The sequence below is a fragment of the Coffea arabica genome, chromosome 7e, assembly GCF_036785885.1.
Source record: "Coffea arabica cultivar ET-39 chromosome 7e, Coffea Arabica ET-39 HiFi, whole genome shotgun sequence".
Taxonomy (NCBI): domain Eukaryota; kingdom Viridiplantae; phylum Streptophyta; class Magnoliopsida; order Gentianales; family Rubiaceae; genus Coffea; species Coffea arabica.
Window position 1 is genome coordinate 22,055,829 of NC_092323.1, and position 60,948 is coordinate 22,116,776.

At 33.2% G+C, this 60,948-nt stretch overlaps 5 protein-coding genes and 1 non-coding gene across 6 annotated transcripts; 5 read left to right on the forward strand and 1 right to left on the reverse strand.

Moving 5' to 3' along the window:
- Positions 1–790: 790 nt before the first annotated feature.
- LOC113700726 (putative late blight resistance protein homolog R1A-3) lies at positions 791–4,637 on the forward strand. The gene is made up of 2 exons (XM_027221182.1): positions 791–2,087; positions 2,170–4,637. The coding sequence occupies exons 1-2, from the start codon at positions 791–793 to the stop codon at positions 4,635–4,637; spliced, it is 3,765 nt and encodes a 1,254-aa protein (XP_027076983.1).
- A 17,410-nt stretch (positions 4,638–22,047) lies between these two features.
- Positions 22,048–25,845, forward strand: LOC113700727 (putative late blight resistance protein homolog R1A-3). Its single transcript, XM_027221183.2, has one exon. It carries the CDS (start codon positions 22,048–22,050, stop codon positions 25,843–25,845), a length of 3,798 nt encoding a protein of 1,265 aa, XP_027076984.2.
- A 13,856-nt stretch (positions 25,846–39,701) lies between these two features.
- Positions 39,702–42,053, forward strand: LOC113700728 (uncharacterized). The gene is made up of 2 exons (XM_072060089.1): positions 39,702–40,700; positions 41,904–42,053. Exons 1-2 carry the CDS (start codon positions 39,702–39,704, stop codon positions 42,051–42,053), a joined length of 1,149 nt encoding a protein of 382 aa, XP_071916190.1.
- Positions 39,837–39,943, reverse strand: LOC113702577 (small nucleolar RNA R71). Its single transcript, XR_003451214.1, has one exon. It is a non-coding gene; the product is annotated as a small nucleolar RNA R71 (small nucleolar RNA).
- A 12,245-nt stretch (positions 42,054–54,298) lies between the features above and the next one.
- On the forward strand, positions 54,299–56,077 carry LOC140011302 (late blight resistance protein R1-A-like). The gene has a single exon (XM_072060090.1). It carries the CDS (start codon positions 54,299–54,301, stop codon positions 56,075–56,077), a length of 1,779 nt encoding a protein of 592 aa, XP_071916191.1.
- Positions 56,078–56,400: 323 nt separating this feature from the next.
- Positions 56,401–58,500, forward strand: LOC113700729 (putative late blight resistance protein homolog R1A-10). The gene has a single exon (XM_027221185.1). The coding sequence runs from the start codon at positions 56,401–56,403 to the stop codon at positions 58,498–58,500; it is 2,100 nt and encodes a 699-aa protein (XP_027076986.1).
- The last annotated feature ends 2,448 nt before the right edge of the window (positions 58,501–60,948 follow it).

Genomic DNA, 60,948 nt, shown 5'->3' on the forward strand with positions numbered 1-60,948 from the left:
TCTTCAGTTGCGATATTTTGCAATACCATTACAATTGATTGGATAAGTCAATCTTCAATTGCAGGTCACTGAATAAAAAGTAGAGAATTACTCTTAAAATGATTAATAGTATATTTAGTGATAAAGATGTACACTAAATGTGGGCATGATAGTAAATTGGTAAACCAACTACCATCTTAAAAGGGAATAAGTTTATAATTTAGGATAATCACAAAAGACAAATGACCTTATTTTACAGGATAAAAAGAATAACTATTTATTGTTTTAGAATTATAATAACTCTCTTTGTATTATTTTGATAGTCTTGTTTATTTTTTCGTCCACCCTAAATTATAATTTATTTTTTAATTGAATAATAACTATTCTGCCATTACCTTATAGGAAGGAGGGAATAACTAACTGCTTTAGTATTATAACTATTTTATAATTTTTGTAGATATCGAGGATGAACAGTACATATTATAAACCATTTACTGCTTTAGCATCCAGATTTGCCTGGAATTGTTATCGTTTTTACGAGGTCTAAAAATGTCCATTACATGGTAATGCACTTTGGCCGAAAGTAGACGAAGGCTGCTTCCGTCAGGCTCCAGGATAGGGACCCTAAAGTCTCCACCAAAATAACAAGACAAGACAAGAGTCTTCCAAGTTGCCAAAAAAAAAAAAAAGAGTTTCGCCGACAGTAATATTTGACTATTTTCACATAATCAGAAAGTTGTAAACCTTGAATTGAGTTTATTCATTCACTATACAAATTTGATATCAGAGTGAGTGAATAGAAGATACAATAATGGATATATCCTCCGGTAGTAGCACTAGTTGCTTTGATTCCCCTCTAGAATATCTGGACTGGATGCGAGAAACCCTCATAGATAACGCCAAGAGTTCCATTGGCTCTGGTTTGCAGAGCCATATCTTGATTCGTTTGCATACAGAATTCCGGGATCTGGGAATCGAGTTGAGACTATTACAAAGCTTTGATCTGTATCTGACAAAGTGTAGGAGGAGGAGGAACCATGAAACCTGTTTGGAACAAGCTGAGGAGAAGGATGTTACGTCTTCCAGAATTCAAGATCTGATTATAAGAAGAATGCAAGATCTTGAATTTGCTTGCAGCGAACACTGGATTCATTCTCGTTCACTTCCTTGGACTCAAATTATAAGTGAGCTCTCCAGATTCCAGGAAGCAATCAAGTTGTTTTACGAGACACATAACAAGGAATCGTGCATCAACTTTCTGTTAGAGTATTACTGGCTGAGAGATCCAGAACTAGTTATTGATTTCATTGATTCGGTTTCAAAGCCTCTAGCGGAAATGAAGGGATTCCGTTTAGGACGCCCTGGAAAGAAGCTAATGTTGTTGAAGAGTTTCATTCGCTTTGCCATGCTTCGCGGTGTCAAGGGTCAGCAACTGAAAGATCTGTTGATTCACGCTGAAGTGATGGCTGTCAATGCATTACACCTGGCTTCTACATGGTTCTTTCACACGCATCATGAAGTATGGAATGAAACAGAGCTTCAAATGTCTCGACTAATACGTGAGAAGATTAATCCCGGTGATCCCAAGGTCCGAGAAACTTACATCCATGTCTTGACTGCTGCAAAGTTGTCAAGATCATCAGACAATTCAGCTCTGGAGAAGAATAAGCATCTAGTAGCTGACTTTATGGATTATCTCGTTCCCAATATTATTGAGCTGCTAGAATCTTGTACCAGTACTCTGGCTCCGATTATGAATCAAATGCTAAAACTCCTTGAGGGGCTAAGATTCCTGACAATCCTCCTCAGGCATCAGAAAAAGTTCAAAGAGCTACGCCATGAAATGAAGAATCTTATTGGAGTTGTGGTTTGTGATGCAGCAATCATAATTTTCTCCCTTTATGTGAATCAAATCGAAGAAGACTTGGTCAAGGAAACCAATGTTTCTCTTTTGCATTTGCTCAAAGTGCTCAAGTTTATTAGGGCAGAAGTAATTGATCCAGTAGCATCAGTATCAGGATTTGGTTTTCCTAGGACCAATGAGTTGGGCTCTATTGATTTTTTCCTAACAAATCTAAAGGAATTGGCAAGGTGTGATGAGATTAATGGTTCAATCGCTTTCCCAGTGGATAAAATCCAGACAATCCAGAAAGATTTTGAATTTTTAAGATCTTTCTTGGAGAAAATCAGGGAGCAGTTATGGAGAAAATCAGAACAAAAAACTTCAAGTTTTCTGGAGTCATGTTATGGAGATTGCATATAAAGCAGAGTTCGTGATTGACTCGACACTTGTTGGTGATAGACGTGAATATTGTTTGGATGATGTTGCCAGAGACATCAATGTTCTGAAGATTGAGGCTCAAGAGATCTATGATAGCATAAGCTATGTTGGTGAAACCACCAAGGGAGTTACCAAGACTTTTACTCGCATGCCATCACAAGTTACTGTCGTCACGTGCAATAAAGATCTGGTGCCTCTCGACGACGAGGTGGAAAATATCACTAAAAGTCTTACAAGAGGAGGATCAAGGCGGTTGGATGTTGTTTGCATCGTGGGTATGCCTGGGCTTGGTAAGACCACATTAGCCAATATAGTTTACAATTCTCCATTAGTAATGCCGCATTTCAATATTCGTGCTTGGTGCACTGTTTCTCAAGCATATAGCATGCACAACATGTTAGTTCAGATATTGGGTAGTATTGAATCTGGGAAACTTGAGCAATATCAAAAGATGGATGAAGCTGATTTGGCTGTAAAGCTAAAACAAGTTTTGTTGAGAAATAAGTATCTCCTGGTTTTGGATGATTTGTGGGATGCTAAGGCTTGGAATTTGTTGGAGAGATCATTGCCCGATGATGCCAATAGAAGCAGGATTCTCATCACGAGCAGATTGCAGAATTTGTCTCTGCAATTCAAACCTGATAGCAAGGTTCACCATCTCCGCCGCCTAACCAATGAAGAGAGTTGGAATTTGCTGCAGAAAAAGCTATTTGGCAAAGAAGGTTGTCCTCCAAGACTAAGTCAAGTTGCATCTCAAATAGCAAAATCTTGTAGGGGCTTGCCTCTCACAGTTGTCCTTGTTGCTGGAATTCTTGATAACACTGCAGAAGAATCCTGGGAAGAAGTTGCAAAGAGTCTACCTTCCAGTATTGTCCTTGATGATGAATATTGCATGAAAACACTTGAGTTGAGTTACAGTCATTTGCCGGATGATTTGAAGCCCTGCCTTCTTTATTTTGGTGCATTTCACGAAGACAAAAATGTTCCTATCCGAAAGTTGTTATGGCTTTGGATCTCTGAAGGATTTGTGCTAAAGACTGAAGGAAAGAGATTAGAGGATGCAGCAGATGACTACTTGAAGGATCTGGTTGATAGAAGTTTAGTTGCGGTTTCCAAACAAAGAACTATGGGTGGTGCCAAAGCTTGCCAACTTCATGATTTGGTACATGAGTTTTGTGTGAAAAAAGCCAAAGAAGAAAACTTTCTACATATTTTGCATAGTCAGAACGGTCCTTCTGTTCTTGCTGGCCCAAGCAACCCCCTTCGAGTTTGTGATCGAAGTGCCAGGAATTTGATGATTCGGGAGTCAATGCTAGAATTTCCCAATGTACGCAGTTTGTTATTGTTTGAAGAGGATGATTTGGGGTTTTGGTTACCTAAACTTCTTAGAGTGCTGGATTTGGGGGAATTGGTGTTTGATGCATATTTTCCGGTGGAAGTACTTTTGCTTGCTCACTTGAGATACTTGGCTCTTCGCACTAGAGAAGTAAATTTCATCCCAGCTGCAATTGCTAACCTCTCAAGGTTACAAACTTTTCTGCTACGAGGAAACATCTCTGATTGTTTCTTACCCAAGACTATCTGGAACATTAAGACATTGAGGCATCTATGGATTACAAATTCCACTTCTGGATTTATTTTTCCTGTTGAAAATCTTGAAGTATCCCCAGATTTAGATCATTTAGACACTTTAAGCCTTGCCATCGATCCCTCCTCTCAAAGCTTGCAAAAGATATTGACAAAGTTACCAGGCATTCGCAGGCTAAGATGTATGACAACATCAGCTACCAGAATTGGCGATGGGATTCTTCCATTTGACTGCTTGAGTCAACTAGAATCACTTAGACTGCATTTCTTTTTTCGATATGGATTTAAATTCCCATTGAATTTGAAGAAGTTGACTCTCTTATACAATAAGCAACCATGGAGTGAAATTTCAACAATTGGAAAGTTGCCCAATCTTGAAGTGCTTAAATTACTCCAAGAATCCGTTGCTGGGGAAGAATGGGAAATGAAAGAAGGGGAGTTCCCCAACCTCCGAGTCTTGAAATTCAGAACCTTGTGGAAATTTCGCAGCTGGACTGCATCTTCTGATAATTTTCCCCGTCTTGAGAAATTGGTTGTGCACAATTGTCCGATGTTGGAAGAGGTGCCTTCTTGTTTAGGGGAATGTCAGGCTCTTGAAATGATTGAGGTGAGAGGGTGCCGCGAGTCTGTTGCAAGTTCAGTGAAGCAAATTCAACAAGAACAGAGAGAGATGGGAAATGAAGTTCTAGAGATCTTGATTGAAAGTGTGTTGATGCACGGAGTTCCAGCAAAGAAGAAGAAGAAGAGTCTAGTCCCTCATAAACAGAGTCAATCCCCTCACAACAAGTAGTCTAATTCGAGCTTCTTGAAAGCAATTTCTGGAGCTTCCCTTTTTTGTTTGTTTGTTTGTTTGTTTTTTTGTTTGACTTGATGCAGCTAGCTGTAACTTTGTGACTGCAATGGCAAGCACCGTAAAATCTCAATTCGTGAAATCTTGTTTAATTCTGATACAGATTGATATGATGCTTATAGTTAGCTGAGCACAAGTTTATATGCAAGATACACTTTTCTCTTCCTTCTTTGTATTTCAGTCAGAGTAGTAGAGAAACTTTTAACTTGCAATTAATTAATATGTTAAAACATCCAATGTTTCTTTTTTGGCAAAAAATATTAAGAAGAGACAAGAGAAAAGGGGAAAAAAAAACTTGGTTATGTTGCTTTTCAAATAGAGAAAGGGTGTAGCAAAAAAATAGTAAAATTTGCCTCAAATGATTGTCTTATATATGCAAATTGCGTATGTTGTTATATGCAGCCCATTTTCATTGGCATTAGAGCTAGAAATAGGCAAATAGCTTTGGATACCAAGCCAAAAGGAAAAGAAAATCTTTTTCAAAAACTAGTTTTTCAAATACAATAAAAATTTTTAAAAAGTACTTTGAAAAGTAATCTAAAAATTAGTTTAAATTTTTTTAAAATTTTAAAAAATATCTCAAAATATATTCTAGAAACTCTTTTACTTTTAAATATCCCAAAATATTTTTTGAAAATATCCAAAAATATAATCTAAAAACTCTGCTACAGCAAAGTTTTTCAAAACCATCTCTAAAAACAGCTAATCCAAACGAGCTCTAGAAACTTGTGCAACAGTTATCTTTATGTGCATCTTTCTTCGTTACACTGTTTTCATGTACAAACTTTCTCTAATTGGTGGACTTTTGGAAGTCTAAAGAAAGTAAATATTTTAAAACTTTCTTTGCTGTTTCATCTTTTAGTTTCCAATATAAGCGATTAAAGGTTCAAACTGATCATTATGAAAATCAGAGAAACTAGATGATAATTTTGTTGAGCAATTTTTGTACTTTTTTATTATCTGTTCTAGCTCTGCAACTGTTCCTTCCTCTAGAGAAATTAATGAAAATCAAATTAAAATCTTTTGAGATGGAAACAAGTTGATTACATTAACGATCACTAGTTCTTGCATAAAGGATTTGTTAAAATTTATAATGCATTTTGACCTCACATATCAAAATTCTGCCTTCAAGAAAATACATTTTTAATGAAATAGCTCATATTTTTGTTGACATAATCCTTTTTTTTTTCATTTTCATTACAAAAATCTCTGTACTCTACAATTCGTGTACAAAAAATTGTGTCAAATTTTTAGGGCTGGACGTGATTCATCTCTTTTCACTTCACATTCAATTTGAAAATGGACAGTGCTGCAATGATGAGGAGTTGCCGCTATACCTCATAAATGAGTTGCTGATATGATGCCAGATATAAGTTTAACCCTGCTATTACAGGTTTCAGTGGGGCCAAAATTGTAATAGTAACTTTGGTGTAATTAATAGTAATTTTTTGCATTAAACAATTAAGTTGCATAATTTATGTAACTTCTTATTTAAATACCAAATCTTACTAGACTTTTAGCAAAAAAATTATCACTTTTTATTTTAGAATTTATCATTTTTTATATAAGACTTACTACTTTTTCAAGCAAGCTAATAATTTTATTAATAGATCTTACCACTTTATTTTAGTAAAATTTACAACATCATTAATAAATCTTACTAACTTTCCAGTAAAACTTGCCATTTTTTTATTAAAAAAAAAACTTATAAATTTTAAAAGCAAAACTTATGATTAGATTAACAAAGGATTAACCACATTTATCTTCCTTGAGATTTGGTCAAATTACCAATCAAACCCTAAGATTTGGTCAAATAACAATCTAACCCGTGAATGAGCAAACATTTAGCAAAACATCCCCTTGACATCTTCAACCGTTGGTAACGTTGCAAAAAAGCTTGTGTGATAGCCCCAAAATGTCCTTCTAGATCTCACGTATTATTACACTCCAACAAAGAATGCATATTGGCTTACATAAATATCCTTTCTCATAAAACTTGACATAAAAATTAGAGTAAATCTTTTATTCATTGTCAGTATATACACAAATGGATTTAGATACAAGTCATATGCGTAAAATTTGGAGAACAAATTCAAATTGAGATGATGTGCCATGCATCTAGGGACATCATTGTAAACACCATCAATATATAAAAGATTAATTTTAAAAATTAATTACAATTTTTTGAAATTCTTTCAAACTCAAAATTAGTATTAGCACTGTATTATAACTATGGAGCGTCTTGAAATTATTCCCCAACTGGTGAAATTTTTAGTTAGTCATAATTATGAGATATATCCTCTTTATCATGTGCTCATTAAAAAATTCTAAAAAAACAAGTTGGGGCTATGCCTAATCCCACAAATTCCTAATTTAATTTTTTTAAAAGAAAACTCAAAATTAGTAGTACTCAATCAGACAAGGTGAAAATAAAATCAACAATAAAATATCAATGATAGCTAAATACAAGCTAGGAAAAATAATATGAAAATAAGAAGATTTGAAATACAATGACTATGAAAAAAGAAATTGTGGAAAGTGTTTTTCAAGGAAATTTGAAAATGACAACACTAACCCAAACGATTCATCAAAAGGCAAAAAAAAAAAAAAAGAATAGAACATAAAAAGGAAAAATGGATAATGGAAAAGACTAGCTATCAAATGAGAAGTTTCTGAAGAAAAAAATTAAAGAAAGAAATATGTACAAAATCATACAAAGGAAAATACCAAATTTTAGGAAGCAAAGAAAGAAATTCAATACAAAGGAAAAGTAACCATATCCAAATGAAGGAAAGATATACTATATAGTTTATCCGAATGCTGATTTTATGTTGCATGCATGACATATTGACGAGGATCTATTATGCACCATATTTTAATAAAACTTAAATACTCCGTTTTCTACAAGTATGCAGATCGTTTATTGAATATAGGGGTATTAGGTGTCGATCCTACAGGAAAAATTGTCAATTACCAATGGTTTTCGAACTCCTTCATTATTTAGACTACCACAAATGCAAGAGATTAAATCTACACTACAAACATGAAATAAAAGTAATAAAAATAACAATAGAAAGCTCCTAGGGTTATGAAATTTCTCACTACTCTTGCAAGTGAAATTATCGATTAATTGAATGTTATGATCTTAGTTAGTTATGATATAATTTTCTAATGTATGTAAAACCTACTCTCGTAGTGAGTCAACTATACTTGTAGCTAAACCATAGCTACTCTCATGGTTATGAAATTAACTACAAACTCATTTCTTCTATAAAATTACATGAAACAAACCACTAAAATTACAAAGGTGCATCTCTACTCTCGTAAGTATACTCCCTAGATTTAGCACTTCGTTGAATTAGTGTCAAATCCTACTTCTCATTGTAAACTTAATACCTTAAGATTATCACAATTAATGATTAATTAATCATGATTAGATAAGCAAAAATGATACATAACTTGCTCAAAATAATATCATATAACCAATTAAACATCACTAATAAAATATAGAAAATTCATCTATAACTCTAGGCATAACCTTTAGCAAAACATGAAGAGAATGAAAGAAAAGACCATATTTGTATTATAACTAAATATGAACCCAAATACAAAAGAGAAAGTGATAGGAGGGAAGTTACACGTGTTATATGAGTTTCAACTCTCCATCTTGCTACTTAATTTTTCATCCAAATCTAACTATAAGTACAAGATAGATAAACTACACTAACTACACTATACTAATGAACTAAGAAAAAACTAGTGGATACTAGGGCTGATGCTGAACCGAGTAGCTTGACTCGAGCTCGCAAGCTACTCGGTCAGCAGCTCGACTCGAGCTCGTTTTGACCGAGCTCGAGCTGCTTGGTAGAAGTAACGAGTCAAGCTCGAGCTTCAATATTTCGCACTTGAAAGCTCAACGAGGTTAATCGAGTTTTTTATAATATATATTTTAATTTTTATTATTGTGATTATTTAAAATTATATATAAAATATTAATTTTTATTACTTGAGCTTGATTAGGCTTGATTGAGCTCGAATAAGGTCGATTGAGCTTGATTTCAATTGATTACATTTAATTAAACTCGAGCTCGAGTTTGAACTCGAGTAATATAAATTGATGTCGAGCTCGAGCTCGAGCTCGAATTTTAAAAGCTTGACGAGCTCGAGCTCGAGTTCGAACTTAGTTATTTTACCTCACTACTCGAGCTCGATTCGACTTGAATGCAGCCCTAGTGGATATTACATTTTGGTAGTGTCTTTAGCTTTCCAAAGTTGTGAAAATATGTTTTCAAGTCCCCCATTTATAGATGAATTCAATTTTCAAATGAGTAGTTAAAGTTGACATAAAATGCTCTTGAGATTCCCAAAATATTCTTCTACAAGTGTCGATGCTCTTCTTTACACAGTTGCAGCTGAAATTCTTTATTGGAAAGGAGCTATAAAAAGTTGTAAAAAATCAGAACAAGTGGTTGTGCAAGTTACACAACTTCCTTAAGAATACGTAGGGTCATACACATGTGCATGGTCACGTATTGCACCTGCATATTGCCTTCCCTATAGATTTGCACTTTTCTGATTAGTCTTCAACTTTACTCTATTTTTGCACCAAATTCAACTGATATTTTCTTGATGATAGAGATTGAACTAACTCTTTTACAAAACATGAAAGTTTCAGCCCTTTGAGTTGCCTTTTCAATGCATTAAGAATCATTTAATTTTGAGCTCTTTAGACTGATAAATAACCAAAATATTCTTAACTGGTCAATGCCCTATTTCAGCTTTTGATAGTAAAAATGGCTAACTATATTTCGACATTTTGATCAGAAAAACTCAAGAATTAGATTCTAATGTCTCATAAGAAATGTAGATCTATGCTTTAACTTCAAAATGGCTTAAGAAACACCTGAATCTAGTACTTTTAGCTCAAGACATAGCGAAATACCAAAAGGTGTCAAAACTATCAAACATTTCTTCTTTTATACTTGATTGTATTTCACCTTTTGAGCATTTTGCACTTTATATTCTCTTTAAATCATCCAAATATCTTCTCAATTCATTCCATTTGTTGATTGAATCATTAAAATCTATGAAAACATGAAGTTTTCACCATTTGAACACATAGAAATGCATTTTTCACACTTAAATTTGGCCCCAAAAGACTCTTCAATGGTCAAAAAACTAGTTGTTCAAAAACTAACCGTTAGAATTGTCAGACATCCGATTCTGTGTGTCAGATGTCGAACATCCAATATTCTATCAGATGGTTGGTTCGAATGCAACTTCCTTGGTTTAGACTTCTGATAGTCCCCTGCTGCAATAACTGCTGCAATTAGGTCAGTTAATTTGTAGCTTAAATATCTCAATTAATAATTTCGATTCAACTCTTGTGCAAATCAAATGAGTTAACTTTCCAATGGATTAAGAAGTCATTTGGAGATTTGGAGACTGAGTTATGACAAAATTACCCCTAACTAGTTGGAAGACTACTTCAAATTATGGCAAAAAAAAATACTCCCGGAATTTGAGATTTTGGATAAGAAAACATGAGAATTGGACTTTGAGGACTTTCAACAACTGTAGCTCTTCCTCTTAGTTTTGCAATACTTCAAGAATTATCTCAATTCGATATCCGTAGCTCATGTTGTAGTCAAAGTACTAAAATGTATTATCTCAACTAATCTCATTCTTCATTGCTTCTTGATTTGTTTTCTTTCTTTTTCCAATGGGCTAAGAACTTGTACTAACAAAATTCTTACATAAAATCATTAGTCCAAAGCATCATTTTATTTTATTATCATCAAAATCAAGAATTGATCAACCTAAATCCTTAGATGTGCGCTTTAATAAATAGTAATGTTGATTTCAACAAAAATTAATGTGTACTTTGATGAACACAAGGACGAAATGAAAAATTGTTTGAAGGTTTTGATGCAAGGAAAATGAGACTTCACAACATTCAAAATTTTGATGCAGCACATCTAATTGTATAACTCGACTTCAATTTGATGCCAAATAAACATTTACAACACAGGCTACTTTCACGCGCGCGCGCACACATACACATATATATATATATGTATATGCATATCTATGTATATATATGTCTAGGTACATTTTGTACAAGTACTCTTCACACGGTTGTCAATTAATTTGTGCTAGTTATTAAATAAATTTTCATAGATGGTCTCATAGAGAAAGATAGTATATGACAAATTGAATTTATCCAACTTTATCTATTAAAAGGAATTATTTTTCCTTCATTGATTAGTAATAAGCATTTTGATAAACCCAAGGATAAAAGAGAAAGGTTTTCATGTAACGACAATGAGACATTGCAATATTACAATTTTCTTTTATGTAGCTTGAACAACTTGACTTCAATTTGAGGTCAAATAAACATTTTTCCTATACAGAATGTGATACTCAAAAGTTTGGGTACTTTTTATACAAGTACTTTTCTTACAGTTGTTAATTAATTATACTAGTGATTAAATAAAATTTTATAGATGGTGTCATAATAAAGATAGTAATTGACAAATTGAATTTATTCAACCTCTAGGATACATATTGAAAAGGCCGAATAGCAAGTTGCCCCTCTATAATATAGATTGAGTCGCAAAATGCCCCTTGTAATTATAAAACAAACAGATTACCCCATGCAAACAATTAGTCAAACATGTAGGGTGATTTTGTGTGAATGAGAGGTATGAAAAGACATTTGTATCCTTGGATATATAATGCTTTGACAGTTTCAACTTAGACAGTGATATTATTATATAGTTTTAATTAAAAACATTGTAGTGTCTAAGAAATAGTGTTAGAATTATAGATGTAATTATAGAAATTATATATGTATTTTATTAAATAAATTTGATGGGTTTTTATGATAATTTGTGATATTTATATATTTTTATAAAAAAACCAACATATTTAAACATAAAAAAGAATTATTAATAAGGACCAACAAGGAAAAGTGAAAGTGAAATACCTTTTATAAGTATTATTTTTCATTTTTTGTGAAAAGAAATTATTGTCATGTTAGATTAAAAAAGCATCTCTTTATGGTCTTAACCTTGTCCAGCCTTCGGAAAGCCGATCAAATACCAATGTTATATATATATATATATATATATATATATATAAGATACCAGCCTATATTTAACTATTGACAAATACCAATGTTCTATATATATATATCACTTTAAAACAAAGAAAATGAAAAGTGAAATATATACCTATTAAAACATTGGTATAATTCAATGATTAAATATAATTTTTTATTTTTTGGAAAATAAGTATTCTAATTTTTGTAATAATTTCTTTTAAAAAATGGAGACTAAATATACATGAAAAGTATTTTCTTTCATTTTTATTTCTTGTTCTCTATTAATAAGCCCTTTTAATGTTTAAGTATATATTAGTATTTTCTTATGAAAAATATTTCAATTGCACATATTATCATAGCTAGAAACTTTATTTAATAAAACATTTATGTAATTACTATGATTATATACATCTACAATTGTATCACAATTTTCTACAATATTCTTTATTTAAAAAAGTTATAATAACACCATTCCCCAATGATAAAACTATTAAAATATTATGTATATGAGGGCTTGAATGCCTTTTCACACATCTCATAAATAAAATCTAATCCACTTGTTTGACTTTTTTGTCAAAAGGGGGCAATTTGTATGTTTTTTTATTACAGGAGGCAATTTGCTACTCAACTCACATTATAGGGGGAAAATTTGTGATTAAGCCTATTGAAAAAGAATAATTTTTCTTCGTTGATTAGCAATGTGGACTATAGTAGATATTGATATACACTTTAATGTTTGTCAATATTCACTTTTGATAAAACACTATGGTAAAATAGAGAAATCATTAAAAGATTTTCATGTAAGGACAATGAAATATCACATGATTGCAATTTTTTTTGATGTAGCATAACCAATTGAATAACTCGACTTCAATTTGAGGCCAAATAGACACTTTTCCTATGCAGAATGTGGTACTTTACATGCACGTTAGGGCACATTTTTATACAAGTATTTTTCTTGCAGTAGTTAATTATGTTAATTAATGATAAAAAAAAACTCAAGTGGATGGATGAATATTAGCTCCTAATTATACATTTTTTGAAATAATAAATTTGCAAGAAACAAAGCTCATAATAATCACTAACTAATTTTTTTAATTTATTAATGCAGTTATAGTGAATTTGAAATCAAAGAAGCATTTTTAGTTTACAAAATTACAGATCCATAATTTAACAAATACAATAGATCTGAAAAATATAAGAAATTTCAAAATTGTTTTCTAATAGATAAATCGCAGCAGCTCTCTCCTATGCAGGCTACAATCACAACTTAGATAATCATTAACAACTAAGTGATTGGTGTTTAATTTTGGATTTGAATTTGGGAAACGCTTGTGCACATTTATATATTCACTCGAGTGTACATTCATATTCACTAAATTACGCTTATGGAACTTACTCTATTTTTCATTGAAGTACACATTTATGCTCATTAGAGTGCGCACATATATGAAAAAAATTACCCAATTTAGGCGATATTGAAATATGCTTCCCTGCCTGTCAGAATTTGTACATCTTTAACAAACTTCAGCCCACATCAAAATTCAAGAAAAAAATTACTATAATTTAAATAAGAACTAAGCAATCACACCAATTAAAAGCTTACAGCTACTGAAATTTAAATGAGGACAAAATCCCAGGTAAGAGAAACAAATTTCGTTTGTTTGTGTGGAAAGCAGTCCATTTCAGCTAGAACTAAAGTTTCCATTTAGGAAAGTTCAAAAGTTGGATAACTTTGTACAACAATTATTGACCTCCGAAATTCCCCTGTAAATGCTTCTAGTGCATCACCAATTATTCCAGCAATGGACGATCAGCGTTATGATATCAAACTTGGGCAATAGATAATTGTCAATCTGGGGAGAGATAATAAGTATTGACTAACTTTCTCCCTTATCTAGTTGTTAGGAAAATTAAGGCCTTGTTTGGTTTCTAATTTTTTATAGAAAAATTTTTGCATTTTTTGTAAATATAATTTTTAATGACTTTTTTTTACGTCACATACATTAAATTGTTATATTATACTTTTCTATAAAAACTTCAAAAAAATAGCAATCCAAACATAACGTTGGATTTTGAATGAATGTAAGATGGATCTTTTGAGACCGAGGGAACGGGAGAAGGAATTCATTTTGGTAGAAATTCAACGCGTTTTTCCACCTGGACATTTTGGTACGTAATTTAAGCCAATTCTTATTACATTTAATATTGGTTGAATAGTTGCACACCATTTTTGAATCTTCTTCCTAGGGATGGCAATGGGACGGGGTTGGGGCGGGGGACCTCTCCCCCATCCCCCGGCCCCCTGCCTACAAACTCCCCCTGCCCCCGCCCCATCCCCCGTCCCGTCCTCGTCCCGCCTCGCTTCCCTCGCGAGTGCTCCCGCGGGGCTAATAAAAATTTGTTATATAATTTTATTATGGTTAAATTTTAGCAAATAATCAAGCACTTAAATATCATCACATCATCAAATTATTATTCATTGTAATTTTACAATTGAAACTTATAAAAACAATCAAATAAAAATTATTTGAATACAATCCAACATGATGAAATAAATATAACTAAAGTAGTCAAGTTTTCACTTTTGGCACAAATACAATCACTAATTTATTATTGTGCTTGTCTTTTTTTAAGAAAAAAAATGTTATTGTATTAAGTGTAATTAGAGATTTAGTATAAATGTATTAGTAAATTTAGTATAACCAATTAATAATTTGTATTAGTACACATATATAATTATTAGTATAATTAATAATATCAATTATATTATATATACTAATAGACATTATATAATACATATAACTAATAATATCATTATCATAAGTTTGTAACTAATTAAATTATATATTATATATATAATTATATACATATATATTTTATTTTTTTATTTTTTTAAAGCAGGTGGCGGGGCGGGGGATGGGGCGCGGGTAGTGTACCCCCGCCCCCCACCCCGTTTCTAAGTGGGGGGAAAAAAATTCCCCCTGCCCCGCCCCCTCCCTATTAGCCCCCCGCGGGGCGGGTGACCGCCATCCCTACTTCTTCCCACTTTATGAACTTTTGAAAAGTTCACACCATTTTTGAATATTGATGCATCCGGTTTTCATATCCTAAATTCTCTCAAATATTTAGGATGACGGGGCAATATTTTGTTAAGGAGTGTTTTATTCTTTAGTTTTTACCTTTCAGCTGGAAAATTCAATGTTGGGATAATATCTTGTATTTAGTCACGGTGTTTTTTCATTATTTTCTGGCAAATAATTACTAGTTTACTAGGCAAGCTTTTTGTCGCAAAGATGATTTTAGCAATTCAGCATTGATGATGGCTTTTATGCTATCTAATTGCCATAGTTTTCTGCTCGCACTAAGCAGTCTAAAAGGATAATCAATTCCTTTTGACAAGAGAATTACAATTAAAGTGTATTTTATTGCTAAATTGGCAGGATTTGTCTGGTGAATTCGTGTTTGAATTTTTTAAGAAATGTTACATGAATAATCATAGTCGCAATGGGTATAATTTAGTGGAGTTATATGTCTTGATTTTTAGGTGTTCTTAAGCTCCTAATTAAGTTGGTGTTCACAAAGACAATGATGGTATTGATGGAAAAATACTTTAAGATATTAGTGTAAGCAGTTCTGAAGATGGTATTTACATGTTAAATTTTATGGACCATTGAGGCCTCAATAATGGATCCCTTGAAGACCTATGCAGGGTAAATATGTTATATGTCTATATTAAAATGAATGTTTAGAAAAGGATTTGAAACAATCCACAATAGAGTTTCTGTATTGCAACTAGAGAAATCATTAATTCTATTCTATACAACTAAAGTGTGAATAAATTCACACAAAAAATGGGTGATTCTTTGAGGAAGATGATTTTTTGCACTGTCAGTATATACACATACGATATTTTTTATGCAAGGTCAACATTCAACATGGATACATGTACAAACTTTTGTTTTCGCAAATACTACAATAACTGGTGCCTCTTCAACAAAAAAATGGGGGGAAGTCTTGAAATTCTTTTCTAGTTTGTGTGCTCTTTGATTTTATAAATCCAAAAAAAAAAAGGAAGCAAAACGTCCAACCTAACATCTATGTGCCTTGTAGTCTTCCTTTGTAGCTAAATTAATTCCATCCTATTGTCCTCAAAGGAAATAAGTGGTTAGAATTTCCTTTGGGTAAATAACAAAACAAATAATACATTTTTCTAATGGGTTTTTGCTTAATATCTACTAGAGGACTGGGTAAATGGCCAAGGCATTACAGTATTTACCTTGGTATCTTGTCGTGTTTGCATCATTTCAATAATGTTATAGTCTTTTCTTCTTCTGGACTTCTTGGAAGCAACTAGGTTAATAAACCCATCTTCCACCGTGTCCTCCTCTTTGTTATTGCTTTGTAAGCTACTTGCACTCTTATTTAGAGAAGATATTTTAATACTACACATATATACATTGATAATGTATTAAAAAATTTTATTTTTCTTTATTTTCCACTTTTTCTTTACTTCGTTTATCTAATAAATCTCATGCTCCTAATTCTTCACTAAAAAAATCTCGTCATATATAGTAAACACCAGGCTATCTCTTTCCTATCATAGTCACGAAATCATTTAAGTATGCTAACGTTTATACGTAACATCCACCCGAGCGTGCCCCATGGGCCAGTTGGTTATACGGATAGGATGCACTGAACATCTATATGTATTGGCTAACTTTTATTTTTATATCTATACTCCATATAAAAGTGTGTTAAATGATTTATATTTGGGTGTTTCTTACTTTTTTGAACTACCTATATTACTTAAGCATAAACACCGGTGTAAGGGCAACGTATTGACATGTGATCATCCATTTGGCAATGTCCTAAAACAATAGTGTATTATTTGAAATATTATTTGGAATAATTACTGTAGCATTTTTTGTGATGTGATGTATGTGAGATAAAAAGGTGATTGAAAATATAAAAAGGTAGGTTAGGAAATGTATTTATGATGCAAGCAAAATATTATTTGGGATAAAAGCACTATCCAAACAAACCCTAATACCAGTGCCGATTCATCTCTACTAATCTATTAGTATCATCAACCAACTCCCTCTAGAGAACTCCCTTGGAGGAGTTGGCCACCACATTAATTATGGAGTGGGAGGTCAAGGTTTCAAACCTTGTCTCCTATTAGTGTGCCTCTCTATGAGGTTTGTTTTAAATCTATACGAGTGTGTGCGCATTCATCTGATCTGATGATGGTTTAGTTCCGGTCAGGTACCCCCAACTCAGTTGGGTCACCCCATAAAGTAGGCCCCTCCTTTGGGAGTAGGAGTAGGTTAGGTTAGGTTAGATATACCCCCGACTCAGTTAGGTCAACCCATAATATCCATGCATAGTACTAAAACCTATTATACGATACCTTCAACATCCATTCGTGGAATCCATTTAATACAGCAAGTTGAAGGGATCCAAGGAATTCGTTTTTAAATATCCACATGAAGAAAAAAGGGATAATCACGAGTTTGGTATTCTTCTTTGAAAGGTTAATTTGCTACCCTTCAATTATTTTGATTGTTTATACTTTGTTTCTCTTCTTTAACTGGTTTTTTGGTATATTAATTTTCAGGTTATATTAGTTTAAATATAAGCAGACTAGCTTAAATCCATAGAACTACACAAAAAGTTGAATTCAATAATGAGTTGTTTTCTTGGAAAGATTAGTTAGCTTTTCCATGCCTATTATTTTTTTCTTTTTTTTTTTTGGTAACATGTTGTTGCCTTTTTGTGACATATTTCTTAAAGAATTAGATTACAAAGTTAAACAATCAAATAAAGCTTTTCAAATAAATCAAGATTTTTATCACAAAAGTATTAAACATCAGGATTGTTTAGGGTGGGGAAAATGAAAGGCATATGTTTAAGGAAAGTATGTGTGCAAACCTGTAATTAGGAATGTATCCATCCATGCGCCCAGAGGACCACTCTTTTGTTGATGATTAGTGGGCAAGAATAAGGTTTAATGCTAAATTCATACCTTTATTACAAATATTGTTTTTTGTGGTTTTCCAAACTAGGGAAACAAAGGGGGAAGGAAGGTTTTGGATTCTAACAACCAAGTGCCAGTGGATTTAACCCTGGGTTCATTTCAACTGATTTAGGGAAGGCCCCTATGCCATAAAACCTAAGGCACATATATTCAAGACCAGAAGAGACCATACATTGACTAGAACAGTGTCTCTATAAATCTAGATTGCGATGGCTGTCTCATATCCAAACCCCACAAAGGACCAAGTTTATCAGCGTGTCATATAGCTTGAGGATAAAAAACTTTTCAAGTACCGATGGATTGTTTGTGTCTTCGAGATCTTGGAATTGTCACCTGTCTGTTTGTGCCTTGTATAAGTTTAGAATTTGATTTACTTCCTAAATAATAAAATTTAGTTGGTGACAAATTCTATCAAGAACGCACGATAGAAAAGAGTGAAAATGGAGAATCTTTTGGTAGGTACCAAAGAAGAATCATCTATGGTACTGTTTGGGGGAAATTTTGTGGAGAAGAAGAATGCACCATTTGAAAAGCCATAGTTTTGAATCTTTGGGCATTAATTGTAAAGAATTATGAATACAATGAGCACTTCTAACTTGGACCAGTATATCTTGTGCACTTTAATGAAACTTCATGAGGTTCGTTCAAATTAAAAAGGAAAATAATTTGAAAAAAAGAAGAAATAGCCACAATCTTCCCTCTTCAAACCATGAACCATAGTGATGATGAAGCATGTAACTTAAAATCACACGTTAATATTGTATGAGTTTCTTGTGATTTCTGTCATTGAAGGAAAAATTTATATCACTTATTAGACTTACATGTAATAAATACTTCAAAATTTTCAGCAAGATGTTATTTTTTTTTGGCAAAACTACGCAATAATATCTATTATCTTTATATAATTTTTTTTAGTTAACATATGAACAATTTTGGCTTAATACATATTTTCATGCTATGTGATAGCTCATTACACTTAACCCTTCTAATCAGGATTTTACACATATATGTTTACCTGCAAGAGTTCTTTTTAATATGCACAACATTCTAGACCAGGTAGATATGACTGATTATGTTAATTGTTAAAGATATTGGGTAACATTTTCCTTTCTCATTTTCTTGTTTCTTTAGGTGCTAAACTTTGTTGTTTTTAGTACCTAAAGAAACAAGAAGCTAAACTTGCAACTTATTGGAAACCCTGTTGGCCATGAAATGCGAAAGCTTAACTTCAAATTTTAAGAAGAAAACATATAATAAAATAGTTTAATATATAATGGAAGCAATACATTCACAAAGTTAACATAGCTCTGAAATAGGAAAATTTTGACGTTACTGGGTTGTTAAAGAAATGGAGGGAGAAAAAAATGTGCATGTATTATATGTCAAAGAAAGAAATAAAACTATGACAACCGTTAAGAATGAATTTTCTCCAATACCGACATTGCCGAGCCAGAGAAACACAATGGAGGAAATGACTACTTAAATATGACATATATCCAAGTCAACTTCTCGAATGTGAAATAGTATAAGAAAATAGTAGTATATATACGATAAGAAAAAATGACCCTTAGATTTACTCAAGCAAATTGCATGCTCGGGTTTAAAAATTTGGCAATCATAGTATTGGTTTTATAATTGACCTTCTATAAATTATATCTTGGATTAATTATATTGTTTCTTTTTTCTAGTATGGATTAAAAATGTAAATTAATGTATACACAATCTTTTTTGCTAAATAATTTCCTCATATGTCATTTCGTTAATACTAGCTTTAGTGATGTATTTGTTACTCTTAGAATGATTAATAATATATTTATTGATAAAGATGCACGTTAAATGTGGGCATGGTAGTAAATTGGTAAACTAACCACCCTCTTTCAAAGAGAACAAGTTCACAATTTAGGATGATCACAAAAGAAAAATGACCTTATCTTATAGAACAGAAGGAATAACTATTTATTGCTTTTGTTTTCTATTTTTAACCGTCTTAAATTATAATCCAGTTTCTAATTGAAGAGTATAATTAACTTTTAAGTTCTTTAGAATACTTTTATTTAATGTACTTTGTTATCAATGAGTCTAATCTATCTTATTCAATAATTGCTCTAATTCATGCCTTAAATGATACAACTTTTATTAATATTATTGTTGTAATTAATATAAAGATATAATAATTGATCATACTCCTAATATTAATGTAAGGATACTAATAAAGTTACTCTTTCAATAATTGTTTTAGTATTATAACTATTTTACAATCTTTTTAGATATTATTGAAAATGAACAGTACGTATTATAAATCATTTACTGCTTTAGTATCTGGATTTGCCTCGAATTCGTTTCTATGCGGTGTAAAAATGTCCATTACCTGGAAATGCAACTTGGCCGCAGTTGGCAAAAGTTCCCTCGTTTAGGCCCCAGGGTAGGGACCTGAGGTCACCACCACCACAAGAAGACAAAACAATCTTGCAGGTTGCAACAAGAAAAGAACAAATCTGGTCTCAGAGTGAATGGACGATACGATACAATCATGAAGATAAAATTCTTGATACATTTTCCAATGGTTTTTAATTTATATATATATATATATATATATATATATTAAAGCAGGCAAGTTGCCAAAACACTAGACTATGTCTTTCCTGTTGCATCCGCCTCGCTAGTATAGGCTAACTTCTATTTTTCTATATAGACTAAAAAATGTAAGCTAACGTATACTTAGTGCAATCATTTTTGCTTACTAATTTCCTCATATTTCCTTTGGCTAATACTAGTTTTGGTGTTGTATTGATTACTCCCCTACCGCCTAAAGTCTCCACCAGGAGAAGAAGATAGGAGTCTTGCAAGCTGCAACAAGGAAAGAAGAAAGAGTCTCGCCCACAATATTTGACTAACTTTAGTCAAGGTACAAATCCGAAGGGGTAAAATATATTAGGGAAGTGTTTGGATAGCAAATTATTTTGAATAATATTTTATTTGTATTATAAATATATTTTTTAATTTATTTTTTTATATTTTTAATCATTTTTTTATCTCATATATATCATATCACAAAATGTATTACAATAATTATTTCAAATAATACTCTATCATCATAAAACTGCCTTATTATTTGAAAACCCTTATAGAACCCTATTGTGTTTTGAGCTAATTTGAAAAATATTTTATCTTCATTTTTCAATCACTTCCTTGATGCATTTTTCAATCACTTTTTTATTTTACATATATTAAATCATAATAGTGTACAGTATATGTTTTATAAAAAAAATTCAAAAAACTTATAGTTAGTCAAAATGAATTTTTGTATCTTTTTCGAAAAACTCCCAAAATCAATAGTGAGACCTATTTATGCAGTTTTTCCTTTTTTTTTTCGTTACTGCAATCTTGAGAACCCTATATGTTTCTACTTAGCGAATATTCATCTAACTATAGAATCCTCATGGTTGACAACAAACAGAATAATTAGAGTATAAACATCTGTATTCTTACTTATTGAAGCATCCTAACAAAATTGGTTCCAAAACTATTTTGTAGCCTAAGACCACAAAATCAGCGTTTGACGGTGTGTGTTATCTGATTGTTATGGCTTTTTCCGCCCTCCTGTATAGCAGTCAAAGAGCAATCAATATCTTTTTATAAGAGAATCACAGTTAAAATCCATCATATCCCGAAATTGGTAGGATTTATCAGGTGAGTTTTGTGTGGATTTTTAACAAATGTTACCTGGAGTTTTAAGAATTGTTGCCTTAATATGTCTGGAGTTTTAGGTGCCCTCAAGCTTCTAATTGAGTTGGCATTGGCATAGATAATGATGGTGTTGATATTAATATGGGCAGTTTTGACTATAGCGTATACATTCTGGTAAAATTATAACTATTTACAATTTTTGTATGTATCGAAAATGAACAGCAAGTATTATAAACCATTTACTGCTTTAGTATCCAGATTTGCCTCGAATTGCTATAATTTCTATGCGGTCTAAAAATGTCCATTACTTGGAAATGCACTTCGGCTGAAAGTAGACAAAAGCTGACCCCATTAGGCCCCATGAAAGGGACCCTAATGTATCCACAGGCCCGGCCAGGAAAATAAAGTCTTGCCGACAATATTTGACTATTTTCAGATCATGAGAAAGTTGTAAACCTTGAACTATATGTTTATTCAAGGAACAAATTTGATCTCAGAGTGAATAGAAGATACAAATAATGGACATATCCTCCAGTAGTAGCACTAGTTGCTTTAAGTTTGCTCTAGAATATATTGGCCGGTTGCATCGTACGGCCTTAGCGTTCCATTATGGTATCTCGAATCTGAAGATGGAGGTGAGACTATTACAAAGCTTTGAACTGTATCTGACAAAGTGTAGGAGGAGGAGGAACCATGAAACTTGGTTGGAACAAGATGAGGAGGAGAAGGATGTTACGTCTTCCAGAATTCAAGGTCTGATTATAAGGAGAATGCAAGATCTTGAATTTGTTTGCAGCGAATACTTGACTCATTCTCGTTCGTCTGATTGGACTCATATTCAAAGGGAGGTCACCAGATTCCGGGAAGCAATCAAGCTGTTTTTTGAAACAGATATCTACGAACCGTGCATCAACTTTCTGCTGGACTGTTACTGGCTGAGAGATCCGGAGCTAGTTATTGATTTCATTGATTCGGTTTCCGAGAATCTGGCAGAAATTGACGAATCCCATTTCAAACGTCTTGACGAGAAGCTAATATTCTTGAAGAGTTTCATTCGCTTTGCCATGCTTCGCGGGGTCGAGGGTCAACAATTGATAGATCTCTTGATTCACACAGAAGTGGTGGCTATCAAGGCATTACGCCTGGCTTCTAAATGGTGGTCTGACAGTAGCGGATATAATCATGAAACAAAACTTCAAATTTCACGGCTAATAAGTGAGAAGATTAATCCTGGTGATCCCAAGGTCCAAGAAACTTACATCCATGTCTTGACTGCTTCAAAGTTATCAATATCATCAGACACTTCAGCTCTGGAGAAGAGTAAGCAACCAGTAGCTGACTTTATGGATTTTCTCGTTCAGAATACTGCGGAGCTACTACAACCTTGTACCAGTACTCCAGTCCCGATTATGAATCAAATGCTCAAAATTGTTGAGGGGCTAAGATTCCTGACAATCCTTCTTAGGCATCAGGAGAAGTTCAAAGAGCTATGCCATGAAATGAAGAATCTTATTGGAATTGTGGCCTGTGATGCTGCGATTGTAATTTTCTCTCTTTCTGTGAATCAAATCGAAGAAGGCTTGGCCAAGGAAACCGATCTTGATCTTTTTCATTTGCTCAAAGTGATCAAGCTTATGAGGGCAGAATTTACACAGGTCTATCCACTAACATCAGTATCGGGATTTGGTTTTCCTAGGATCTGTGAGTTGGGATCTATGGATTTTCTCCTAAGAAATCTGAAGGAACTAGCAAGGACTGATGAAATTAATGGTTCAAATGTTTTTCCAGTGGATAAAATCCAGACGATCCAAGAAGATTTTGAATTTTTAAGATCTTTCCTAGTGAAAATCAAGGAGCAACGCAATCAGAACGAAAAACTCCAAGCTTTCTGGAGTCGTGTTATGGAGGTTGCATATAAAGCAGAGTTAGTGATCGACTGGACACTTGTTGGTGATGGATATGAATATTTTTTGGATGATGTTGCTAGAGATATCAATGTTATAAAGATTGAGGCTCAAGAGATCTATGATAGCATAAGATATGTTGGAGAAACCACCAAGGGAGTTACCAAGACTTTCACTCGCATGCCATCACAAGTTACTATCGCCACCTACAATGAAGATCTAGTGCCTCTCGACGACGAGGTGAAAACTATCACTGATAGTCTTACAAGAGGAGGATCAAGGCAGTTGGATGTTGTTTCCATCGTGGGTATGCCTGGGCTTGGTAAGACCACATTAGCCAATATAGTTTACAATTCTCCATCAGTAATATTGCATTTCAATATTCTTGCTTGGTGCACTGTTTCTCAACCATATAGTATGCACAACATGTTAGTTCAGATATTGGGTAGTATTGAATCTGAGAAACTTGAACAATATCGAAAGGTGGATGAACATGATTTGGCTGTAAAGCTAAAACAAGTTTTGTTGAGAAATAAGTATCTCTTGGTTTTGGATGATTTGTGGGACGCTAAGGCTTGGAATTTGTTGGCGAGATCATTGCCCGATGATGCCAATGGAAGCAGGATTCTCATCACGAGCAGATTGCAGAATTTGTCTCTGCAATTCAAACCTGATAGCAAGGTTCACCCTCTTCGCCGCCTTACCGACGAAGAGAGTTGGAAATTGCTGCAGAAAAAGCTATTTGGCAAAGAAGATTGTCCTCCAAGACTAAGTCAAGTTGCATCTCAAATAGCAAAATCTTGTAGAGGCTTACCTCTCACGGTTGTCCTCGTTGCTGGAATTCTTGCTAATACTGCAGAAGACTGCTGGGAAGAAGTTACAAAGAGTCTAACTTCCAGTATTGTCCTTGATGATGAATACTGTATGAAGACACTTGAGCTGAGTTACAGTCATTTACCAGATGATTTGAAGCCGTGCATTCTTTACTTTGGTGCATTTCAAGAAGACAAAAATGTTCCTGTCCGAAGGTTGTTTTGGCTCTGGATCTCTGAAGGATTTGTGCGAAAGACTGAAGGAATGAGATTAGAGGATGTGGCAGATGACTACTTGAAGGATCTGGTTGATAGAAGTTTAGTTATGGTTTCCGAACAAAGAACTATGGGTAGTGTCAAAGCCTGCCGAGTTCATGATTTGGTACATGAGTTTTGTGTGAAAAAAGCCAAAGAAGAAAACTTTCTACATGTTTTGCATAGTTGGAATGATCATACTGGCCCAAACAACCTCTTGAGAGTTTGTAATCGAAGTGTCAGGAATTTGAGGATTTGGGAGTTAGTGCTAGAATTTCCCAATGTACGCAGTTTGTTATTGTTTAAGGAGGATGATTTGGGATTTTGGTTACCTAAACTTCTTAGAGTGTTGGATTTGGGGGAATTGGATTTTGGTGCATATTTTCCTATGGAAGTATTTTTGCTTGCTCACTTGAGATACTTGGCTCTTCGTACTACAAAAGTAAATTTCATCCCAGCTGCAATAGGTAACCTCTCAAGGTTACAAACTTTTCTGCTACGAAGAAACGACATTGATTGTTTGTTACCCAAGACTATCTGCAACATTAAGACGTTGAGGCATCTATGGACTACAAATCCCTATATTGGCTTTATTTTTCCTGTTGAAAATCTTGAAGTATCCCCAGTTTTAGATCATTTAGACACTTTAAGCCTTACCATTGATCCCTCCTCTCAAAGCTTGCAAAAGATACTGACAAAGTTACCAAACATCCGCAGGCTAAGATGTAAGATGAGGAAATCAAGAGAGGAACCTACTAGAATTTGCGACAGGATTCTGGTGTTTGACTGTTTGAATCAACTAGAATCACTTACTCTGCCTTTCTTTGATGAATATGGATTTAAATTCCCTTTGAATTTGAAGAAGTTGACTCTAATACATAATGAGCAGCCATGGAGTGAAATCTCAAAAATTGGAAAGTTACCCAATCTTGAAGTGCTTAAATTACTTGAGCACTCCTCTGGGGAAGAATGGGAAATGCAAGAAGGGGAGTTCCCTAACCTTCGAGTCTTGAAATTGAGAGCCTTGTGGGAGTTTCGCAGCTGGATTGCATCTTCTGATAATTTTCCCCGTCTTGAGAAATTGATTGTGCACGATTGTCACCAATTGGAAGCGGTGCCTTCTTGTTTAGGAGAAAGTCCGACTCTTGAAATGATCGAGGTGAAATTGTGTCGCGAGTCTGTTTCAAGCTCAGTGAAGCAAATTCAACAAGAACAGATAGATATGGGAAATGAGGTTCTGAAGATCTCGATTGAACATTGTGTTGATGCACGGAGTTCCAGCGAAGAAGAAGAAGTGTCAAATCCCTCAGAAACAGAATCAATCCCCTCACAAGAGTCCAATTGAAGTTTCTTGAAAGCAATTTCTGGAGCTTCCTTTTTTATTTTTTTGGTTTGAGTTGATGCAGCTACCTGTAACTTTGTGACTGCAATGGCAAGCTGAGCACAAGTTTATATGCAGGATACACTTTTCTCTTCCTTCTTTGTATTTTAGTCGGAGTAGTACAGAAACTTTTAACTTGCTTCTTTTTTTCCTCAATAAAGAACCATATACTCAATTAATTAATATGTTAAAACATCCGTATTTTTTGGCAACAAATATTAAGCATTGACAGAAGAAAAAGGGGGAAAAAACTTGGTTATGTTGCTTTTCAAAAAGAGAAAGGGCGTAGCAAAAGAACAGTAAAATTTGCCTCAAATGGTTGTCTTATGCAATTTGCGTAATGTTGTTATATGCAGCCCATTTTCATTGGCATTAGAGCAAGAAATAGCTTTGGATATCAAACCAAGGACAATGCTTTAGCAACAATAGTTATGGTAACGATAGTTTTTACCTAATATAACATGTTATTGCACTTTTAGCGACCATTTAATTACTTGTAGTTCCTATCCACCTAAATAGGATAACACCTAAAAATATGAAAGTAAGTTTTTGATCTAAAATAGTAAGTTAACCTTAATAAATTAGTAATTTTTACACCTCAAAAGGTAAATTGGAATAAATATTAAACTTACTTTTTAAATAAATAAATTACTACTTTATATCCCAAACTTACTTTTTAAAGAGTAAGTTTAGTTCAAGTAACAGTAAGTTTTTATACATAAATAGTAATTCTTACTAATAACATGATAAATTTGATTAATGATCAAAACTTACTGATTTTTGGAATACATGTACAGTTTTACATTAAAAACTTATCTCAAACTAGTATTAGGAAGTTTATTTGAAATAATGATAAGATGTTTTATTAATGATTAAAACTTAGTACCTTAGTTAGTAAGTATTCGTAATATATCTGTATAATAAATGATTATAGGTATAATTTAATTTTTTTTTGTATTTATATATTTTAAAATACTATGAAAAGTAATTTCACTTTTCAGATAACCTTGTAAAATATGTAATAAAATTTTGTCATATTATAAGTTTTTAATCATTTTCAATTTTTGAAAAGTTTGAAAGTTTGGATAATAATAACAACAAATCTTCCTAGTTATATATAGAATATCACTTGTTTATATATCACAATTTTTATAATTTAACACCTATGAATATAATAAGATGATAAATTTTTAATAAATTTACATCTAGGACACAAGAATTAATAAGAGTTAAAGTCCAAACAAAATGAGAAAGAGTATAACAATAAAAATGACAAAATTAATATAACGGTTAATATAAGAAAATCAGTATGATCTGGACTTTTTTCCTTGGGAGATTGTTCAGAAAAATAAGATCCAACAATTAAATGAAAATCACTTGCACATATAATCTATTGTATAATTTAACTTAAATTTAGTTCAAGTATAAAACGGTCCTAAAATAATTAGCGCACTATGATACAATGTTATTTTAACAACAACAAATTTTTGTACTAAAAGTCTCAAATATCCATGACATACATATGAGGGATATTTTACCGTATTTGTATCTAACTGTAAGCACAAATTTCATTGCCGAAAATAAAAGACACGAAAACTTACACGAATGTCAAATTTATTAAATCAAATAATAAGAGAGTTACAATCTCTAAAAATTCTTGAATCAAAGAAATTAATCCCCTAATTCTTCTCTTCAAAAGCACTCCTAATTAAAGCATAATAAAATCAAGTTTTTTTTAACTTTTTAATGTAGTAGTTATATGTACTAAAAAATTAGTAAACCATTCCTACAATGCATTGCTTCTCCTAAAAGTAATAATATTTTGTAAATAAATTGAAATAATTTTGTAAAAGATTTTATGCATTTTCATTAATATAATCAAGAGAATTTTGCACCTTTAAAATATAAATAGAAAGAAAGGAAAATGGTATGAGTATAAAGGTGACCAAATGCAATATATATCACATCGTGTGTTTAGATATGATTTGTTAAATAATCAGTAATTTAGTCCTGGTCAATATATGATGCATATTGATTTCTTATAAATAAAAATATAATTATGCATTAACAGAATTCGTAGTTTGAATGCAATCAATTGTGCACCTATTTCCTTTTTTTAAGTAGCTATTATTTATTTTATTGCTTAGGTTATATATTTACATGTAAAATAACAACAATAGCGTGCCAATCCTCGGACCAACAGAACTTCAATTATTGTTAACTAAACTAATTTTACATTGATAAAAAATAGTCTAGAAAATGAAATGCTAATGGCAACAATTGGTAACAATTAGCAATCTTTTAATTTTGGGAAAATAAAAAATAAGTTCCCAAAATATTTCACTTTTATTTTTAAAAAAATCTCAACTTGTTAATTAAATTCAAAATGATTTTATTATAAAAAATATTCGTCCTCAAATTAACATCAATGATTAGACATGAGATACAAAAATGGAAAAAAGAGATAAAAATATGGTAAAATATCTCTCATACATATGTAATGGATATTGGAGACTTTTGGCAAAAAACATTTTTGTTGTTAAAATAATATGTATTGTAGTGTGCTAATTATTTTAGGATCATTTTGTACATGAACTAAATTTAATTTAAATTATACAATAGATTATATATATATGCATGTGATTTTTGTTTAGTGATTGGATCTTATGTTCATGAACAATCTCCAGAGAAAAAAAAATCCAGATTATACTAATTCTATTATTTTTATTGTTGTATTAATTTTTACACTATTTCTCTCATTTTGTTAGGTCTATATTAATACAAGTTTAATTCTTATTATTTCTTGTGTCCCAGACAATAAATATATTAAAACTTTATCATCTTATTATATTAATAGGTTTTAAATTATAGAAATTACATAGATAAGTAATATTCCATATATAACTAGGAAGATGTGTTGTTATTATTATCCAAACTTTTAAACTTTTCAAAAATTATTCAAAATTATAATACAACAAAATTTTATTATTTTATAAGGTTATGTGAAAGGTCAAAATATTTTTCACAATATTTTAAAATATATAAATACAAAAAAATTTTAAATTATGCATATAATCATGTATTATACAAATATATTACGAGTACTTACTAACTAAGGTGCTAAGTTTTAATCATTAATAAAACAGTTTATTGTTATTTCAAACAAACTTCCTAGTATTGGTTTGGTATAAGTTTTTTTAAGCAAAATAGTATATTTGTGCCATAAATTAGTAAGTTTTGGTCATTAATCAAATTTACTATGTTATAAGTAAGAATTACTATTTATGTATGAAAACTTACTATTACTTGAACTAAACTTACTCTCTCAAAAGTATGTTTGGGATATAAAATAGTAATTTATTTATTTAAAAAGTAAGTTTTATATTTATTCCAATTTACCTTTTGAGACACAAAAGTTACTAATTATTACGGTTAACTTACTATTTTAGATAAGAAACTTACTTCCTTATTTTTAGGCATTATCCTATTTAGGTGGATAGGTCAAACAGGTAATCAAATGATCGCTAAAAGTATAATAACTTATTATATCAAGTAAAAACTGTTTAGTTACCATAACTATAGTTACTACAATATTTTCCATCAAACCAAAAGGAAAAGGATCAAACCAAAAGGAAAAGGATCTAAAAACTTGTGCGACAGTTATCTTTATATGTGTCTTTCTTCGTTACACTATTTTTATGTGCTAACTTTCTCTAATTAGTGGTACTTTTGGAAGTCTAAAGAAAGTAAATATTCTAAAACTTTTTCTTAACAGTTTCATGTTTTAGTTTTCATTCTAAGTGATTAGCTATTCAAACTGATCAGAATGAAAATTCAAAGAAACTAGATGACAATTTTGTAGAGCAATTTTTGTACTTTTTTTTATCAATTGTTCTTGCTCTGCAACTATTCCTTCCTCTAGCGAAATTAATGACAATCAAATTAAAATCTTTTGAGATGGAAACAAGTTGACTGCATTAATAATCACTAGTTTTTGCAAAAAGGATTTTTTTTTAAATTCATAATGCACTTTGCTTCACATATCAAAATTCTCTCTACCAGAAAATACTTTTTTTTAATGAAAGAGCTCATATTTTTGTTAACATAATTTTTTTTAATTTTATTACACAAATCTCTGTGCTCTACAATTTGTAGAGAAAAATTGTATCAATTTTTTTTAGGGTTGGACGTAATCTATTTCTTTTCACTACATATACAATTTGAAAATGGAGAGTGTTGCGATGACGAGGAGTCACTGCTATAACTCATAAATGAGTTGTTGATATGATGCCACGGGTAGGTTTTAACCTACTATTACACGTTTCACTGGCGACAAAATTGTAGTAGTGAACTTGGTGTAACTAATTGTAAGTTTTTTGCAGAAAACAAGTAACTTTCGTAATTTATGTAACTTACTATTTAAATACCTAATCTTACTAGATTTTTAGCAAAAAAGATTCACTTTTTTATGTCAAAATTTAGCATTTTTTTATATACAACCTACTACCTTTTTAGAATTTATCAGTTTTTTTAAAAACTAAATTTGATTAATTGCTGCTTAATTCTTAATTCAAGTCCTGATTCCTCCATTATCAATTTTCCCAGCAAAAACTACAGGCCCATGCTTTCAAGTTTGATCTTGCCAAATATTATGCATTTGTTTGTCTAAAACATCTGCTAACTCGACAATTCCCATTCATTGTTTACATTTCTTCTTGGCATAATCTCGTACAACTTATTCTTATTCTTTGTGCTAACTACTTAATTTGGTATCCTAATTGACTTGCTTTTATGTTTGTTCTCTGCCTTGAAGTACGCTAAGTATCCAAAACATATCCGGTTTGTTTATAATAACTGGTGGCAGAGTCAAGACCTTAGGTTGGGGGGATTCCACCTCCGAAAATACATGAAATGAAGTAATAATATAATTAAAACCAATAAATATTTATGTGAAATATAACTTCTTTTTTCTAAGTTTAATACGCTTTGAAGTTTATATTGTAGTATTAACTTTAAGTAGATTTAAAGTTCTTGTAAATGGTAACCATTGTGAATTTTTAATCTTTTGAGGGTCAATGCAGATAGAACAGGCACAATGTCAATGTTTACTCTAATTATACACATTTCTAATAATATACATTTATACATTTATAAATATATTTATATTATGTATTATATATAATACAATACACTTATAATACATTTATATATTTATTTATAAATATAATATATAATAAATAAATAAATATAATACACTTATTTATTTATATATAATATATAAATTTATTTATAAATATAATACACTTACTTATTTATAATAATATATAAATATATTTATTCATAAATATATAAATATATTTATTTATAAATATTTATAATTGTATTATAAATGCATAAATGTATATAAATATAAAAACATAAAAATTATAAATTATAAATTATAAGATACAGTTATATAATATTCATTTATAATTTATATATTTATAGTAATATACATTTAAACATTTATAAATATATTTATATTATGTATTATATATAATATAATGCATTTATATATAAATATATGAATATATTTATTTATAAAAGTATAAATATATTTATTTATAAATATTTATAAATGTATTATAAATGCATAAACGTATATAAATATAAAAATTATAAATTATAATTTATACATTTATATAATATTCATTTATAATTTATACATTTATACATTTATAAATATATTTATATTATGTATTATATATAATATAATACATTTATATATTTTTATAAATATATTTATTTATAAATATTTATAAATGTATAATTGTATATTGTTATAAAAATATAAAAATTATAAATTATAAAAATACTCGAAAATATGTTTTAAAAATACATCTAAAAGTAATCCATAAAACATCTACAGTAAAAGTTTTTTATATAATTTTTGAAAAACAACCCCAAAAACAACTAATCCAAACGGACTTGTATTTGAAAAATGAAATGCTACAGTGCTGTTTTTGAAAAACAATCCCAAAAACAGCTAATCCAAACGGACCCACTATCTATAGCAGTGAACGCCAGTTTTCACTAATTTGATGCTTATGCTTGTGGCTAAAGCTGGATGACTTGTGTTATATGAAAAGCTAGACTTGAGAAGATAGGTTTTGTACTAAACCTACCCAAAAAGGAAAAAAAATTTCTGGTACTGTGAATAGCAAATAAGGAGCTTATGTTGAAATTTGTGTAGCCTTAAATTTATTGCTGTATGAAGTTTCTCAGAAGATACTATTATCCTATGCTACAAAGAGCAAAGATTTTGGATATTATCTTCATTCAACATCTTACTTAGAAGTATTCTTATTAAGTGATGGATTGTACATTATTTTATAGGATAAATCGAAAGAGACGAAGAAGATTATTCAATTGGTTCTAAAAAAGAATGAAATAGATGAAGATCAATTGAAGCAAAAATAACTTTTTTCTTTCTTCTGCCTTTGACCTTTTTTTATTAGGAATTTCCTGTCTAATGAAAAGACAAATCATATTTAAAAGAAGATAGGACCTTAGACTTGTGCCTTTTTAAAAAATCCATCGCTCAAATTAAATACTTGAAATTTGCCAAACCTGGAACAATTGAACCAATCATTTTGCAAGCCCTCGATTGTTTTAGTGATATCCTTCTTTTAAGGTCCCTCAAAACACATTTTCCGCTAGGTTATGGGGCAGACTGGCAGAGTCTCTAGTCTTTATGGCCTAGTATGAATATCTCTTACAAGAATTGGAAATAATCAGACCATTTTCTTATATGAATCTCACATATCCCAACCTCCTCATTGCAAATTACTTTTGGGGATTGCGATTCCAATCTCTCCCATCTCTTTCTCCTATGAAACTAATTTATATCGAGTTGATTCTGGAAGTTTGCAATTCTTCATTATCAACTTGACTGACATGACTTTGCCTTGTGTTAGCCATGCCAGTCCCATGAATTGGTTAAAAGAAACCAATCTTAGAGTTTTTCATTTCTACATGTTGAGGTTCCCAGAGTTAAAGATCTAGGATTTTAGTCTCATAAATTGTAGATTGAGTGCGAATTTATATTAGTGTTTCCTCTACTCGAAATAAAAAAAAAAAATAGTGTTTCTTCCGTCATTCGTGAATTAGTGAAAATTTTACTAAATTGCAACCTATTAATGTGAATTCAGCAATAGTGGGTTAGTTATAATCCTATATAGTCCTCCGTCTCCAAAGTTATCTTATTTTTTTTCTTCCTTCTCACTAACTTTTTGTCTCTAACTTCCCTCGCTTCGCAAACAGAACATCTTCCTCCTCAGTTGGTTTTCCTCCCCCTTCCTATGGCTTTTTTTTTTTTAATGTTTGCAATAAAATCTTTTTTTAAAAAAAAAAATTCTAGTGCAAGTTTTCTCCTCTCCTAGAGATTGCTAGTAGGAGTTTTCTTCTCTTCTAGCAATTTCTAGTAGGAGTTTTATGTAGTTTTCCAATTCCTTTTACTAGATCTTTTTTTTTTTTTTTTTTTGCAAATTTAGATGTTAGATTTGAGATTCCTTAAATCTATTTGATAGATCTCACTATAATATTTGGACTTGAAGCAATTAATCAAGAGAACTGACAATCAAATGTATGCATAGATGTTCTTAGGGCTATAATTTTTTATCTTATTTTCGGAATGTTTGTGAAACTTTACATTATAATATTTATCAATTATTCAGATGCATTTGTTTCTATGTTTTAGATCTTTAGTTTCTATGTATGTTTGATGATATAATTTCGTTATCAGTGCAGAATTTCATTATTAGTTTTTTTGCCCCTTTAGCAACAAATATTAAGAGGGGACTAGAAAAAAAAAGTGTTACTTTTCAACAGAGAAAGCGCATGGGAAAAGAATAGTAAAATTTGCCTCAAATAGTTGTCATCATTTTGCCTATTGTTGTCATATGCAGCCCATTTTCATTGGCATTATATCTAGAAATAGCTTAGTGATAGGTTGCAATTTTATCATTTATTTTATAATTAATTTCCCATATTACTTGACCCGATGTAGATTAATTGTTGAATTTTACTCACTTTTAGTATTTTACATTTATTTTAGAGAGTAGAACGAAAATATGATAACAAGTGCTAATTTGACAGGAAAGGACTCCAAGTCACAGAACTTACCCGAGGGGCATTGTTGGTAACCGAAAAACTTGGGCCCATTTCGGTAATTGCTGAGGAAGAAAACACGGGCTATAGTCTTATTCCCTTGGAGGGGCCGCCGCACAGGAGCGAAGCTTTAGAGTAGCTAGATATTAGATAGAAACAAAGCGTAGAGAACTAGCACTACTTTGATGGCTTAGTCTTTGATTTTTCTTTTTTGTTTAGCTCTTAGTAGTTTTCCTTTCATTCCTCGGATGTCAGGAGCAATTAGGAGATTCAATCATTATCTGTAAATTTCATTTTCCATTCATTTGTTCAAACGAATTGGGCTTTCCCAAACGCAGACAATGACCGCAACTTTTGCTTCAATTTTGTATGGGTGTTCCGCATCAAATATGAACTAATTTCCTCACTCTAGTCAAGGAATAACGGAGGGGTTTGGCTCGCCTAAAAATTGTGAGATCGATTTAATTTAATTTAATTTTTTTATTTATTGATATTCGCATATCCCTTGATTGTAGTATTTATGATTATTTAATTAATTGATTGTCTTTGAGAACAGGTATCTTGGGAGGAAAACATCTAGTCACAGTATTATGAGTGACCAACTAGTATTTATAGGAGTACAAACCTAACCGACTATTTACAAGAATACCCTTACTAATATATTATCTACAAGAATACTAATATTCTCCTAACACTCCCCCTCAAGTTGGAGCATATATATCATAAGCACCCAACTTGTTACAAAGGTATTTCACCCTAGAGCCCCCTAAACTCTTGGTAAACAAATCAACCAATTGATCTGCAGACGGTACATGAGATGTCTTGATGACTCCATCAAGTAATTTCTCTCGAATGAAATGACAATCAACTTCAATATGTTTTGTCCTTTCATGAAACACTGGATTAGACGCAATATGGACAGCCGCCTGATTATCACACACTAAATTCATAGGCTGTTTATACTCAAACCCAATTTTAAGTAACATGCTTTTCAACCAAACCAACTCACACACAGTATGAGCCATAGCACGGTATTCAGATTCTGCACTTGATTTGGAGATAACTGTTTGCTTCTTACTCTTCCACGACACTAAATTACCACCAACAAACACACAATATCCTGTGATCGATCTTCGATCTGAGGCAGAACCGGCCCAATCTGCATCATTATATCCTTCAATATCAGTGTGTCCATGATTTTGATACAGCAACCCTTTTCCAGGAGCACCCTTAAGATACCTGAGAATCCGTATAACAGCATCCCAATGACTAGTACGAGGGGTATCAAGAAATTGACTCACAACACTCACTGCAAACGAAATGTCAGGTCTCGTTACAGTGAGATAATTTAACTTACCCACAAGTCTTCGATATTGCTTAGGATCATCAAGTAATGCTCCTTGATCTCTTGCTAATTTCACATTGGGATCCATAGGAGTATCCACAGGTCGGCAACCTAACATCCCAACTTCACTCAACATATCGAGTACATATTTCCTTTGACATAAATAAATCTCATATTTAGACCGAGCTACCTCAATACCCAGAAAATACAGTAAATGACCTAAATCCTTTGTCTGAAAGTTTGCCTGCAGATTGGATTTAAGTTTCTGGATCCCCACAACATCATCACCTGTAATCACAATATTATCCACATAAACAACTAATAAAATTTTACCAGCATTAGAATGCCCATAAAATACAGAGTGATCTACTCCACATCTCGTCAGACCAAACTCCATGACCACACTACTAAACCGGCCAAACCAAGCCCTTGGAGACTGTTTCAATCCATATAAGGATTTTTTCAAACGACAAACCAACTGCGAATTCTCCCCCTGAACAACAAATCCAGGAGGTTGTTCCATATATACATCTTCTTCCAAATCTCCATGCAGAAATGTATTTTTCACATCCAACTGATGCAATGGCCAATTGTAAGTTGCTGCCAAAGAGATAAGAAGGCGAACCGAGGTAATCTTTGCAACAGGAGAAAATGTTTCTAAGTAGTCTACTCCATACACCTGAGTAAATCCTCGAGCTACCAGACGAGCCTTCAATCTATCAATAGAACCATTAGGCTGCACCTTTATAGTGTACACCCATTTACAACCAACAACAGGCTTACCTGAAGGACGAGGGACAAGATCCCAAGTACTATTTTGTTCCAAAGCAGACATCTCTTCTTGCATAGCTAATCTCCAACCAGGATGATTAAGAGCATAGGTAATAGACTTAGGAATGGAGATAGAATCAAGGGAAGCAACAAAAGAAGAATATGACATAGAGAGACGAGAATAAGACACAAAATTAGAAATAGGATGGGAAGTACAATGTCTCTTACCTTTGCGTAAAGCAATAGGAAGATCTAACTCAGAGGAGGGCGTCATACCTGAATTTGAAGATTAAGAGTTAATTGGTGAAGTGCGTGGCATATCAGGAACTTTCTCAACCATGGAACGACGAGAGTAAACTTGAAGATGAGGACGAGATAATCGAGCTATGGAATCTGGTGGACTAGATAACTCAGGTAATAAAGGGGAAGGGACTGGTAAAACAGGAGAAGAAAAAGAGGGACACTGGTCTAACTCACAAGGCATACTGTGTTTGATAAAATATGGAGTAGATTCAAAGAAAGTAACATCAGCACAAGTAAAAAATCGATTTAAAACTGGACTGTAACATCTATACCCTTTTTGCGCTCGTGCGTATCCTAAGAAAATACACTTAATAGCACGAGAATCTAATTTATTCACCCCGGGAGTAAGCTGATGAATAAAGCACACACATCCAAAAATACGAGGAGGTAATTTAAACACAGGTTCATGAGGAAAAAGAATGGAGTGAGGTAATTGACCTCCAAGAATATTAGATGGCATGCGATTAATTAAATAACATGCAGTTAGAACTGCATCACTCCAAAATTGTTTGGGCACATTCATGTGCAACAACAGTGTTCGAGCAATTTCGATTAAATGTCCAATTTTTCTTTCAACAACTCTATTCTGTTGTGGAGTGTGAGGACAAGAGGACTGATGAATAATACCAGACTTACTCATAAAGGTATTAAAAGGAGTGAAAAAATATTCTTTCGCATTATCACTGCGAAGTATACGTACCGGCACACCAAATTGATTCTTTATTTCTGCAACAAATGCACAAAAAATAGAATATAGTTCTGAACGATCTTTCATTAAATAAAGCCAGGTAACTCTTGAAAAATCATCAACAAAGATTACAAAATATTTAAAACCTAACTTTGAAGTGACTCGACTAGGATCCCAAACATCAGAATGAACTAACAAAAACGGTTCAGAAACCCGTTTATTGACTCTAGGAGCAAAAGAAACACGATGATGCTTTCCTAACTGACAAGACTCACATTCTAACGAAGATAATTGACTCAAAATAGGAACCAACTTTTTCAAATTTTGTAAAGATGGATGACCTAAACGACAGTGAATTTCAAGAGGAGAAACAGTAGCAGGACATGCTATCGGACCATTGAAGTTGAGAAAGTAAAGACCATTATGCTCATGCCCTCCACCAATCGTCCTCTTTGTCTTCAAATCCTGAATGACAACAGAATCAGGAGAGAAAGTAACTGTACACTGTAGAAATTTAGTGAGCTTACTAACAGACATTAGATTAAAGGGTAAATTGGGTACGTAAAGAACAGAAGACAGCGGAAGTGATTGATTAATTTCTACAGTGCCTCGTCCTTTAACTTTAGTGGTAGATCCATCAGCTAAAGTAACATGAGGAAAGGGAGTACACTCTTGAAAATTTAAAAAAATTTTAGAGGTACCTGACATATGATCAGTAGCTCCGGAGTCAATAATCCATGAGTCATTACCTTTTTGTGCAAAAGAAGCAGAGGGAAGAGATGCGTGATTTGTAGCTTGGTACTGTAGGAATTTAACATAATCTTTCTCAGATATAGTAACAGTTTTCTGGGACCCATGTGCTGAAAAACTCGATTCAATGTGGTCATTGGTAACCGCATTAACAAACCTTTCAACCATGGCGAATGGCACGTCAAAACAAAGAAAAGGTCAAAACTCGAGATGAACAGCGTGTGAACAGTGAACAGCGCCGCGAACAGTGAACAGTGTCGCATGAACAGTATGCGATGAACAGTGAATAGTCGCGATGAACAGTATCGCGTGAACAGTCGCGATGACCAAAACTTTTGCTAGATGTTTAACCCTAACCCTAGGACTTTTGCTCTGATACCATGAGAACAGGTATCTTGGGAGGAAAATATCTAGTCACAGTATTATGAGTGACCAACTAGTATTTATAGGAGTACAAACCTAACCGACTATTTACAAGAATACCCTTACTAATATATTATCTACAAAAATACTAATATTCTCCTAACAGTCTTGAATCCGGATAATTAGTTAACTTGATAATCTATTGTCAATTAGGGCATTAAATCCGTAATTGTTTAATTGGCTTGAATTAATGACAACTGGCATGATTAGATTTGTATGAGGGGGATACGCGGGCTAATCTGAAATAATCCTGGTAGTGCGTTATTTGGTTAGAATAGGACTCCTCTAATACATAAGGCAATTGAAGAATTAAATCTTACGGGCGTGACTAAGATTATTTCTCAATTAGAGTAGTGATTAACGGGCATACCTTAATCACCGGCACAGTAAGGAGGGGTTGACTGTCATCGCTTGTTTAACAGTTATAACCTATTTGTTAGTAAATAATTAGAAATGCATCAATTAGGTGAACCATTGTTGAAGTTATTTCTTGGCTAGACTTTTAATTATTATTACTCTGATTTTAGTTATTTGTCATTTAATCTTTTGTTGGTTATTTATTTTTATTCGAACCATTTACTTATTGCCATTGCTATAAAAATCCTCCATTGTTACTTTGAACATAAAAAAGAAACAAATATCCCCAATCCCTGAGGATACGACCCTACTTGCCCTGTTTACAAATTAATAATTATTTGTGAAAAAGTCATCACATTCGGGTATATCGAATCAAGTAAATTTTTCGAGAATAGGGTGAATCAAGTAATCCATTGCACACCTAAAGTCCCTACTCCAATATTTGGAATCGGGTTTTGGTTATTTTAATTGGTAAATAGGTTTATTTTTATTATTGCACAGGCATCTATAACCTGTCAATTTTTTGCGCTGTTGTCGGGGACTAGTGTCAGTTATTTGTTTCTTTTTAAATTTATTTTTGTTCTAATTTTCTGGTTCCTTTGTATGCCTCGTTCTTTTCGTACAGGTGAATTAATTTTCGACCCCTAGGTAGAGAAGATTGCGCGTAGAACAAGAAAAGAGACCAGATAACTCAGAGATGAGCAATCAAGCGGTGCATCTCAAAGACCTGAGCCAGAAGTTGAACTAACAAATTCGTTTGGTGATACTTCGAGTGACTCGGATCAAGAAAAAGTGACTATGGCTAATGCACAAACATTAAGGGAGTTGGCTGCTCCTGATTTAACTCAACAGTCTTTATGCATTACTTTTCCAAATTTAAATGATAACACCCCATTTGAATTAAAATCTGGGTTAATTCATCTTCTGCCATCTTTTCATGGGTTACCAGGTGAGGAGCCTTATAAGCATTTGTAGGAATTTGATGTCGTGTGCAACAGTATGAAACCCCCGAGAATCAGAGAAGAGCAGATAAAAATGAGGGTATTCCCCTTCTCCTTGAAGGATTTTGCAAAAGACTGGCTATACTACCTACCACCAGATAGTATCACCACGTGGGACCAACTGAAGAAAAAGTTCTTAGACAAGTATTTTCCCGCCTCTCGAGCTACAAGTCTAAGAAAGGAGATTTGTGGTATCAAACAACACCCAGGAGAGTTGCTTTATGATTACTGGGAACGATTCAAGAAATTATGCATCAAGTGCCCCCAGCACCAAATAAGTAAGCAGTTGCTCATACAATATTTTTACGAGGAGCTACTTTTCAGAGACAAGAGTATAATTGATACTGTGAGTGGAGGGGTTCTGGTGAACAAGACCCCTCGAGCAGCGTGGGAGCTAATTGAAGGAATGGCGGAGAAATCACAGCAATTTGGTACGAGAGAGGATGTCCCGATACGCAAGGTGAATGAAATAGAGACATCCTCTATCCAACAACAGCTGACTGAGTTGACTTCTTTTGTTAGGCAACTGGCTATAGGAAATGCATCTCAGACCAAGGTGTACGGGATTTGTACTAGTATGGGTCATTCTACAGAGATGTGCCTAATGATTCAAGAAGAAAGTGCAGAACAAGTAAATATGGCCGGTCACGCGCCCACGCCAAGAAAGGCCTATGACCCGTACTCAAATACGTATAACGCGGGTTGGAGGGACCATCCCAACCTCATCTATGGAGGGAACATGCAGTGTAATTTTGTGTCAAATAGACAACAAGGGTACCAGCAGCAGTACCAACCCCGACCACCTCCGTCACCAAAATCTAGTCCATCTCTGGAGGAGATAATGAAACAACTGATGGCTACCACTGCGCAACATCAACAAAAGACGGACTTCGAACTGCATAACATAAGAAATCAAATGAGCCAGATGCAATCCATGCAAAATCAGATGAACCAAATGGCCATAACAATCAACTGTTTGGAGTCCCAAGTCCAAGGTAAATTGCCGTCTCAGTCTGAGTTGAACCCAAAGAACGTAAGCGCGATGACCCTAAGAAGCGGGAAGGAAATCTAAGGACCCGAACCTGTGATCCCGAAGGACAAGGATGAGGAAAAGATCGAGAACGAGTTTGGGAAGGAGGACAACAGTGGCACAAATCCAAAAGTACTCCCCGACCCAATCATTACAGTCAAGATTAACCCGCCTCCCTTTCCTAGCAGGTTGGAGAAACCAAGAAAATAAGATAAGGAGAAGGAGATCTTGGAGGTGTTCCGCAAGGTACAGATTAATATCCCCCTTTTAAACGCAATCAAACAAGTGCCGAAGTACGCAAAGTTTTTTAGGGATCTGTGTGTCAACCGAAGGCGGCTTAGGGGAGATGAAAGGGTCATTGTAGGGGAGAACGTGTCCGTAATCTTGCAGAGGAAGCTCCCACCGAAATGCGGGGATCCAGGTAGGTTTATTGTCCCATGTAGGATAGATAATACTTTGATTAGGAATAACATGCTGGACTTAGGAGCATCAATCAACGTAATGTCTAAATCTATGTATGCTTCTCTGATGCTAGGTTCATTAAAAGAAACTGAAATAATAATTCAATTAACTGACCGAACAAATGCATACTCTAATGAGTTGGTCGAGGATGTGCTGGTTAGAGTTAATGAATTAGTATTCCCAGCTGACTTTTATGTATTTGACATGGATGATGACCATTCTCCCGACCCCTCGGTTTTGCTCTTAGGTAGACCCTTTTTAAGCACAGCACAGACAAAAATTGATGTTAATAAGGGTACTTTGTCCATGAAATTTGATGGAGAAATAGTCAAATTTAATATTTTTGATACAATGGAACATCCTGTTAACTCTCACTCTATGTTTTCTATTCATGATATTAATCCCTTTGTGCAAAAATTTTATGAGTTTGCTTGCATGGATAAATTCAAAGTTGTTGTGAACAAGTATCAGGGGATGAAAGCAATTTATAAGGTGAAAAGGAATAGAAAATTAAGAAAGAAGGGTACACTCAATGGCTATTTGGATCCTGGAGGAGGGCCATCGATTACAAGAAAAATTGAATTACATCCAAATTGAAGAGTGGTGTTTAAGGTCTAGCCAAAGACGTTAAAGAAAGGCGCTCATTGGGAGACAACCCAATTTCTTTTAATTGTTTGTTCAGTTTTGTTTGATAGATTAAATATGTTTTCTTTGAGTTTGACTGATTTCTGGCTTCAATTTTAGTTTTTGATGACTCGTAGGTATCTCTCTGACATGACGTGCCCGCGTCATGTCGTATGGAGAGCTCATGGTCAGAAGGATTTTCACCCTCATGACGCTCCCACATCATGTTGTATGGAGAGCTCATGGTCAGAAGGGTTCTTGCCTTTTTGATGTGCCCGCGTCACGTTTGCGGGAAAGATAAGTATTCAAAACTCGAAAACAGTTTTCGATTTCCTGTTACTCTCTAATTTTAAATTTCGAAAATAAGTTTTGTTCATAATAATAAAATTAAAAAAAAAAGGAAAAAATTTAAAATTTAAAAAAATTTAAAAAAATTTTTAAAAAATTTATTGAATAAAAAAAAGGAAGTCTTTCTGTTTAGCTATCACTTTTGATTTCCAAAATTAGAATTTAAAAAAAATTAAAAAATGAAAAAATTGATGAAAAAAAAAAGAAAAAAACTATTTTGTTTTTGTTTTTGTCTTTTCTTTTTCTTTCTTTTCCTTCTTTCTTTCTTTCTTTTTCTTTCTTCCCTTCCTTTTCTTTCTTCCTCTTTTCTTTCTTTCTTATCCCATGTTTCTTCTTCTCTGTCGACCAAAGACCCTTTGCCCGCCGCCATCTCCTCCCCTCCTTGCCATCGCGCGCCACCTTGCGCGCGACGCTCCATCACGTGGCCGCCCACTTCTCCTGCGGTCGACGCCGCCTTTTCCTCACCCCTCTTCTCTCTCACTCGCCGCCAGCACCAACCGCACGACCACCACCACCTCGCGCGACACAGCCCAACCGATGCCGCAACCATTCCCACTTCTTCCCTTGGAGACCAGTGAAAAATTTGGCAGCGTTTATGCACCATGCGACCTTACACCTTAGTTTGGTTTTCACCTACCACTTTGACCCAACTTCAGGGAAGTTTTATTGCCTTTTCTCCTACTTTTGATGTTTATTTGCTACATTGAGGGCAATGTATTGTTTAGGTATGGGGGGGGATCAGTTGGGGTGCTAGTTTTTCTAGTTTTAGTTTTTAGATGTTTTTCCTTTATTTTTAGTTTGTTATTTGTCTATCTTTCGTTTATTTTCTTTCTTTTTAATGATCAGCTCTAATGTGACTGCCAAGGTTTGATGTTGGATTGTTGCCTCTAATTTCACTATTGCCGAATTTTAATAATAAAAGTGTATCGAGATAATGTGATTGAGTCCAAGAACATCTCTTTGGTGAATATCGGTGATTGCTTGACTCTTTTGATATTTGGTTAACTTTTCCAGGCTTAAGGAATGGTTGTTGGCATTTTCATGTGAATTGATCCAATATTAACTTTAGTTCTCCATATTTGAAGAAATGAGGCTAGTAGCTGCTGTTTTTGTTTGTTTTTGATGTGTTACCTTGAGTTATCGTGTATTTGGATGTGAATTAAGGTTGACTGTACTTCGCTATTAATTATTACTGAGTAACTGGGGATCTTCACCAAAAGTATCGATTCTCGCGTAAAAAAGCAATGATTTCTATGAGTACGTGGTCGTAAAGCGATAGGAGCTAAGTAACCGGGCTCTTTCATCTGAAAAATGTTGGAGTTCGCGTCAAAAGATTCAAATGGCTAAAGACTAAGTCTTTTTGTGCTATTTTAAACAAAAAAAGAAAAAAAGAAAAGAAAATAAATAATTGATAGAAAAAAAAACAAGAGTATAGGTTGTGTTAGTTGGATAGAAGTCAGCTTGCCGACTTATGGATATAATGTTGAGATTCTGGTTAATATTTGGACCATTTACTGATAAATATTGTGCGTCATTCCTTTCTCTTAGATTAGTTAACTTGGAATTGAAGGAGTTTGTGGTTTGAAAGCTAATCGAGGTGATATTTCTCGGATTTTGATCACTGATGTTTGATATATGATTTTCTTGGTATCTTGGTAATATGATAGATAGAGTAATAGCCATTGTCAAATATTGATAGACAAGTGCCAATTTGACATGAAAGGAGTCCAAGTCACAGAGCTTACCCCTGGGGCATTGTTGGCAACGGAAAAACTTGGGCCCATTTCTGTAATTGTTGAGGAAGAAAGCACGGGCTGTAGTCTTATTCCCTTGGAGGGGCCGCCGCACAGGAGCGAAGCTTTAGAGTAGCTAGATATTAGATAGAAACAAGCGCAGAGAACTAGCACTACTTTGCTGGCTTAGCCTTTGACTTTTCTTTTTTGTTTAGTTCTTCGTAATTTTCTTTTCATTCCTCAGATGTCAGGAGCAATTAGGAGATTCAATCATTCTCTGTGGAAAATTGGGGTGGGGTGTTTGGGTAGATAAGTCCCTCGCAGGACTTCAAAAGTTGCCGGCTTTTGAAGTTATTGTGGGGATTAGGTTTATTTGCGAAAAACTCTTACTTTGGTAAGAAAATGTGGAAACAAGAAAATCAGCTCAGGGGTTCGGGGGGTAGTTACTTCCTATCAGCGGGGGCCCTTGTGGGGTTTTCTATCCCACATCGGAAAATTGGGGTGGGGTGTTTGGGTAGATAAGTCCCTCGCAGGACTTCAAAAGTTGCCGGCTTTTGAAGTTATTGTGGGGATTAGGTTTATTTGCGAAAAACTCTTACTTTGGTAAGAAAATGTGGAAACAATCATTCTCTGTAAATTTTGTTTTCCTTTCATTTGTTCGGACGAATTGGGCTTTCCTAAACGCAGATAATGGCCGCGACTTTTGCTTCAATTTTGTATGGGTGTTTCGCATCAAATATGAACTAATTTCCCCACTCTAGTCAAGGAACAACGAAAGCTTTGGTTCGCCTAAAAATTGTGAGATCGATTTAATTTTATCTTTTTCTTTTATTTATTGGTATTCGCATATCCCTTGATTGCAGTATTTATGATTATTTAATTAATTGATTGTCTTGAATCTGGATAATTAGTTAACTTGATAATCTATTGTGAATTAGGGCATTAAATCCGTAATTATTTAATTGCCTTGAATTAGTGACAACTAGTATGATTAGATTTGTGTCAGGGGGATACGCGGGCTAATCTGAAATAATCCTGGTAGTGCGTTATTTGGTTAGAATAGAGCTCCTCTAATACGTAAGGCAATTGGGAAATTAAATCTTACGGGCGTGACTAAGATTATTTCTCAATTAGAGCAGTGATTAACGGGCGTACCTTAATCACCGGCACAGTAAGGAGGGGTTGACTGTCATCGCTTGTTTGACAGTTATAACCTATTTACTAGTAAATAATTGGAAATGCCTTTGCATCGATGATCAATTAGGTGAACCATTGTTGAAGTTATTTCTTGGCTAGACTTTTAATTATTATTATTCTGATTTTAGTAATTTGTCATTTAATCTTTTGTTGGTTATTTATTTTTATTCGAACCATTTACTTATTGCCATTGCTATAAAAATCCTCCATTGTTACTTTGAACATAAAAAAGAATCCACAGTCCCTGAGGATACGACCCTACTTACCCTGTTTACAAATTAATAATTATTTGTGAAAAAAGTCATCCCATTCGGGTATATCGGATTAAGCAAACTCTTCGGAAACAGGGCGAATCAAGTAACCCATTGCACACCTAGAGTTCCTGCTCCAATACTTGGAATCAGGTTTTGATTATTTTAATTGACAATTAGGTTTATTTTTATTATTGCACAGGCATCGACAACCTGTCACTTAGGATATCAAGCCAAAAGAAAAAAAAAATCTAAACACCTGTGCAACAAACTTTCTCCATCCATCAAATTAGCCGTACTTTTGCAAAGGAAACCTTGGCATTGTGGCTAAAATTGAGATATCAAGAATTAAAGATCCTAGGTTCTAATTTCCTGCCCCTTTCCACTTCTTAGATCTTACCCTTACTTGCTAGGAAAATTTTTCAAATTAGCGGTACTTTTAAAAGTCTAAAGAAAGTAAAATATTCTAAACTTGTTCTTTTCTATTTTATCTTTTATTTCCATTCTAAGTATTTAACTATTCAAACTGATCAGAATGAAAAATCAAAGAAACTAGATGACAATTTTGTTGAGCAATTTTTACAGTTCTTTATCCAACTGGTCTCACTTTGCAACTGCTCCTTCCTCTAGAGAAATTAATGACAATCAATTTAAGATCTTCTGAGCTCGAAATGGGTTGTTCAGTTTTTGCATAACGGATTTCATTAGAATTTATGATGCATTTTAACCAGTGACCTCACATATCAAAACTCTTCTTCAAGAAAACACACTTTTTTTTCTTTCTACTTTAAAGATGTTATATTTTGTCAACTTAATCTTTTTTTCCTTTTTATTACAAATATATCTGTTCTCTACAATTTAAATAGACAAATTGCATCTGTTTTTAACATTGGATGTAATCCATCTCTTTCCACTATACATTTACAATTTGAAAATACACCTTCATGTTTTGAAGTATTTTACCACAATCTCTACTACTACAATTGAATGCCCTTAATTTTTTTGAAAATTATTAAATAACGTATAAAAAATTTAGCTTTTTAATATTGCCAAGCTCTTGCCTCCTCATTTTTCAAAAATACTCTATCTAGCCCCCCCATTGTCCTCCAAAAGTATTGAAATTTTTTTACATTTTCCCTCACTATTTCTAAAATAGAACCTTGAAATATAACATAATGCAATTTTTAATTCCTTTCTAATAAATCTTATTTACTTAACATTGAACTTCATTTATGTATCCAAGTGTATGAATTGCAAGTGAACCAAATAATTCTTTGACAGTTTAACCGCGTGCAGGTAGTCTGCCTATTGGATAAGTTAAAATGCATATTTTTAATTTTATAAGTAATATTAACAATTCTGCAATCATACCATTAAATGACCTGGTAACTACTACACAATCAATCACAAACTATATAAATTTTTTTATGGGATTTTCGTAATGTTCAATAAATTTGCTCATATGTATTAAATTTATTATGATAAATGCTTCTACCAAAAAAGTCACAAACCACAGGTTGTGAGTTGAATCTAAAATAATTTATCCTCCTGTTGCTACTTCTTTTGTTGAGTTACGTTGTTGACGAGGTTCTACCATACACCAAATTTAATAAAATCTAAATACATTGTTTTCTACAAGTATACAGATCATATATATCGTGTACAGGAATTATTAGGTATCGATCCCACAGAAAAGAATGTTAATTACTGATGGTTTTCAAACACTTTTATTAGTTAGACTATCAAAAATGTAAGAAATTAAATCTACACTACAAACATGAAAAATAACAATAGAAAATTCCTTGGGTTATGAAATTTCTCACTACTCTTACAAGTGAAAAAACTGATTAAGTGAATGTTATTATTTTGACTAGTTATGGTGTAATTTCCTAATAAATGTGAAACTACTCTCGTAGTGAATCAATTATATTTGTAACTAAGTCATACCTATTTTTGTGGTTATAAAATTGACTACAAGTTTATTTCTTTTATGAAATTACATGCAACAAGCCGCTAAACTACAAAGGTGCTCCTCTACTCTTGTGAGTGCACTTCCTAAGTTTAACATTTCTTGAACTAGTGTTAAATTTCAATTCTCATTGTAAACTTAACATCTTAAAATTATCATAATTAATGACCAGTTAATCATGATTAGATAAGTAAAAGTGCTAAATAACTTACTCAAAAATATAATTCAAATAACCATGAAAATGTTCACATAACAATCATAGAAGCTTATCCACACCCTAGATATAAAAACTAGTGAAACATAAAAGACATGAAAATAAGATCCAAACTTGTAATGTAATCAAACGTTAGAATTAATACAAGAAATAAAGTGATAGGAGAAATATAATCCTTGTCACATGAGCTCCAATCTCTCCATCTTCATCCTCAACTTCATGTATGCTTAGTTGCATACAAGATTTGGATGAAACAAACTATACTAATCTATCCTAACTACTAAACTAAGAAAATTTTGTGAATGACTATATTTTTATGTAGTTTCTCTAGGATCCAAAGTTATGAAAATATGTTTTCAAACCCCCTAATTATAGATGAATTCAAGTTCCAAATGAGTTGTTAACTTTTTAATGTAAAATGGTTTTTGAAATTCCCAAAATATTATTCTACAAGTATCCATGCTCTCTTTTTCACAACTATAGCCAAATTCTTGATGAAATTGAGCTGTAAAAAGTTGTAAAAATATCAGAGCAATTATCTATGTAAGTTGCACAACTTTCTTAAGAATATGCGAGGTCAATACGCAGGTGTAAGGTTGCATATTGCACCCGCGTATTGCCTCCCTTATAGGTTTGCACTTTTCTAATCAGTTTTCAACATTGCTTTATTTTTACACCAAATTTAACTGATATTTTCTCTATAAACTAACTCTCGTATAAAATAGGAAATTTGTAACCCTTTGAGCTAACTTTTCAATTCATCAAGAATCATCTAATTTGAAACTTTGTAGACTAATAAATGATCAAAATACTCTTAAATGGTCAAAACTTGTTTCAACTTTCGATAACAAAAATGGCTGACTATATTTCAACTTTTTGACTAGAAAAACTCATGAACTAAATTTTGATGTCTTCATAAGAAATGTAAAGTTATGTCTTAGCTTCAAAATGGCTATAGAATCACCTCAATCCGATACTTTGAGCTCAAGATATAGCCAAAATACCAAAATATATCAAAACTGTCAAACATTTCTTCTTTTATTCATGATTGCATTTCATCTTTTGAACATTTTGCACTTCATATTTTCTTTAAATCACTTCAAATGATCAACAATAATCCAAATATCTTCTTCACTCCATTTGGTGATTAAAAAGTTACAACAATTATTGACCTCTGTAATTCCCTTGTAAGTACTTCTAGTGTATCACCAATTATCCCAGCAATGGACGACAGGGTTGTGATGTCATACTTGGGCAATAGATAATTGTCAATTTGGTGAGAGATAATAAGTATTGACTGACTTTCTCCCTTATATAGTTCTTGGGAAAATCAAGGCCTTGTTTGCTTTGTAATTTTTCATAAAAAAATGTTTTTGTTTTCTATGAATACATTTTTCAATCATTTTTTTTTACATTATATATATCAAATCATCACAATATATTTTTTTATAAAAATTTCAAAAAATAGCAATCCAAATAGACCTTAGATTTTTAATGAATGTAAAATGGATCTTTTATGGAAGAGTTGATGGTGGTGGTAGGTTAGGGGTGGTGACTGAGGGAAATGGAGATGGAATTCACGTTTAGGTAGAAGTTGAATGAGTTTTTGCACCTGGACATTTTGGTAATTTAAGCCAAATCTTATTGCATTTAATATTGGTTCACTCCATTTTTGGGCTAATTACTTAGAATATTGCCGAAAAAAAAATCAGAAGAATGGTTGTCTTGACAGTGTGATAGTGCAAAACTATTGTTGCCGGGCTGACAAAATCCATTTTTTTTTCAAAAGAACAGTGGCTGCCGGGCTGTGTTAGCAAAAGAAACCACTTGTGTCAGTCCTGCCGGGCTGACTACAAAAGTTTTGAAAAAAATAGGCTGGACTTTTTTTAATGTTTTATAGAACTATCATGCAAGATTAAGATTGATGCTTGTTTCTCATTTTCTTCTGAACACTGAATATGGACCCTTATAATGAGATCGAACCAATGCAACGCATAGCCGCTCAGGAACAAATAGCAACTTGGTTTATACAAAAAGTTTATTGCTCAAGGTCTAGCATGTGGTAAATTTAATTAGATAGCTGTAGGTATAGGTGTCAAACAAATTTATTTAATTAAATTTATCCATATTCACCCATGAATAGATGGGTATGGATATCTTAAATTTTTGCATATGGATATAAATGAGTTACCCATATTAAATGGGTATTATTGGGTAAGCCATCAAAGCTAATTAACTCATTTAAAATTGTCTTCCCCCAAATCTCCTCTCTTCCCTCACCCATTTTTTTAAAAGTTTTTCATTTTGTCATGATATTTACTACTTTTGTTTCATTATTATTATTATTATTTGTTAATTTTATCTTATCATTTTATTTTCTCTTAGTTTATTAATTTGCTCATTTCTCAGTATTACCAATTTATGACAAATTTTATCCTTTTTTCGTACCTTTCCAAAATGAAATTTTAAATTTGCACACGAATAAAATGCTAGGGGTTCAAAATTTTTGGATTAAATTTTTATGTTAACTTTTATAGTAGTTAGTTCAAATTTTTATATTCTTACTGTTCAATTATTAAATAGTATGTAATTTTGTGACATAAAGTATGGATGGGTAAAAAATTGGTAATTAGGCTTATTGCATATTACAAGTAAATATTTAAAACTAATAATGAGTGCAAAAGATGGTATAAATTGATAACTTAGTTTGGAAAAATGAATTTAAATAAGTTTACCGAAAGTTAAAATAAATGGGTTATAATTGTAAAAATTGAGTTTGAAACCTTCTACTTATTATACTGAATAAAAAAAGATTATAACGAAACAAGTGCTATAAAAAAATAAATTTAGAAAGGAAAAAAAGGAACCCAAAAAAAATGTGAATTTATCCATATGATATAACTGCTGGCGTGGTGACCGAGTGAAAGTTGGGGAGGAATAGACAATAAAATATGGAAGCTAAGGGTTGGAAAGTCCACACCACCTGTGAGTCAGATACATATAGAGAGTCTGAGAGATGAGAAGAGAAACACTTGGAAACTAAGTGCATGTGGTGCTGCACCTTTTTTTTTTTTTTTTTCCAAACTTTTCGAGTCTCTGCCGGGCTGACAGAGTCCGGCAAGACTGACACTTTTTTTATAAAAAATTTTTTTTCATTAGCTATCGGACTGACTAAGTCCGACAGCAATAGTATACAACCATTCTTCCGATTTTTTTTTTTTTTTTACAATATTCTAAGTAATTAGCCTCATTTTTGAATCTTATATCTACTTTATGAACTTTTGAAAAGTTGCACACCATTTCTGAGTATTGATTCTTCCGACTTCCATATCCGAAATTCTCCCAAATATTTAAGATGATGGGCAATATTTTTTTAAGGGGTTTTTTTATTTCTTCAGTTTTTATGTTTTCAGCTGGAAAATCTATGTTGGGATAACATTTTATATTTAGTCACGTTGTTTTTTCATAATTTTTTTATAATAATTATTAGTTTACTAAGCAAGCTCTTGCTGCAAAGATGATTTTAGCAATTCAGCCTTGATGATGGCTTTTATGCTATCTAATTGCCATAGTTTTTTTCCACCCTCCACTAGTAGTCTAAAAGGATAATCAATTCCTTTTGACAAGAGAATTAAAATTAAAAGTTTATTTTATTGCTATGTTGGCAGGATTTGTCTGCTGAGTTTGTGTTTGAATTTTTTAAGAAGTGTTACGTAAATAATTATAGTTGCAATGGGTATAGTTTATCGGAGTTAAATGTCTTGATTTTTAGGTGTTCTTAAACTCCTAATTAAGCCGGTGTTCGCAAGGATAATGATGGTATTCATGAAAAATACTTTAAGATATTAGTGTGAGCAATTTTGAATATGGTATTTACGTGTTAAATTTTATGGACCATTGAGGCCTTAATAATGAATCCCATGAAGACGGATGCAAGGTAAATATGCTATGTGTCTATATTAAAAAAGAAAGTTCAGAAATAGATATGAAACTATCCACAATAGAGTTGCGGTCTTGTAGTTAGAGAAATCTTTAAGGGTAATGTTTTTATACATTGTAAATATATACTGGTGCGATATTTTTTATGTACTGTCAGTGTTCAACATGGACAGATGTACAAACTTTTTGTTTCTGTGAGTACTATAATAAGTAGTGCCTCTTCAAACAAAATAATAATAATAATAATAATAAAAGGAAAAGGCTTCAAATTCTTTTTTAATTTAAGTGTTCTTCGAATTTAAAAAACAAAAAACGCAAAACGTCCAACCATACATCTATGTACCTTGGACTCGTCCTTTTGTACCTAAATTAATTCCATCCTATTGTCCTCAAAAGGAAATTCAAAGGCAATACGTGGTTAGAATTTCATTTGGGTAAGTTGCAAAACAAATAATCCATTTTCCTAATGGGTTATTACTTTATATCTACTAGTAGTATCTTATCATTTTTGCATTATTTTAATAATCTTATAGTCTTTCTTTTAATAAACTGATCCTCTACGCTGTCCTCTTTGTTATTGCTTTGTAAGCTAGTTGCACTCTTATTTAGAGAAGACATTTTAATACCGCACAAGTATACATTAACAATGTATAAACAAAAATTTCCTCTTTTTTATTTCCCACTTTTTCTCTACTTCATTTATCTAATAAATCTCATGCTCCTAATTTTTCATAAAAAAATCTCGTCATGCAAAGCAAACACCAGACTATCTCTTTCCTATCGCATCCACCACAGTCACAAAATCATTTAAGTATGCTAATTTAGCATACTTGGCAATCATAGTACTGGTTTTATAATTGACCTCCTATAAATTATATCTTGGATTAGTTCTATTGTTTCTTTTTTTTAGTATGGATTAAAAATGTAAATTAATTTATACTCAATCTTTTTTGCTAAATAATTTCCTCATGTGTCATTTCGTTAATACTAGCTTTAGTGATGTATTTGTTACTCTTAGAATGATTAATAATATATTTATTGATAAAGATGTACATTAAATGTGGGCATGGTAGTAGATTGGTAAACTAATTACACGTTAAATTGTAATCCACTTTCTAATTGAAAAATATAATTAACTTTTAACTTCTTTAGAATACCTTTATTTAATGTACTTTGTTATCAGTGAGTCTAAGCTATCTTATTCAATAATTACTTTAATTCATGCCTTAAATGGTACAGCTTCCATCAATATTATTATTGTAATTAATATAAAGATATAATAATTGATCATACTCCTAATATTAATGTAAGGATATTAATAAAATTACTCTTTCAATAATTACTTTAGTATTATAACTATTTTACAATCTTTGTAGATATTATTGAAAATGAACAGTACGTATTATAAATCATTTACTGCTTTAGTATCTTCATTTGCCTCCAATCGGCATCGTTTCTATGCGGTGTAAAAATGTCCATTACCTGGAAATGCAACTTGGCCGACAGTTGGCAAAAGTTCCCTCGTTTAGGCCCCAGGGTAGGGACCTGAGGTCACCACCAGAATCCTGCAGGTTGCAACAAGAAAAGAACGAGTCTGGTCCCAGAGTGAATGGAAGATGCAACCATGAAGATAAAATATTTCTGGATACATTTTTTAATATTTTTTAATTATATATATATACATATATATATATATATATTAAATCAGGGAAGTTGTCCAACTGGAGCCAGAATATGATAGAAGCAAACACCAGAATATGTCTTTCCTGTTGCATCCGTCTCGCTAGCATAGGCTAACTTCTATATAGACTAAAAAAATGTAAGCTACCGTATACTTAGTGCAATAATTTTTTCTTACTAATTTCCTCATATTTCCTTTGGCTAATACACTAGTTTTGGTGTTGTATTGATTACTCCCCTACCGGCTACCGCCTAAAGTCTCCAACAAGGAAAGAAGAAAGAGTCCCGCCCACAATATTTGACTAAGTTTAGTCAAGGTACAAATCGGAAGGGATAAAATACAGTAACGGAGTGGTTGGATAGCAAATTATTTTCAGCAGTGAGACCTATTTATGCAGTTTTTTTTTTTGGTTACTGCGATCTTGAGAATATTCGTCTAAATATAGAATCCTCATGGTTGACAACAAACAGACAATAATTAGAGTATAAACACCTGTATTCTTACTTGTTGAAGTATAGACAGGGCAAAATTGGTTTCAAAATAAGATTCTCCAATTTTGTAGCCTAAGACCACAAAATAAGCGTTAGACATTGTGTGTTATCTGATTGTTATGACTTTTTCCGCCCTCCTCTATAGTAGTCAAAGAGCAATCAATACCTTTTTACAAGAGAATCACACTTAAAATACATCATATTGATGAAAAATGTTACCTTAATATGTCTAGAGTTTTAGGTGTCCTCGAACTTCTAATTGAGTTGGCATTGGCAAGGATAATGATGGTATTGATGAAAAAATAGTTCACGATATTAATAATATAATATGAGAAGTTTTGACAAAAGCTTATATTAGGCGTTTTCATTCAGGTAAAATTATAACTATTTACAGTTTTTCTAGGTATCGAAAATGAACAGCAAGTATTATGAAACAGTTACTGCTTTATTATCTGGATTTGCCTCGAATTGGTATCGTTTACTTGGAAACGCATTCCGGCCGAAAGTAGACAAAAGCTGAACCCTTTAGGCCCCAGGAAAGGGCCCCGATTGTGGCCACAGGCCAGGCCAGGAAAATAAAGAGTCTAGCCGACGACATTTGACTATTTTCATATCATGAGAAAGTTGTAAACCTTGAACTAATGTTTATTCAACATACAAATTTGATCTCAGAGTGAATAGAAGATACAATAATGGAGATATCCTGCAGCAGTAGCCGTAGTTGCTTTGAGCTCGCTCTAGAATATATTCGCTGCTTGCATGGTACCACCACAGGGTGCGGTTATCTTATCTGGAAGCTGCAGAGGGGGGTAAGACTATTACAAGGCTTTGATCTGTATCTGACAAAGTGTAGGAGGAGGAACCATGAAACCTGTTTGGAACAAGATGAGAAGGAGAAGGATGTTACGTCTTCAAGAATTCAAGATCTGATTACCAGGAGAATGCAAGATCTTGAATTTGCTTGCAGCGGATGCTTGGATCATTCAAGATCGCTTCATTCGACTCGTGTTAAAAGTGAGCTCACCATATTCCTGGAAGCAATCAAGTTGTTTTTCGAAACAGATATCAAAGATCTGCTGCACTGTTACTGGCTGCGAGATCCAGAGCTAGTTATTGATTTCATTGATTCTGTTTCCGAGATTCTGGAGGAAATTTTCTTATCCCATTTCAAACGCCTTGACGAGGAGCTAATGTTCTTGAAGAGTTTCATTTGCTTTGCTATACTTCGCGGTGTCAAGGGTCAGCAACTGACAGATCTCTTGATTCACGCTGAAGTGATGGCTATCAATGCATTACACTTGGTTTCTAGATGGTGCTTTCACACAGATAATGAACTACAGAATGAAACAGAACTTCAAATATCTCGACTAATACGTGAGAAGATTAATCCCGGTGATCCCAAGGTCCTAGAAACTTACATCCATGTCTTGACTGCTTCAAAGTTATCAAGATCGTCAGACACTTCAGCTCTGGAGAAGAGTAAGCAAACAGTAGCTGACTTTATGGATTATCTCGTTCAGAATACTGCGGAGCTATTACAACCTTGTACCGGCACTCCAGTCCCGATTATGAATCAAATGCTCAAAATTGTTGAGGGGTTAAGATTCCTGACAATCCTTCTTAGGCATCAGGAGAAGTTCAAAGAGCTATGCCATGAAATGAAGAATCTTATTGGAATTGTGGCCTGTGATGCAGCGATTGTAATCTTCTCCCTTTTTGTGAATCAAATCGATGAAGGCTTGGCCAAGGAAACCGATCTTGTTCTTTTTCATTTGCTCAAAGTGTTCAAGCTTATAAGGGCAGAATTTACACAGGTCTATCCACTAACATCAGTATCGAGATTTGGTTTTCCTAGGATCAGAGAGTTGGGCTCTATGGATTTTCTTCTAAGAAATCTACAGGAACTAGCAAGGTCTGATGAAATTAATGGTTCAAATGCTTTTCCAGTGGATAAAATCCAGACGATCCAAGAGGATTTTGAATTTTTAAGATCTTTCCTGAAGAAAATCAAGGAGCAACGCAACCAGAACGAAAAACTTCAAGCTTTCTGGAGTCGTGTTATGGAGGTTGCATATAAAGCAGAGGTAGTGATCGATTGGACACTTGTTGGTGATGGATGTGAATATTTTTTGGATGATGTTGCTCGAGATATCAATGTTATGAAGATTGAGGCTCAAGCGATCTATGATAGCATAAGCTATGTTGGTGAAACCACCAAGGGAGTTACCAAGACTTTCACTCACGTGCCATCACAAGTTACTGCCGCCACGTGCAATAAAGATCTGGTGCCTCTCGACGACGAGGTGGAAAATATCACTAAAAGTCTTACAAGAGGAGGATCAAGGCGGTTGGATGTTGTTTGCATCGTGGGTATGCCTGGGCTTGGTAAGACCATGGTTCAAAGTCGCGGTCGAGGTCGCGGCTTGGAACGTTCCACATCGGTTTCGGCATATCGGTCACGGTCTCGGTGAGACGCAAATTTTAAAGAATTTAATATTCTAAAAATTGTTAATAATATAAAAAAAGTATGCTAAACAAAAATAATAAAAAATAGCCAAAGAAATGGCCAAATCAATCCGTCGCGGTGTAACTCGGCTGATTTCTCGTCTTGACTCGGGATAACTCGAACTGACTCAGTGTGACTCGGCCGAATCAATCCGTCGCGGTGACGTCTCGGCCGATTTCTCGGCGAGATGACTATCTCGGTCTCGATTCGTCGCGGTCTCGTCTCGGACTAGTCCGAGACGGTGACGACTCGGCCGAGTCGTCTCGGTCTCGGCCGAGTCTTCGAACCATGGGTAAGACCACATTAGCTAATAGAGTTTACAATTCTCCATCAGTAATGTCGCATTTCCACATTCGTGCTTGGTGCATTGTTTCTCAAGCATATAGCATGCACAACATGTTAGTTCAGATATTGGGTAGTATTGAATCAGGGAAACTTGAGCAATATCAAAAGGTGGATGAAGATGATTTGGCTGTAAAGCTAAAACAAGTTTTGTTGAGAAATAAGTATCTCTTGGTTTTGGATGATTTGTGGGACGCTAAGGCTTGGAATTTGTTGGAGAGATCATTGCCCGATGACGACAATGGAAGCAGGATTCTCATCACGAGCAGATTGCAGAATTTGTCTCTACAATTCAAACCTGATAGCAAGATTCAACATCTCCGCCACCTTACCGACGAAGAGAGTTGGAATTTGCTGCAGAAAAAGCTATTTGGCAAAGAAGGTTGTCCACCAAGACTAAGTCGAGTTGCATCTCAAATAGCAAAATCTTGTAGGGGCTTACCTCTCACGATTGTCCTTGTTGCTGGAATTCTTGCTAATACTGCAGAAGACTACTGGGAAGAAGTTACAAAGAGTCTAACTTCCAGTATTGTCCTTGATGACAAATACTGCATGAAGACACTTGAGCTGAGTTACAGTCATTTACCAGATGATTTGAAGCCATGCCTTCTTTACTTTGGTGCATTTAAAGAAGACGAAGATGTTCCTGTCCAAAGGTTGTTATGGCTCTGGATCTCTGAAGGATTCATGCGAAAGACTGAAGGAAAGAGATTAGAGAATGTGGCAGATGACTACTTGAGGAACCTGGTTGATAGAAGTTTAGTTATGGTTTCCAAACAAAGAAGTACGGGTGGTGCCAAAGCCTGCCGAGTTCATGATTTGGTACACGAGTTTTGTGTGAAAAAAGCCAAAGAAGAAAACTTTCTGCATGTTTTGCATAGTTGGAATGATCTTACTGGCCCAAGCAGCCTCCTCCGAGTTTGTGATCAAAATGCCATGAATTTGATGATTTGGGAGGTAGCTCTAAAATTTCCCAATGTACGCAGTTTGTTATTGTTTAAGGAGGATGATTTGGGGTTTTGGTTTCCTAAACTTCTAAGAGTGTTGGATTTGGGGGAATTGGAGTTTGTTGCATTTTTTCCTATGGAAGTACTTCTGCTTGCTCATTTGAGATACTTGGCTCTTTGTACTAGAGGAGTAAATTTCATCCCAGCTGCAATAGCAAACCTCTCGAGGTTACAAACTTTTCTGCTACGAGGAAACACCTCTAATTGTTTGTTACCGAAGACTATCTGGAATATTAAGACATTGAGACATTTATGGACTACAAATGCCGCTGTTGGTTTCATTTTTCCTGTTGAAAATCTTGAAGTATCCCCAGGCTTAATTCATTTAGACACTTTAAGCCTTGCCATTGATCCCTCCTCTCAAAGCTTGCAAAAGATACTGAAAAAGTTACCAAACATCCGCAGGCTAAGATGTAAGATGACGGAATCAAGAGAAGAACCTACCAGAATTGGCGACGGGATTCTCGTGTTTGATTGGTTGAGTAAACTAGAATCACTTAATCTGCTTTTCTTTGACGGATATGGATTTCAATTTCCATTGAATTTGAAGAAGTTGACTCTCTTTTGCAATCAGCAACTGTGGAGTGAAATCTCAACAATTGGAAAGTTGCCCAAACTTGAAGTGCTTAAATTACTCGAAGACTCCGTCTCTGGGGAAGAATGGGAAATGAAAGAAGAGGGGTTCCCTAAGCTCCGAGTCTTGAAATTGTCACACTTGTGGAACTTTCGCAGCTGGACTGCATCTTCTGATAATTTTCCCCGTCTTGAGAAATTGGTTGTGCGCGATTGTCCGATGTTGGAAGAGGTGCCTTCTTGTTTAGGGGAATGTCCGACTCTTGAAATGATTGAGGTGAGAGAGTGTCGCAAGTCTGTTGCAAGTTCAGTGAAGCAAATTCAACAAGAACAGAGAGATATGGGAAATGAGTCTCTAAAGATCTCAATTGAAGATTGGGGTGATGAATGGAGTTCCAGCGAAGAAGAAGAAGAATCAGAGTCCAGTTCCTTAGAAACAGAGTCAATCTCCTCACAAGGAGTCTAATTCAAGTTTCTTGAAAGCAATTTCTGGAGCTTCCCCCATTTTTGTTGTTGACTAGATGCTTATCGTCACTTTTCCTTCTTTGTATCTCGGTCAGAGTAGTACAGAAACTTTTTAATTGCTTCTCTTTTTCCTCGACAAAGAACCATACACTCAATTAATTAATATGTTAAAACATCTATTTTTTTTTGCAACAAATGAAGATGCAAGTTCATTTCTTTTCTCGCTGAGTAATTTGGATTTGATTATGTGGGATAACTAAGATGGGAAAGGAAAAAAAATTCACCTATGTGAAGTTCTGTGCAGTATTTAGTAAATGATGCTTTCGAAATTATGCTCGAGGAAATTGGTTTTTTTTCTTCTATAGGTTTGATTTTTTTTTGATATCTTTATGCTGACTTTGTCCACAACCCAACCGATAACCCATCCTATTGCTGCTTTAAATACATACATACATACATATATATATATATATATATACCCACAGACAATATCATAATACTCCATTTGGGAAAGTTTGTGCTTTTCCGTTTCTATTTATTGCTATGAACAAAATAGTAGATTTGTTTTACATTAAGGAAAAAATATAACATAAACCTGTTTGGTGCATGATGCCATTTTAAACATAAAAAGGTAATTATATTTAGTTGGGCAGTACCATTTGTTGCCTAAAAGAATGATTGGGCTATTAAGCTCGACCCAAATAGTAATATCAAATCAAATGGTTAATATGTTTAATACTTATACATGTTCAAAACAAATAATTTTTTTTTGTTAAATAACATTTTTTAATATGTTTTAAAATTTTTTTTGTTAAATAACATATTTACCTTAAATCACTATTCTTTTAATTAAACAATATCTAATCAAAAAGTTAGTAAATATATATATGCTAAATTCATAAATTTGGTTTTTTTTTGCTCATATATTATGTAGAAAATTTTTAAATATTAAAAATATGTATAATTCAAGTCAACCTGTTCTTGGTCCGAAAGCATATTTCAACAACAAAAAAAAAAAGGTAGAGATGAGACAGGGGCGGAGCTACGTGTAATTAACTTTTAAAAATATCCTTCAAGTAGTATGGAATTTCATCTAAGCTCCAAGACTTGCCCCCCTTCCCTGCGGGAAATAATAGAAATGGGGGCAAACAGATAAACCAAATCTAAGTTGAAAATCAAGTGTTTTATTCTTTATATAACATTAACAAAGTCAAATTTATTGTATTTGATTTTCCAAACGTCAGAAGAGAGCGATTATCTTTCCTAATTTTTAGAATTATCTTTCTAAAATCTAGGAGAAAAACAAGGAATAACTAAAATGTGAGAAGGAAAAAAAAGGAATCTTTTAGAATTATCTTTCCAATATTTCGGAGAAAACAAGGAATAAATAAAAAGTGGGGAGTAAAAAAAAGGAACCTATTAAACTTCTGACTCTGGTTAAAGCTATCGATAAATAGAAAACTTTATAATTAGTCAATCATCTAAAAATATTTACTGAACATCTCATTAGAACAACAGAACTTCTTCGAGAATATCTCCATCAAACAATCTATGTGGTGGATTCTGAAGCAACAAGTGCAATATTCTATGTATCAATTTCTTTCACAATCAAACAGGTTAGTAATATCTCACACTCGGTTTTTGTGTAATATTTCCATATTTTTTGAGACAATACAGGTGCTATTGTCGTTAGTTTTATTGTATTTCGTGAGGCTTTAAATTTTTGTGTTGACCTACTATTTATCTTTGAAAAAGAAAACATATTTTAATTATGTGTAACTTTTAATATTCAATCAAACAGTACATGAATTATATTTTTATGATTTGTATGAATCATATTATTTATGGGTACTCATCGACGACAATGATGAGTTTTTATGTATTAATCCTAAAGTAGTAGTTCTATTGTTATTGCAAGAATTGGATAAAATATTGTACTTAGTGTTATTATTTTTTTAAGTTCATAACTTTGCCAATTATCTTTAATATATTGCATGCTCTATTATTTAATTTTATTGTTAATAATTATTTTAAAAACAATTAATGTACAAAATTTGCTCCCTAACCCAAATCCAAACTCCGCTACTCAGATGAGAATCGTACAAATGTAAGCCTTTGATGAGTCGAGTTTGGAACATAAAGTAAGATTCTTTCCTAGTATTAGCTTTAGGCCCGCCTAAGCCCAACTAGGACCAAATTAATGGTAAATGAGCCGGGCTAGGCCACAATAAGTGGCAACTGACTGACTAGGATTACGTGTGGTAAGATGAGACTATAAATGATGGTTGAGTAAAGATGGCTCGGGCTGTCCTGTTAGGGCTTCAGCTAGGGCGCTACTTAGGGATTTCTTAGTTGTTTGTTGAATCCGATTGCTTGGTCTTAATCAATTGTTTAAAGGGGGTTTGGAGGGCCCCCGCGGTGATTCGGCCAGTTGTTCGTGCTGTTTGGC

What these genes read in the sequence shown, in the direction of transcription:
- LOC113700727 (XM_027221183.2), top strand. Translation starts at nt 22,048, where the DNA reads ATGGACATATCCTCCAGTAGTAGCACTAGTTGCTTTAAGTTTGCTCTA.
- LOC140011302 (XM_072060090.1), top strand. Translation starts at nt 54,299, where the DNA reads ATGGAGATATCCTGCAGCAGTAGCCGTAGTTGCTTTGAGCTCGCTCTA.
- LOC113700729 (XM_027221185.1), top strand. Translation starts at nt 56,401, where the DNA reads ATGGGTAAGACCACATTAGCTAATAGAGTTTACAATTCTCCATCAGTA.
- LOC113700726 (XM_027221182.1), top strand. Translation starts at nt 791, where the DNA reads ATGGATATATCCTCCGGTAGTAGCACTAGTTGCTTTGATTCCCCTCTA. An exon ending in AAGGTGTGATGAGATTAATG is followed by an intron (nt 2,088 to 2,169) that starts GTTCAATCGCTT and finishes GGAGAAAATCAG; the next exon opens with GGAGCAGTTATGGAGAAAAT.
- LOC113700728 (XM_072060089.1), top strand. Translation starts at nt 39,702, where the DNA reads ATGAGGGTATTCCCCTTCTCCTTGAAGGATTTTGCAAAAGACTGGCTA. An exon ending in CTGAGTTGAACCCAAAGAAC is followed by an intron (nt 40,701 to 41,903) that starts GTAAGCGCGATG and finishes CTTCAATTTTAG; the next exon opens with TTTTTGATGACTCGTAGGTA.